Source organism: Hibiscus syriacus, unplaced genomic scaffold (assembly GCF_006381635.1).
Source record: "Hibiscus syriacus cultivar Baekdansim isolate YM2019G1 unplaced genomic scaffold, ASM638163v2 tig00111358_pilon, whole genome shotgun sequence".
In the NCBI taxonomy this organism is placed as follows: Eukaryota; Viridiplantae; Streptophyta; class Magnoliopsida; order Malvales; family Malvaceae; genus Hibiscus; species Hibiscus syriacus.
Window position 1 is genome coordinate 775,354 of NW_024063070.1, and position 72,089 is coordinate 847,442.

General features: G+C 33.6%; 5 protein-coding genes and 3 pseudogenes across 6 annotated transcripts; 4 read left to right on the plus strand and 4 right to left on the minus strand.

The window, feature by feature from the left end:
• Nucleotides 1–17,927: 17,927 nt before the first annotated feature.
• Nucleotides 17,928–20,748, minus strand: LOC120159370 (annotated as a pseudogene).
• A 1,176-nt stretch (nucleotides 20,749–21,924) lies between these two features.
• Nucleotides 21,925–23,218, minus strand: LOC120159361 (annotated as a pseudogene).
• Nucleotides 23,219–32,232: 9,014 nt separating this feature from the next.
• LOC120159362 lies at nucleotides 32,233–33,101 on the minus strand (annotated as a pseudogene).
• Nucleotides 33,102–40,872: 7,771 nt separating this feature from the next.
• Nucleotides 40,873–42,908, plus strand: LOC120159347. Its single transcript, XM_039169954.1, has 4 exons — nucleotides 40,873–41,509; nucleotides 41,876–41,946; nucleotides 42,058–42,457; nucleotides 42,558–42,908. Exons 1-4 carry the CDS (start codon nucleotides 41,390–41,392, stop codon nucleotides 42,750–42,752), a joined length of 786 nt encoding a protein of 261 aa, XP_039025885.1. The 5' UTR covers nucleotides 40,873–41,389; the 3' UTR covers nucleotides 42,753–42,908.
• A 7,818-nt stretch (nucleotides 42,909–50,726) lies between these two features.
• LOC120159363 (U11/U12 small nuclear ribonucleoprotein 25 kDa protein-like) lies at nucleotides 50,727–52,061 on the plus strand. The gene is made up of 3 exons (XM_039169962.1): nucleotides 50,727–50,994; nucleotides 51,105–51,204; nucleotides 51,929–52,061. Exons 1-3 carry the CDS (start codon nucleotides 50,727–50,729, stop codon nucleotides 52,059–52,061), a joined length of 501 nt encoding a protein of 166 aa, XP_039025893.1.
• A 2,157-nt stretch (nucleotides 52,062–54,218) lies between these two features.
• LOC120159364 lies at nucleotides 54,219–54,695 on the minus strand. Its single transcript, XM_039169963.1, has one exon. The coding sequence runs from the start codon at nucleotides 54,693–54,695 to the stop codon at nucleotides 54,219–54,221; it is 477 nt and encodes a 158-aa protein (XP_039025894.1).
• Nucleotides 54,696–55,403: 708 nt separating this feature from the next.
• Nucleotides 55,404–58,789, plus strand: LOC120159379 (E3 ubiquitin-protein ligase KEG-like). 2 transcript variants are annotated; one of them, XM_039169974.1, is made up of 5 exons: nucleotides 55,404–55,612; nucleotides 56,368–56,756; nucleotides 56,844–56,935; nucleotides 57,046–57,519; nucleotides 57,702–58,789. In XM_039169974.1, the coding sequence occupies exons 2-5, from the start codon at nucleotides 56,388–56,390 to the stop codon at nucleotides 58,636–58,638; spliced, it is 1,872 nt and encodes a 623-aa protein (XP_039025905.1). In that variant the 5' UTR covers nucleotides 55,404–55,612; nucleotides 56,368–56,387; the 3' UTR covers nucleotides 58,639–58,789. The 2 variants fall into 2 exon arrangements, with proteins under 2 accessions (XP_039025905.1, XP_039025906.1); XM_039169975.1 differs by having other exon boundaries at nucleotides 56,386–56,756.
• A 4,671-nt stretch (nucleotides 58,790–63,460) lies between these two features.
• LOC120159369 lies at nucleotides 63,461–64,044 on the plus strand. The gene has a single exon (XM_039169967.1). It carries the CDS (start codon nucleotides 63,518–63,520, stop codon nucleotides 63,962–63,964), a length of 447 nt encoding a protein of 148 aa, XP_039025898.1. The 5' UTR covers nucleotides 63,461–63,517; the 3' UTR covers nucleotides 63,965–64,044.
• Nucleotides 64,045–72,089: the final 8,045 nt, after the last annotated feature.

Below are 72,089 nucleotides of genomic sequence, written 5' to 3' on the forward strand. Positions count from 1 at the left end.
CTTGAGACCAATTTTGGGAGCCCAGTGATGCGGGAGTCAAGGATGTGACTTTCTTTAGAGAGATGAATGCCACCATGAGGCATATAGCTAGAGCCCTTGGATGCCAGCTACCCAACCTACCCAGTAAACTTTACCAGCCCCACCTATCATAGCATCGCAGGAGACCCCTATTAAGAGGATCTATAGGTATCAAACCACAAAATTTTTTAGATTAGGAGATAATGACCCTGTAGCATCTGATTAGTGGCTTAAAGAAACCATTAGGGCCTTTCATTAGCTACACCTCAGTCATAAGGGTATGCTTGAGTGTGTCATCTCCCTACTGAAAGGTGACACAATAGAGTGGTGGGAGGCAGTTGAGATGTCTATGGAGCCCGAACGACCTACCTGGGATCACTTCTTAGAGGAGTTTTGCCAAAAGTATATATGAGAGGCTCACATGGAAAATCTTAGAGATCAGTTTTTGTAGTTGACATAAGAGGACTATTCTGTGTTTGTGTATGAGGTGGAGTTCCTTCGACTTAGTAGGTATGCACTAGGGTTAGTGTACTTGGAGCATTTTTGCTATAGGAAATTTAGGGAAGACCTCTGCCAGTATATCCTCACCCATCTATCCGCCAATCCAGCCAGAGTTTTTATCGAGTTAGTTTGCTATGCAAAGGCTTTAGAGAGGGTTTTGGGGAGAGGAGTTACAGTGACGAGTGCTACTTCCAGACAGGTTAGGGGAGCAGTAGAGCTATTTGTACCTTCTCAGTCATCTAAGAGGGTGTGAACTCTCAGGGTTCTTAGAGAGCCTTGTCAGGCCATTCTAGTAGACTTGTGCATCAGGCGAACAAATGAAGTGGTAGGTTTGATCAACAGATGATGCCATTTATTATCACATCAGTAGTGAGTTATGGGGGCTCATCAAGGGCACAATCTGAGCCTAATTGTTCAATTTATGTTCGGAGACATACATATGTTTACCATAAGGGGTCTAAAGATTATTATCGTTATGGTTCCTTAAACCACTTTATCAAAGATTTCACAGAGGCACAGACGATGGCATCAACTTCAACTCAGAGATCAGAACTATCAGTTCAGAGGGTAGTGGACCCTAGAGAGGTGAGAATTCTGTGTCGGGCCAGACAGGAAGGGGTGCAGGCCGATCTGGGGTAAATGTTGAGCCAAGATTTTTCGCTCGTCAGTATGCAGTCTGAGCCCAGGAGGATTACGACAGCGCTGATATAATTTTAGGTACCTTTACTGTGTTTTCTCTTCTAGTTAATACATTAATCGACTCATGATCTACCCATTCCTATATGTTTTATGACCTAGTTCGAGAGATAAATATCCTAGCTGAAAATCTCATAATAGGTGTTAGAGTGTCTAGCCCTTTAGGATTAGTTGTCCTTGTGGACAAGGTCCATCGTATATGTTCGGCTAAAATTCAAGGTGAAACTTTCCCCGTTGATCTTATTGAGCTGTCTTTTAAAGAGTTTGGCCTAATTTTGGGTATAGACTGGTTGTCGAAGCCCGATGTTAACTTGAGGTGTAAGCTTCAATGGCTTAAACTCAGGAAAAATAATAAGACTAGAATCGTGATGTTTGGCAAAAAGCACAAGGGTGCAAGGGTTGTGTCGGCTCTTAGGGCACAAAGGATGTTGGAGCAGGGTATGAAGCCTTCTTGGCTCATATAGTCAACACCAGAGTTGCAGTTCCGATATTAGAGGATATTCGAACTGTTAGAGACTTTTCAGATGTCTTTTCAGGGGAGGTTCCAGATTTACCGCCAGATCAAGAAGTAGAGTTTGCTATAGAGGTAAAGTCAGGTTCCGCTCTGGTGTCCATTGCTCCTTACCAATTAGAACCGATGAAACTAAAAGAGTTGAAGATTTAAATTTAAGAGTTGCTAGAGAAAGGGTTCATCTAGCCAAGTATTTCTCCTTGAGAAGTTCCTATTCTTTTAGTTAAGAAGAAGAACAAGTCGATGAGTTTGTGCATCTATTACTGTCAGTTGAACAAGTTGACCTTCAAGAATCGTTATCCCTTACCAAGAATCGATGACCTCTTTGACCAACTCAAGGGAGTGTGTGTCTTCTCCAAGATAGACATGAGATCCGGGTACTACCAGTAAAAGGTTAAAGAAGTGGATATAGCGAAGATGACATTTAGAACAAGATATGATCATTATTAGTTCCTTGTAATGTTGTTTGGACTCAGTAATGCCCCGACGACATTCATGGACCTCGTGAACTGAGTTTTCCACCCGTACTTGGATCAGTTCGTGGTGGTATTCATTGACGATATTTTGGTATATTCATGATCAAAGGATGAGCACGACCAAAACCTCGTATAGTTCTTCATACCCTTCTAGAATGAAAAATTTTTGCTATGTTTGTGAAGTGCGAGTTATGGTTATCTGAGGTTTCATTCTTTAGGCATGTAGTGGTAGCAGATGGCTTTCAAGTTGATCATCAGAAAATTCGAGTGGTACTTGAGTGGGAGCTGCCCAAGAGCGTAATCGAGGTGCGTAGTTTCTTAGGTCTCGTGGGCTATTATCGTCATTTCAAAAAAGGTTTTTTTGATGATAGCAGCCTCGATGACTAAGTTACTTCAGAAAGGAGTACCTTTTGTATGGGGTCAAAAACAACAAGGTGGTTTCGAGCAGTTCAAAACTTTTTGACCCAAGCCCCAGTCTTAACCCAACCTGAGTCGAGAAAAGAGTTCACCGTGTATAGCGATGTTTCACTAAACATCTTAAGATACGTTCTGATGCAATAGGGTAAGGTGGTAGCTTATGTATCCTGTTAGCTTATGCAGTCATAGTCTTCGCACTCAAGATCTGGAGGCACTATTTGTTTGGGGAAAGTGTCACATCTTCACTGACCACAAGAGTTTAAAGTATCTGCTTACTCAGAAAGAGTTAAATTTGAGGCATCGTAGATGGGTTGAGCTGTTAAAGGACTATGACTGTGTTATTGATTACCACCTGGGAAAAGCGAACGTTATAGTAGATGCACTGCACCGAAAGTTGATGTCAGAGCTGAAATCCTTGTTAGCACGCCTGAGTATATCTAGTGATGGGGGTTTATTAACCGAGCTCTGAGTAAAACCTGAGTTAGTGAATGTAGTTAAGAGACTATAAAGCTCTAACAATCATTTAAGGGCACGGGAGGAGCAAGTCCACCGAAGTAAGGCCCCAAGGTCTAAGTCACGAGAGGGAGACATGTTGTATTTTAGGGGTCATCTTTGTGTGCCCAAGGACAATAAGTTACGTAACAAGATCCTCCATGAAGCCCATTGTAGTCTTCTTTCTTTTTATCCTAGTAGCAGTAAGATGTACCAAGAGCTTCGACCATTGTACTTTTGGTTGAGGATAAAGAGAGAAGTGTCTGAGTTTGTTTCATAACGTCTAGTGTCACAGTAAGTTAAGGAGGAACATCATGTTCCCTCGAGGTTACTCCAGTTGATTCAGATACCGCAGTGGAAGTGGGACAGAGTAACTATAGATTTTGTGACTAGGTTACCGATAACGAGATGCAAGCATGATATAGTTTTGGTAATAGTGAATCGGTTGACCAATTCCGCTCACTTCTTATCGGTTAGAATGGACTTCACCTTAGAGATGCTAGTGCAACTCTACATTCGCGAGATAGTGAGATTGCATGGAGTCCTGAATTCGATCATATCATAAAGAGACCCTAGATTTGCTTCTCGATTTTGAGAAGCTCTTCATGTTTCCCTAGGTACCAAACTTCATTTTAGCACCGCGTATCACCCTCAGATAGACGGTAAGTCAGAGCGCGTTATTCAAATTCTTGAGGATATGCTTAGGTGTATTGTTATGGATCTTGAGGGTAGTTGGGAAGATCACATGCCTTTAGTGGAGTTCGCATACAATAATAGTTATCAATCGAGCATCCAGATAACCCATACAAAGCTTTGTATGGGTGCAAGTGTAGAGCTCCTCTTTACTGGACCGAGCTTAGTGAAGGGAAGATAGTAGGACTAGATATAATCAGAGAAATTGAGAAAAAAGTCAGAATGATTCAGAGTAGACTAAAAAAAGCATCGGATGGGCAGAGATTGTATGCATATTTGAAATGTAAGGACATTGAGTTTTTTTTGGGCAACAAGGTATTCCTTAAGGTGTCTACATGGAAGAAGGCACTTTGGTTTGAACGCAAAGGAAAGTTGAACTCGCGTTTCATAGATCCCTATGAGGTGCTTAAGAGAATCATACCAGTAGCTTATCGTTTAGCTTTATCCCCTGAGTTGGAACGCATTCATAATGTGTTATATGTGTCCATGCTTTGAAGATATCGTTTTGACCCATCTCATATCCTATAATTAGAACAAGTTGAGTTGAGCCCTGACATGACTTATGAGGAGGAGCCGATCATAATTCTATCCAAAGAAGTGAAGGACCTGAGGAACAAGAGGATTCCCTAAGTAAAAATACTTTGGAGGAATCATGGGTTCAAGAAAGCTACTTGGGAAACCGAGGAACACATGAATCTTAAGTATCCACATTTTTTCTATCCAAGTAAATTTCGAGAACAAAATTTCTTATTAGGAGAAGAGAGTTGTAACGACCTGAATTTTGAGTTAGTATTTCGAGTCAACCTAAGACCTAAAGTTGAGCCAGAAAGACTTTACAAAATAGTTGAATCGAGTCTAGGGTTAGTAGGCTTGGGTTGGGCCCAAGAGTTTTTATGTGTAGTGATGAGTAATTTTTTTTTGAAATAGAAATTAGTTGGGTTTGTCCCAAGACTTATGCATTTGTTTGACACTCAGGAAACATTAAGGATACCTGAGTTACTCATTTGTATGATGATTGTCTAATATGTATGTGTGAGAAATATCCATATATATTCATATTAGTGCTAAGACACTTTAGTTATATGACGATACTGCCACAATACTTCGTAACTCCAAATTACCCTGTGATTTATGTTTGGTGCATTTTTTCGCTCATGACTATACTAGCTAGCATATTCATTAGGTGAATACATGTAGTATAATAGAGATATTTGAGTGGCATTGTGTAACGACTCAAATTCTGGGTTAGTAGTTCGGGTCAACCCGAGACCCAAAGTTGAACCCAAAGCACTTTATAAAATAGTTGAACTGAGTTTAGGGTTAGTGGGTTTAGGTTAGGCCCAAGAGTTTTTATATACGGTGATGAATATTTCTTTGAAATAGAAAGTAAATGGGATAAAAGACGAAATTTCCCCTTGTTCTTTTGAAAGTTGAAAACCCCCCTTATATTATGATTTTTACGTGAACTACCCCTTTACTTAGCTCACCAAATACTCTTCCCATCTCCTCATCTTTCTCTCTTCTTCTTCCATCTTAAAGTGAGAAGCTTAAAGAAATTCAAGCTTGGTTGAGTTAATATAAGGTAAGATTATTAATCCTCATCCTTCTAGCTTTATTTTGAGCTTTATTTCACAAGGTTTTAACCATAGAGCCAAAAATAGGCATTGGGAGGTTCATCGAAATTAATGGATTCTAGCTTATTTTAGGGGGATGTGAGTTATAGGGATTGTGTTTATATCGTAATAAACACCTAGTTGAATTAATATCCCATTTTCTACCTTGTTTAGTGAAAGAGGTAGGAGAGAGTTCCAAAGCAAGAGGGAAAGAAAAAGAAAAGTGTTTCCTAGTTGATTTGGGAGGGGCTTTAGCAACAAAGGGAATTAGGTAACACATTCATAGCTCTTCTATACCGTTAGTGAGTCATTAGAATTGTAAGATAACTTAATGGTTAAGTTAAAAGCATGTTGTGCATGATCATGGTAGAATTCATGTTTTGATGTTTAAGCATGTTATAAAGCCTTCTATATTAACCTTTTTCATCATACAAAACATGAATAATGATTGGGGAACTCACTAAGGTATTTAGGTTAGAAGAATAGGATTTTCATGATTGTTTTGTGCACTATGCAACATGGGTCTTGATACTGGAGGGCCATTATCGAGATTTTTCTTCATTTCTGGACAAATTCATGAATTTCTGGGTAGTGGTATCGATACTCATTCAAGAGTATCGATACCGGGGTCACGGTCTCAAGACTCCCAGGCATGATATCGAGACCCATTTTCCAGTAGCCTTTTTAGTTTCGGTACTTTCATAGAGTATCGAAACTAAGTCAAGGGTACCGATTCAAGAGTATCGATACCGGGGTCACGGTCTCAAGACTCCCAGGCATGATATCGAGACCCATTTTCCAGTAGCCTTTTTAGTTTCGGTACTTTCATAGAGTATCGAAACTAAGTCAAGGGTATCGATACTGAAGGGTCAATATCGATACCAACAGTCTGTTTTGGGCAAAAAGGTCCAATTTTAAGGGATTAGACTTAAGGTACCCCAACACTTTTGTATATCAGCAAATAAGACTACAAGTGAGAACATTAATGATGGTTAATTACAGTTAGAAACAAGATAAATTACGAACATAAAACTAACATTGATTGATGCTTGGGAAACGATTAGGACACCCGAGTTCCTTTAGTAAAATTATGAAGTCGAAGCATAGAATAAGTCATGATATCCTTAGGTAGTGCGCGAGGCACTTTAAATTGACTAACTAGGGCCGAGGCACAGCACTCGCAAGGGGTGGGTTAGTCGACGGTGTTGTGTCCGATGTAGAGATTTCGGGCCTCATCCTCGGTAGACTAGAGGGGTGCGTGAGCTCCGAGATGCATAACCCTCAGCTGTACTATGATGTTTACCATAGAGTAGAGAGTACAATATACGAGTATACTCACTATTTCAGTATTATCAGTTAGCTTGAGCATGGAATTAATACTTTTAGTATAGTTTAGTTGTTAGTATGGCATTGGACTAGTTAGCTCAGTGTTTGGAATTTGTTTCCTCAAGCCGGTTAGTCGAGGAGCAGTAAGAGGACGTAGTTTTCAATTTCACAGCACGACATTGGGAAAAGACTACCACTACCACCAGGCTTAGAACAAACTCTATCTTGACAAGCCATCCACTGCTAACCAAGCAGCCATTCGACTATAATTTCTCTCAACCAGAGAGAACTTGATTATCCCAACGCGTTTTGACAACGAAACGATCTCCAAACATGCTGGCCGTAACTACCACGGGCGATGAAGCGGATTCTCGATCCAATTTAGTACCAACTTAGAATCAGTCTCCACTATCAACTTTTCCAACCCCACACGACCAAGCTGGCTGATGAAGTTAGGACCTTTGTGATTATGAGGTGGAAAATATATTATAGCACATTTCCATGTTCCCATTACTCCTATAGGATCAATAGGTGCTGTTCATATGCTGTCAGAATTCGAAGCCAATAGTTCATATGCTGAAATTCCATTTTCTTCCAAAATAGGATGATAATTCCAACTTACATACAGCTTGGCTAAGTTCAAAATATAAATCTTCCCGAATGTTGTAAAGCTACAGCAAACCTCTTCAACCAAAGCTACAGCCCCGCTCAGAATTAGCATCTCCTAGAAAAACATGTAACAAAATAATAACGCAGCTTGCTCTTCAAAAACGACGGATTTGATGCGAATCCAAAAAACAACAGCCAAAATGCAAAGCCCCAAACCAGAAAAGACTTTGCTCCAAGTAAAGGAAGATGATGCTTCAACCATAATAAAACACCATAGGCCATTTCAAGAATTGAAATACAGGTCCAAGACATCACGCTTTGAAACAGTACAGCACGATGTTGATAAGAGATGCTTCAACCATAATAACACACCATAGGCCATTTCAAGAAGTGAAATACAGGTCCAAGACATCACGCTTTGAAACAGTACATCACGATGTTGATAAGAGATGCTTCAACCATAATAAAACACCATAGGCCATTTCAAGAAGTGAAATACAGGTCCAAGAGGGATAGTGAACGGATTCTTCATCAAAGTTTCAAGATGAAAGATCTTGGATATCTCAAGTTCTTATTGGGTATTGAAATTGCAAGGTCAAAAGAGGAAATAGTATTGAGTCAACAAAAATATGCTTTGGAACTCATCTTAGATTCGAGGCTAGGGGGAGCACAATGCGTCTCGACTCCTCTTGAGTAAAATCAAAGACATACGTCGCATGAGTATGATGAACATATGAAGGAGTCTCAAGCAGGAGAGTTGATGACAGATTGTACCAAAAGTTGATTGGCAGGCTTCTCTATTTGACACATACGCAGCCAAATATCACGTATGCAATGCAGCTTCTAGCCAGTTAATGCAAGCTCCAAAGAAGGATCATTAATATAATGCACTACGCGTAGTGCATTATATTAAGGACATCCAGGGAAAGGTATTATGTTATTAAATAGTAAACCTCGATTAAGTGCATTTTGTGATTCGAATTGGACAACATGTCCCATGATAAGGAGATCAGTCACGGGATATTGCATCAAGTTGGGTGACTCACTTGATTGTTGGAAGTCAAAAGGAACAAGGTATTGTTTCTCGGCCATTGGCTGAAGCAAAGTATAGAGGCATAACATCAACGGTGGCTGAGTTAGTATGGATGAGAGAACTAGTTGAGGAATTGGGAGCAGTGCTATATTATGATAGTCAGGCAACATTGCAAATAGCGACAAATCGAATTTATCCCGAAAGCACTAAACACAGAGAGATAGATTGTCACTTTATACAAAAAAATTCAAAAGAGTGTTGTGTGTACTAAACATATGTCCACTAAAGAACAACAGGCTGATATATATATATATATATATATATATATATATATATATATATATATATATATATCATTCTCCAACTTGAAGGGAGTGTTGAAAGGGTTAGTTAATTAGTCTTTTAGTTTGTTACAAGGACTGTTAGATGGTTAATTATTGTATGAAAGAGTTGATGAGTTTTGTAAAAGGAAGAGACGATATATAGAATATACAATTTATACTTCCAGAAATTATCATTTCTCTTTATACTACAGTTCGTTACTAAGCTGTGAAAATATGATTCTCTCATCACTCAATTCTCGACAGAAATACACTTCAGGATGGATAAAATTTCATCACTAGAAGCATATATACTTGTTATATATATATTCTAGTAGCCAAGAAACGAGTTTCTGAAACTCAGCCATGGCAAAGATGACTCAGTAGTCGACTCCATCAAGCTCAAAACGCTGCCTGACATTGGAAATAAAGGTGGCGGCCATGGAATCCACGTTTTGGTCACCGCGACCCCATGTCTCATTCGCAAAGCCGTTGTGATCGTCGTAGAAGCTAGGTGGCTTAAAGTAAGACACTGCCTCATGTTTATTGAAACCAGTCGGCTGCTTGGACACCGTTGGGATCGTCGAATAGTTTAGCTTTGCCATGTTCTGGTCGGTGTTGGAGATTGTCGAGGGTGAGACCTTCCGGCTAGCGCTGCTAGCCTTAGTGACCAGCCGAGAGAATGGATTGGGTAATTTTCTTTTGAACAAGCCTTTCTTCTTCTGAGTGGTCTCCATTAAAGTATTATCTATAGGAAAGAGCTTGAGCTCGATGAAGAAGAAGAAGCCGAGGAAATTATGGTTTTTGGGGTGGGTTGTGTCTAACGATGGCCACACTCTCCCCTTTATATATACTCATAGTGTGAAAACACATTAAGGAATAACGTATGATATTAAAATCAATAAAAACTTATTCTCAGAATTTTTAGAATTTAAAATTTAATATTAAACACGAATTACACATCTAAGTCATTAAAAAAATCATTATTCGCTTCAAATTCTATATTTGAGCATGACATAAATTTAAATAATCTTTTTAAGTTACTAAAGTTTGCAAATAAAGTATTATATACTATATGGTTATAGTCCATAGATCATTCCATTATAAGAATATTCTATTAAGAAAAATTTTGTGATTCAGACCTAACTTAAAACCCCATAAAAAAAATAGCAGGTTGAGTACCTAATTCGCGATTATAAATATTCAATAATTTTCGTTCGAATCAACGGGTGAACGGATTAGATTATTTAAATCATATATTTTTTAACATTCTTATTTTAAACCTTAAATCTTTAGATTAAATATTAGACTGTAAATTATAAAACTCCAAACCTTAAATACCACAATAATAATATTAAAATTCCGTTTGTTACTTATTTTTGTCCACCATTATTGCATGAAATGTTTTTTTCCATATAAATATTAGAGGCTTTGTGCTTGTACCTTTCGATGATCCAATGCAATGAAGCTTCCAAATAGAACTTGGAATTTATGATCATGGTTTTCAGAATTGGACCGGTCAGCGAACCGGTCGTGCTACTGGTTCACTGGTTCAACCGGTCAGACCGGTCGAAAGAATCGGACAACGTCATAATTAATTAATTATTTAAAAAAATTAAATAAAAATATAAAAAAAACATTTAATAAAACACAGTTTTTTATATCACAAGTCATATTCAAAGCAAGTTATAAAATATATAAGTTAAAAACCATAAAATCAAGTGAAACAAAATGATTCAAATCAATTACAACATAATATTTAAGGTAAAACATATTAAATAATAAATATAATTATATAACTATAATCAAAAAATAAATTTAGGGCTAAAAGAATCATAATAAACGATGTCGTTTGGTTTATTTTTTTTTAAATCCCACATGGCTAAAAAACATAGAATATCATCACAAAAGTCTAAAGAGTAAAAATATGAAAACAAAACAATCTCACATGGCTAAGAAACATAGAAAAGTATCTCAACTGACTTCTATAAATAATAGAGGTAATTTAACATTCAAAATCATGGAGCCTTTTGGTGAGCACAGAGTGAACTATTCTTTCGCTTCAATCAAGCTCGAATTTCAGGTTTCAATCGAGCTTCTAAATTTTTTTTTGAGTTCGAGCCTTTTTGAGTTCAAGTTTCAATATTATATTTCAAGTTCGAGTTGAACTTGATAATTTTTAGCTCGTGAGTTTTTTAGTCGAGTTGAGCTTATTTTTAAAGTTTTCGAGTTCGAGTTGAGCTCAGCAATACTCGAGTTCGACTTGGCTTGTTTAACAAACGACGTCGTTTGATTTAATTTTTTTTTAGAAAAAAAAACAGAACCGGTTTTCAACCGGTTCACGGTCCGGTCCGGTTCAAACGGTTCACAGCCGGTTTAGCAGTTCCTTCTTGTTCACTAGTAACTATTTAACCAGTGTAGAATGAACCGGACCAGGTAACGGTTCCCGGTTGAGCCGGCCGATCTGGTCTTCAAAACACAGTTTATGATTAAAAAGCCCTAAGAAAAGTAATGTAAAAAGAGGTTTCGACCATTACTTGCTTTTGCTTTTTGAACTGCCATAGAAACTAGTGGCGGATATGTTTTTTTTTAGTGCGAGCACATAAAGGTTTTTTTTTAGTGAATATGTATTCATTTTGAAATCTAATTTTTTTATATCAATTATTTACTTTATCGATAATACTTATCTTAAAGTTTATGCCATCATATATAAAGCTTTTATAATTAATATATATCTATCCATCCCCAAATAATTTGTAGGCCTGTGGATGATAATAACTAGTGCCTTTCGGTTGGTAGCTATGAGCAAAGACAGGCAGGCAAGTAAGTCATAAGATTAGATTCGAGGCATATAAGTATATGATATGGGGGTGTGAACCGCGTTCCAAGATATGGTCTTCTGCTGAGAACTTGCCCTCTCTACTTCCTCATTAGATTCTGGTCTCTCTTTTTTGTTGGAGTACGTTGCTTTAACGAATTTATTTATTTTATGTTCCAAGGGAAAGCATTGAACTTCATAGAAAATTCCATTGAATATCATAGAAAATACCACAAAATTTTGGTTAGTGACCAAAATATAATTATTGAAATTTTAGTGGCCAAAGTATAAATTTTGGAAACGTTTAGGGACCAAAGTATAATTTTGAAAAGTTATGTATTTTGACACCGTAAATGAATAGTTGTGTATTTTTGATCCAGAGTTTGTATTAAAAGTCATAAAATGATAAAGTTCAGTAAAATATTTGGATAATCGGATTGGATAAAAAAATTAGGATATTTTGAAGGATGATAGAGAAAGGTTAAAAATGTCATTTCCATTTCTTAAATTGGTAGAATTTAACATGGATTATTGGATTTAAGATTAATTTTCCATGTTAAATCGGGATTGTTAGATGAAAATGACAAGATTGTAATTTTTTTGAAAAGTACAAGGGCAAAGTTGGAAAATATGAATATATTTGTTCATATTTGACTTTGGATGATGATATTAACATGTGGCATAGTAATATCATGAGTTATTAAGGGTAAATTTGTCATTTCCCATTTAAATGATTTTTAATTCATTTTAGCCATTGAAATGACAAATGTCTAAGATTTTTTTAAGAAATTTCAAGAGTTTTCTTCATCTTCTTCAACCTTGTTTTGCACTTTCCTAAGGTATGAGAAAAATTTTCTTTCTCATTTTCAAGCCAATTCATTAGGTTTTTGGATGAAAGCATGAAATAGGAAATCAACCTACATGAAATTTTCTATCATTCGGTACCATTTGTTCATGTTTCCTTGCTTGAAACCCTAGTTTCATGAATTGGGTGGATAAATGGGAGGTTTGATTTTGAAGTTTAGGATATATTTTGATGTTATTGATGTTGTATAATTATTTCCATGCTTGTATGATGATTGGAAACCATTAGAAATGAATATATAAGAGTTCGGTCAAAGTTAGGGTTTTGGTATGATGTTGAATTTGGGTATGATTTTGATTTTGATATGGTTAAGATGATTCACTTAATGGGACATATTTGTAATACCACAAAATTTTGGTTAGTGACCAAAATATAATTTTTGAAATTTTAGTGGCCAAAATATAAATTTTGGAAAAGTTTAGGGATCAAAGTGTATGAATAGTTGTGTATTTTTTATCTGGAGTTTGTATTAAAAGTTATAAAGCGATAAAGTTCGGTAAAATATTCGGATCATCGGATTGAATAAAAAATTTAGGATATTTTGAAGGATGATAGAGAAAGGTTAAAAATGTCATTTCCATTTCTTAAATTGGTAGAATTTAACATGGATTATTGGATTTAAGATTGGTTTTCCATGTTAAATCGGGACCATTGGATGAAAATGACAAGATTGTAATTTTTTAGAAAAGTACAAGGGCAAAGTTGGAAAATATGAATATATTTGTTCATATTTGACTTTGGATGATGATATTGACATGTGGCATGGTAATTGTAATGAGTTATTAAGGGTAAATTTGTCATTTCCCATTTAAATGATTTTTTAATTCATTTTAGCCATTGAAATGACAAATGTCTTAGATTTTTTTAAAAGAAATTTCAAGAGTTTCCTTCATCTTTTTCAACCTTGTAATGCGCTTCCCTAAGGTATGAGAAAACTTTTCTTTCTCATTTTCAAGCCAATTTATTAGGTTTTTGGATGACAGCATGAAATAGGAAATTAACGTACTTAAAATTCTCTATCATTTGGTACCATTTGTTCATGCCTTACTTGAAACCCTAGTTTCATGAATTGGGTGGATGAAGGGGAGGTTTGATTTTGAAGTTTTAAGGATAGATTTTGATGTTATTGATGTTGTAGAATCATTTCCATTCTTGTATGATGATTGGAAACCATTAGAAATGAATATATAAAGGTTCTTGGTATGATGTTGAATTTGGATTGATTTTGATATGGGAATGATTGTAGATGCATGGAAATGATGTTTAGAGGTTGAATTCATGCTTGAGTCAAGTTAAAAATTATACCTAGAGTGACTTTTGGTATTCAACCCTATGATGAAAATAGGGAAAATTATGAAAAAATTATACAAGGGTATGAAATAATGAATGAATAATTCTACAAGCTTTAGAATGTTGTTTGGACCAATTTGGAAGTTTGTAAATGTTAGAGGACCAAATCGCATAATGTTGAAAATATGGGTTTAAAGTGGAAATTTATTAGAAGTTGATGTGTAATGTTTAAATGGATTGTTGACATGCTTGAATATGTTGTTAGAAGCTTGAATTTGAAGTTAAATGGCAATGACCGTTTTGAATAATTTGGAAGTATTAAGCTGAACTCTAAAAGAATTTATTTTAATGGTTGAAATGTGAAGTTTGAACAATATCATATGAACTATTGATGGATACGGATAGTAAATTACTTGAAGTGTGGGAGTGTTAAAGTTGACATTGATCGTACGAAATGGAATTAATATCGAACAAGCATTAAACGAATTTTTTGCAATTTTTATGCTAATATGTGCCTACTATGTTAGTAAGATACTAACATGTACTTTAAAATTGTATTTGTTTTGTAATTGATACTTGTGCATATCGTGATCAGAATCGAAATCGAAGCGAGTTAAATGATAAGGAAAAAGTACAAGAGTGAGGCTTACATCGATAGAAAGGTTAGCTAGTGAAGCATTAGGTGAGTGCATTCCTACCTATTATCGATATATGATATGAGAAAGACTAGCGATGAGTCAACCTCAAACGATTTGAAAAGAAAAGAATTTGAATCGTATTTTGATATATTTTCATATTGGTTTACAAAATGGTATTAATATATTTTTTAGTATAAATTATCCAATACATTTTTATATGATATTTTATTAAATAGTTTATGAATAATTTCGGGTATGAACTGCCCAACGCACTTTTACATGATATTTTGATATGTTAGTATCTATAGATACTTCATAAAAATTAATAGTATATGCTTTGTTATGAGAAGCTCATTGTATGCATATTGAGATTCTTGGCATAATTGACATTTCATGAGGTGAAGTATTAATACGTAGCACGAAATAATACATGGTGCATAACTTACTTCAGGATACATTATATGGCACGAAATAACACATGGTGCCTGCACAAAATAGTATATGATGCAATGTATTCCTTATTATTGATACAGTGATGTTGTGTTTTACAATACCTGTATATTCTATATGGCACTATATGTACAAATTGGTTATATGGCACTAAATGTGCAATATATTTATACTCATCATAAACCGCATATCATGCATTTTTATTCGTAATATATTGGGCTATGATTTGAATATGTGAACAATACAAGTTATATTATTCGAGTGAAAGTAAATATTTTAATAAGTATTTGATTTTACATTTTTATGTTGTATATATGAAACGATGTTTTACAGATTATATGATGTAAGAACGACTTTAGTAAGTCAGTTTTATATGTTCATATATTTTATATGATATTTATAGTACTTTGGTTATTTATGATATTTTTATACATTGAAATAACTTACTTAAATTTATGTATGCCTCACGAAGTGAATACTTAGCGTGTGATTGTTTCACGAATAGGTAAAGAAAAATAATCGAAGTAAGGAGCATTAGTTGGCATCGTCTATCGAGGTTCATCACTCTAATATCATTATCGCATCTTTTTTATGTTCTTTTGATATTACTAATTGACATGTATATTTTATATAGTATGTTGCTATGATATGAATAGATTTGAAAACGATTTATAGTATTATATATAAATAGACTTAAAATGGATATTGCTAGGTAAAAATGACATTTTACATGTTTAGCAATTTATTAAACTATATTTAATTGCTATCTGAATGGATTTTAAATTAGACAATTTTTAGGCAGTTTCACTCTTTATATGAAACAATATTGAACTGCCAAGTTGCTACATGAAATCAGATTTGATTTGAATGTTAAAATATTACTTTTTGATTTTACGTGGTTAACTAGTTTTGGTAATAAGTGATAAATTGCAATAGATTTTGAATAAACAAAATTTATCGATTTTCGAGTAAGGATTGTTTTAAGAGTATCATGTGATCTCTGACTCATGTTTGGTAACAAATAAGGAAAAATTGTTATATTATTTGGTAAAATGATTTCATATAATAACTTTCTAGTTAGGTTTTTTCATGGTCAAAAATAGTTTATTTAACGAGATATATTTGATATTAAATTTTGTTAGAGTTTATACTTCATTTTTAAAAAAATTATTCAATTAAAAATTTTATAATATGGTTTATTTGGTGAAGAAATAAATTAAAAGGAAATACAATTAATAAATAAATATTTTTAACTCATAGTAAAATAATATTTTTTAGGATTAGGGTTTAGAATTTAGAATTTGGGGTTTTAGTTTAGGGTTTGAGATTTATGGTTTGGGATTTGAGATTTTGGGGGTGGGGATAAAAATATATTATTTTATTATGAGTTAAAAAAATTTATTTATGAGTTATAAATTTTAATCAAATCTAAACCATTTATTTATTTAAATTTAATAGCTATAAATTAGTGTAAAATGTATTAGTTTTACATAGTGTAAGTGGAACATATCTCTCTATACAATGAATGATATAAAATTTTATGTCGAGGGAATAACATATACAATTCTAGAATATGACAAACTTATAAAATTTTAAAGGGCAAAAACATATTATCAATAGAAAATACAAAAAATCATATCTAAAATATATGATAATTTCAAATTTTCAGGGGGAACAACTGCCCCTAGTCGTCCCCCTTTCGGTCTATCCTTGCATATATATAAACCAACATAATTGAATTTATTTATTATTCCTATTACTAATAAGTTACTAAATTATGCTTAAATAATCATTTCAGTCATTAAACTTTTAAAAATTATAAAATAATCATTAAAATATATCAAATTTTCACAAGTGATTTTAATGTTGCAGTGATCATTTTGTAATAGTTTAATAAAATTAATGATTGTTTTGTAATTTTTAAAAGTTTAATCAAAATAATCATTTTAGCATAATTCAATGACCTCTTGTATAGTTTAGCCCATATATTAGTAATTAGTTATCTAAATTTTATCATGGTTATAGGTAAAAATTCGGAACTAAAACCCATAATTTGTAGCGCATACATAAAAGAAATGCATGTACAAACTAGAGACACAGAAGTAGTTCCAATGGTCAGTTTGGCTTAAAATTTGAAGAACATTTATGAAATTTTTGGGACTGATTACAGCTTACTGAGGTTTACAAGTAGTTCCAATGTTGCAGTGATGGTAAGCACAAAAAGATTGATTACCCGGAATCAGTTTTTTTTGTAAAAACTGGAAAAAAAATGATTACAAGCAAGCACTACCCCACTCGGCGGACACATTTCGCCTCGATGGTCTATTTAAATAGCTTGTCTTTCAAATGTACAAGTAATGTGGGATCATTTCTTCCTTAATATATTCTGGCTTTGATCATAAATGCTCTCAGATTTCCTACCCCGAATTCACTATACCCTTATAGCGACTTACCTTTTTTCGCGTATTCTATTCATTTTGATCGAGTTAAGTTCAATAAACTCACGAGCTGCTCAACTCATTAAGCACCATTAGTACTCATAAGTTTAGCACCGCATGAACCTTGTTCTTGGAGCTCATTGCTTCTAACTCCCTGGTGTTTCCCCTGAAGATTTTCAAAAAATTCAGTTATCGTAACATGCATGCATGAATTTAATGCATGTGTCACATACTCATCGTTGTCATGTAATTTGGATCTTTGGGTTGAATTGGATTTTCCATTCTTCTATTGGGTTTCAATAAGACCTGCATTTTACGAAATCTAGAATAGCCATTTTGGTTTAATGAATTTACATTTCCAGATTCCATGGAAGTTAAGTTCGACAAGTTTCTAGTCTTTCTGTAGTATAAAGCTGCGCAATGTATTATCAATACGTAGTTCCAATCCTCAGTTTGGCTTAAAAATTTGAACAACATATATGAAATTTTGGCACTGATTACAGCTTACTGAGTTTTCCAAGCTCAGTAATCGACCTTCAGGTTCTGTGATTCAATAAAAGTGATGATTTCAGTGTAGCTTTACTCCACGTTCTTAATTTTCTCTGCACTTATGCAGGGGATCCATTGTTGGTGAAATGAAAGATGGATTGACAATTTTGTAGAATAATTAGGGCTTTGCAAGGTATAAGCAAGCTCTACAAAGATATTTCTGCTCATAAACAATGAAAAGTGAGAACTCAAGTGCATGAAAACCATAGTTCGTTGGTTAACTTTCAGTCAACATAAATATTCAATTATAATTTACAATACACGAAGAATACGAAATAAGAAGCGAAGATCGTCGAAGGGTCAAACTACCATTTCAGCTTCTTTGAGACTGGCAGGGATCCCTATATCTAACCTCATGGCTGGTTTATATTGATCAGGCACAGCAGCACCGGCCTGCACACAAATTTCCACCACAGCAGGAGCTTGCCCATAGAAAGACCTGAGCTCCCGCCGCAATGGCGGTCCTTTCACTTCAGGCAAATACCACACATATCTTGGAGGTATCAAGTCATTTAACACTGCTGATTGCCAACCATGTTGCCCATTTCGTTGCTGGTGTTTGTGGGCACCGCAGTTCTGTGCTTTGTGCCCCAAGGGACCAACGTGCACCTCCGGGCAATATCCACAAACCCTCACGGGATACATCCTCATTAGCTTCTTAGCTCCTCTCCTCATCTGTTCCCATGCTTCGGGTGTTTCCTCAGCAAGCCGGATTGTTTCCTCTTCATTGCAAGGAGTTACCATCTCCGAATCGGGTATTTCAGTCAATAATGGTTTCATGGGAACTTTGGGGACAGGATCTGGTAGTTCATTTTCATCAGCATCAACAAATTCACTCTTTCCAATCCAAATGATCGACTTTCTTCTCCTCTTTGTTGGAAATTCAGGAACATCAACACCAGCTTGGATGCAGAGCTCAACGACTGCGGGAATCCGAGGAATGGAGAATCTCTCATTGTGACGTATACGCTTTCCAAGGCGATCATATAGATGGTAGGCATCGACTGGCAAGACTACATAGTCAACAGTTGCATATGTCCATTGATGAAGGCCGTTACGGATGGAAGCACGGTGACCCCTACATGACTTCAATGGATGCCCGACAGGACCGACATGAATTTCATTACAAAAACTGCAAACATGTGAGATTAAGATATCACTACAGCATACCATTTATGCACTTTCAATTTTATAAAAAGCTAACGAGCTCCGATTATGATTACAAGAAGATCAAGTCCAATTACATGATAAACATACCAGGGGCCATTGGTAAATCTTAAATACCTAGTCATTATGGTTAAAACACCATGGTTTTGTGAATAAGGGTGTTCACAAGGAAATAAGTACGGTAGAGGGATAAAAATATACCCGCAAGCATGAACTTTCACCACCTTCAAGAGTTTCTTGAGATTGTTAATTAATGTAACCCTTGCATTCAGCACATCGTAGGCAAGGGGTACTAGGCTTTTAACGATTAAACCATTCTTCGGAGGTGGAGCCGGTTTTTTAGGCTGGGCTCTGCTCTTCTTGAACCTCTCTCTAGCAGCTCACCTCAGCTCCACTATGCTACCAATAAGGGCTTCTTCTCTTTCTTCGAATAATAGCGAGGCAAATCTGCATTTTGAGGGTGATCACACCTAACTACCAATGCACATGGTTGATAAAACTTTTTTTAAGGCCCTACAGGCTTTGAGTGGAGTTTGAGTTCACCACTGCTGCGCTGCGGCGGAATGTACCAATTCCGAAAATATGCATACTTGTTAGAAGTTTACTAAAACTAACAGTTAATCAGGAAACAAAGAGACTCAAGAATCTCATATTTAATCCAAAATTACTAAACTGCTGACTTCTAATAAACATGCCAAGGGTCAGAACTAGACAGTTCTGAAACAATTATAATTTGATTATTCCGAATGATTATCTTTAAATACGAAAAATGATGAATGCTTAACACAACCAAGGCAAATTGAAACAAAATGAGAACTCAGAAGCACAAAAGTTAAATTTATAATCTATTGATGTATTAAACAAGGAACATTTTACAAACTGGTCTGGTTTAAGTTTCAATCAACCATTCACTGAGTCATGGACCGAAGCATCATTTCAACATGCTCGCAATGAGAAACAACATGATTTAACAAATGGAACTTCAACATTATGTCCCGTAGCTGGATGAGTCTAAAATACAACCGATTAATTATAAGACTAAAGAAAAAGACAGAAATCAGTTGCGAACGAAAAACTTACCAAGACCCAACTTTTTAGAATAATATGGGTTACATTTTAAATTGAAACTGAAAATATTATGTTATCAATAACAAATCGTATAAATTACATAACTATTCCAGTTGCAAATTAAACTGTGATTATTACTAATTGTGTAGCCTTTTAGGATAGACAAGTAATATTTTAGATTAAAATCCGCCACATCGTAACATTCTCGGGTATGACTTCAATTATTTCCGACTTTTTAGGTTGATAAAATTTTAGTTTAAGCCAAGTATGGAGTGCAAGGGAAGTAAAATCCGCGGCCAGATGATGCATACCTCCAAAGAAGAAAGCGAACTAAGGCCTGGGCAATGGTCGAGTTTCACAAAATCAGCTCTCGAGTGGTACGAAAGCATCAATGGCGAACTCCTGGAAGGCAAAGACAGATGATTAACGGAATTACAATCCACCCCTGAAACCAGAATTAAGAAGCAACCCCTGAGAAAGGAGTAAACCCTTTTCTTGATTAGCGAAACAAAGATTAAATCAATAAACAAAACCCAGGGAAAGGCCAAAGATAGTGAAGAAGAAAAGGACAAGTTTGGGGGAAAGAAAAGCTTACAGAAGCGAATCGGAGGGGAAGCTAACATCTATTTCAGAGTGACATCAACAGAAGTAGTAGTTTATAAACGAAGAGGGAAGATAACACAGGCTTCCTTCTTGTAAATCTTTTGTTATCTAAATTCTCACCCATTCAACAGAATCAGGGATTATTCAGTTTAATTTGGTCCACTGGTAACGAAGATCAAACTAAGAAGCCTATGCTTTAGCACTTGTGTAGAAGATATTATTTAGTTTCGGCCTTAATTTTGAAGAATCCATTGGGCCCAAAAGAGAAAGTTGTATGCCTCCATGGCCTCACCCAAGCTCCTTTTTTATTATTAAAAATTAGAGAGAGAAAAATGAGATTTATTTATAATATAGTTACTTATCTGTATGAATTAGCTTTATTTTTTATTTATAGTGTAAATTTGTATGACAATATTTAGGAGAGGGGATGAAGGAGAAACAGAAGAACAAGAAAGAGGAGTTTTTTTTAATGGGTTTAGAATTTATTATTTAAAAAATATAAGAGAATGAAAATGAATAGTTTGACTAATCGACTAAATATGCTTATTTCACAAAAATTAATCTTAAAATTATATATTGAATTAAATATGTATATTTTATGAAAGAAAAAGAATAAAATAAGAAAAAGAACAAAAAAATATGAAATATTAGAATCATGATATTATATGTTTAATATTGAATGTTTATAATGCTTATTCAAAATTTGTTTTTTTTGTACAAAAAAAATTTAAGCCAAGGGTGACTCCCTAGTCTAGGTCAGGGCATACCTAAGACCTAAGTTAGATTTACATACGAATTTACAAATTGCCCCCAATAGTGACTGGCAGGATTCAAATTTAACCTTACAAGTTCATATTCCTAAATCTTAATCACTTTTGCAAAAGCTCGTTGACCAAAATTTGTATTTATAGATATAAGTATTATACATAATTTTAATTCTAATGAATTTTAAAATCTTAAGAGTAATGAATATTAAGATTTTATTTAGTATATTAAAACGTAGTCATGGTAGACATTTATAAAAAAATCGAGGGATCAGATTAAAATTAAATTTTTAGAATAAAGAGAGGGATGATGACTGTGAATATTCCCTACATGTTGAAAAAGTGCAGATTCTTTGAAGATTCAAGTTAGGTCCTCGGGTAGGCTAATAGCATAAATAAATTTCATTTTGTTTATTTGAAAATTTTTGGATGAAAGGCTCCTCCAAAACTCTCTAAATTGTTCTTCGAATCGGAATTTTAGGATTTTTCAGATTTCGGCAGCGTTCTACCGTGCTGATCGTCGCTTATCAGCAACAGAATACAATATTTTGTTAGAAGCCAGTGTCGGACTACACAATATTTCCAAGCCAAAGGAGCAATGGGAGTTGAGCAACAGCCAGTAGAAGAAGAAGAAGAAGACAATGGCGTTTGCTTGAATGTTTTTCAGACCTCCGCAACCAAAATCCTCTTCGTAGCATAATTTTGACAAAACATTCCCACCCTGCAATAACATAGACACTGTAACTACAAACAATCCTCGAAATTAGAGTTGTCGAAACAGAAGAGAACGTGTATCCTCCGTACGCAACTACGTCGAGCAACGACACGCAATAGTAAATTTAGAAATATTTTTTAGAATGAATACATATATATAAATAAATAAAAATTCCGTATCGGACATACACAAATAAAATTACATGATAAACACTTTAAGTAAAATAAATAATTAATATAAAGAAATTTGAATTTCAGGGTAGATACATAAAATTTTAATATGGACTCATTTAGTAAAAATAAACAATTAATATAAAGAAATTTAGATTCTAAGGTGGGCGCGTGCCCTTCCCAAACATACATCCGCCGGTGACGGCACGTCTCCGACTCCGAATGTATGCAGAATGGCTCAAGTAGGACTTGGATTGACCAGACAAGCATTCCATTTGTGGCTTGCACACCTAGAGCTTCGGGGCTAAATCTGCTAAAAAAAACAAGCAAATGTTAGCCACTACCAGCTGGTTTAGTCCATTTGATGATTAAATCAAATAAGAAGATTAGAACTGGAAATTGGACTTGCTTTCCATTGACGCCTAAAAGGAAGCCTGCCAGAACCACATATGTGCCGAATGCCATCAATGGTATGTATAAATCGGGAGCGTTTAGTTCGTCGATAGGCGGCTTATAAGACAAGTCACCGCCTAGTTTTCCACTTCCAGTGTCCCTGGAGGAAACAAAGGAGACAAGGTCAAATTTTTAAGATGGACTACCATACTGATTTTGGAAGCAAAAAGTATTTACTAGTGCAAACCTTATGCAGAAATGGGAACAAAATTAACTTCAACTTATTCATCACATACTGCTCATTGACTTGGAAGTAATATTGCAGATTCGAGAAATATCGGCCGATCTGCGACGTGTTTCACAAGTAAAAAATCTTGCATCATTCAAGAACATCTACTTAAGAAGTTAAGAACTTCATCCTACGTTGACGGATCCTAAGAGCGTCTCCCGGTAGGCTCCGAATTCGGTTTCGATCAAATCCGTTGTGGCTCCATATAGAGCACCATCTAATGGATCCATCTCCTTTTCTGCAGCAGGCTGGAAAAAGATTTGCTCACATTCTCCTGAATTACACGATAAAGACATGCTAATGAAGTAAAGTTCTGAATTGAACAGTTGATGTCAAATGTTCTACATAAAGCATGCATCAGCTACTTAATTACTTTATCTTGATTAAATTTCAGAACTAAAAAAAAGGCAGTTACACTCGTGAGTTGAAATTTGCCATTGAAACCTCAAAATTCGAGTCCGGTCAAGTGTATATTTTAACCTAAAATATTGAGGTAGGTTTTAGGTCAATAATTCTCCTAAAAATGAGTCAGATACAAGTGAAAAACTAATAAATTTTGAATTAAATTGAAATGAAGAAAACATCTGTCTTGACTTAACAGTTGTTTTCCTAATTGCTGGATCCATGTTCGTATGGCATAAAGCTGCTGGTTCACGTAGGTGCTCAATCCAAAAGCAAAGGGTGAGAAAAAAGTATAGGTTTGACTTTTAAAAGAGTACAGAGTTGCAGGGTCTATCATAGAGAAATGGGTACTAGTATAGGTCAGTCATTTGCAATTGCTTTCTTTTATGTGGTTCTACTTCAGTCTCAGCTTATTATACGATAGGGACAGTAAACAGTGATCATTAAAATGATGGTTGATTTGATGACACATATTTAACGATTATTTTTTTTAACACCGTTTAATATATATTTCTCAAAGTGGTACCTTTTCGGTTGAACTGGCGAAAGGTACGTCTTCGGGGACGCGTTTTATCCGTGTTTTCGCTGAGTTGGATGTCACGTGTGGAAGGCGCATCCCCCGGGGACGCGCCTTTCCTGACTCGACTGCCACGTGTGAAAAGCGCATCTCTGGGACTCGCCTTCCATTAAATGTCATAAATACCCTCATCCGTTTTCCCTAATTACCCCTCCTCCTCCCCTATATAAACTCTCTTAACCCTCCCTCATTCTTCACACCAAAATCATATTCTCATATCTTATATAACTCAAATTCTCCAACTATTTGAGTTTTAAATTTATTATTAGTGGTAAGAAATTTATTTTTATGTTAGTATTTTTTTAAATAGTTATTATATTTTATATTAATATATTTATGTAAATATTATTTTTTTTATTAAAATAATATTTATATAATTATTATTTATTTAGAATTATTAATTTTTTTGTGCCAATTATATTGTTTTGTCTACAGTTATAATGGAAAACGAAATACTGTTGCGATTGGATATTGATCATATCTCCATACATTTTAGCGATATGGTAATATTTTTTTATAATTAATGTTAATATTTAAATTTATTTTTATTTTAAAGTTATTATGAATTTATATTAATTTTTATTTTTTATAATGTATATTATTTAGGATACTGATCGTATTTTTAGAGACTTTTATTAAAAATCCACGTATACCGATACCGGAACGTATTTTGCCATATTTGGCTTCTGTCGGGTTCGGGTATATTGCAAAAATTATTGGCGGTTGCAAACTCAAATCTGTCCTAATTTCTACACTGATTGAGAGGTGGAGGCCCGAGACACACACCTTTCACCTTCCATGTGGAGAGGCCACAATTACATTGGAGGATGTCTCTATGCATCTGGGGCTTCCCGTCGACGGAAATATGATGTGTGGTATGGCGGATGGTGATTGGCAGTCAATGTGCATTGATTATCTTGGAGCTGCTCCGCCAGAGTTTAATGGAGGTAGAATAGCTTTATCTTGGTTGAAAGCTAATTTTGAGGTTTTAAATGAAAATGCTTCAGAGGATCAAGGAAAGGCATGTGTTCGGGCATATATTCTACGAATAATTGGAGGAATATTGATGCCCGACAAATCTCACAACCAGGTGCATTGTATGTGGTTGCGGCATCTGATCGATTTTGATGAAGCTGGAAGATATAGTTGGGGCGCTGCAGTTTTGGCATTTCTCTTTAGAGAAATGTGTCGGGCGACGAATTATAAGAAAACTGCTATCGGTGGATGTCTCCTGCTTCTACAATCATGGGCGTGGTTCCGCATGCCTTTCTTATGCCCGATCGTGAATGAACCATACGTATTCCCCTTATTGTTGAGGTAATTTTCGAACTAAATTTTGATTTAAATATTTTCAATTAAATATGGTGATATTTAGTTTATATTATATTTCATAGGTGGTCGATGAAAAGAAAGGACCATAAAAGTATACCTACTGGGTTAGAGGAAATTCGTTTACTTATTGATACGAACTTATTGATACCTACTGAGTTGATCGATCTAACACGGAGAAATATGTCTGCTACTGCGTCCAACGTGACAACGGATGTCAATGGATGGTCCGTGTATCAAAGAGGAAGAGGAAGAACAACTTATGGGAACTAACCAGATACAACGGTCCTCATACATGTTGTGCAACAGGTATAAACCAGGATCATCCCAACTTGGACTCCAACATTATTTTCCAAGCAAACATACCCATTGTGAAGCAAAGCTCTCATATAGCTGTTGCAATGTTGATTTCTGCTATACAGTCACAATATGGGTACATTGTCTCATATAAAAAAGCGTGGTTGGCAAAACAGAATGCCATTTGCAAACTTCATGGCGAATGGGATTCCTCTTACAACGAGCTGCCCAGTTGGTTTCATGTTGTGCAAAGACTTAATCCAGGGACAATTGTTGAGTTCGAAACTCAACATCATTACGTGAATGATCGAATGGTTCGCGATCGCTGCCAATTTTACCGTGTCTTTTGGACTTACCATCAGTGTATTAATGCAGTCAAGTATTGTAAACCAGTTGTCCAAATTGATGGTACTTTCTTGTATGGGAAATACAAGCAAGTTTTATTATTGGTTGTGGTCCAAGATGGAAACCGCAATATTCTTCCTGTTGCGTTTGCCCTCGTTCAAGGAGAAGACACTGAGTCTTGGGCTTTTTTCCTTAAAAATTTACGTTTACATGTTGTCACCAGGGAACGAGTATGCATTATTTTAGACCGAGGAGCCGAGATAAAAGCAGCAATGGACTCTTTGGGTACAATGTATAGACCTCCACATGTTCAACATCGTTATTGTGTCCGTCATATTGCTGCAAACTATTACGGAAAATACAAGAAGAACGATGAACGTCAGTTAGTCGTGCGGATGGGTATGTTACTTTTTCCCAATTTTTCTATCAATTTCTTATTACTTATTTATACTTCATATTAACTATTACATATTCCTAATGGCTTAGGTTACGAACTCTTACCTCAAAGGTTTGAGTCGAGGCTACAAGAGCTGTTTGGCAAAAATAAGAAGGGGTGCGAGTACATTATGGACATCAGCAAAGAAATGTGGACAAATGCATATGACGGGGGTATCGCTATGGTCATATGACAACAAACTTGGCTGAAGTAATAAATTCAACCTTAAAGGGGGCGCGTCATTTACCAGTAACGTCGTTGGTTAAAACGACTTATTTTCGTTTGGGTCAACTCTTTGCAAAGCTCGGTGGACAAGCTCTTACTTGGATGCAAAACAGCCATATTTACCACCCAAGACTAGTAGTTGATTTACAGGAAAAAAATGATTGCATCAAATGGGATGTTAGTTACAAATTTTTCTCGCACCCGTGAATTGTTTCGTGTAACCGAAATGCCACGTCCGCTGCAAGGGATTGGAGCTAACTCTTTCAGAGTTAATCTGCAAGAGAGGTGGTTCGATTGTGGTTTCTTTCAAGCACTCAAATATACATGATCTCATGTCATTGCAGCTTGCTCATATTCGCATTTGGACTACAAAAATTATGTTGATCTCGTATACCAACTTTCACAAGTATTCAAGGTATATGAATTTGAGTTTCCGCCCATAGGAAACGAAAGAGACCCAAATGAGATTCAAACTTGGCTTATAATTGTACCAGATCCATTGCTATTGAGGGGCTCATGTCATCCAAAATCTACTAGAATACATTGTGATATGGATATTCGGGAGAAGTCAACATAACAAAAATGATGTGGGCATTGTAGAAACATCGGGCACAATAGAAAAAAATGTCCAGCTCTGTTATCATCATATAACCGTTAACTCTTATGTAATTAATATTGTATTTAAATGAATGTTTTTGTTTCTAATAATTTAATGTTATTGCATTTATATAATTTGTCAATGTATGTACACCTAAATAATTTTTTAACTTTTAAATACATAAATATTTTTAATATATTTATTTAATATAATAATTAATATTATTAGTTATAAATTTTTTTAAAATATAATAATAATTCCACCTTCTATGTAGAGAAAAATATTAAATTAAACAAATTAAAAGTTATTAAAAAATTTATGTATATGATAACACATTTCATGTTCTGATTGGAGGATTAAATTTATTAAATTAAATTTTCAATAAGACTAATTTCATAAAATATATAAGTCTTGAAGATTAAATATGTAATTATACTAATTTATTAACTTATGCATCAATATTTTCGTTAAATATTGATAAGAGATGAGTAGATTGATAACATTTAAATAATTAACTAATAAAATTAATAGATCGATAATCAAAATAAAAAATAATAATATAATCATATGTGTTATATTATAATTTCATACATTTTTCCTATAACTACAATAAAATCAAAACTGGTTTTCATATATTGTTCTATCATATTAATGTAGATAATTCACTCCACCTTTAACACACATTAACAAAATACATTTGATAATTCTTACATTATAATCGAAACACTTTACATAATATATTACTAATTTATAATAATAATAAAAATAAAATATTTATTATTAAATAAAATACGTGGCAGTCGAGCTGGCGAAAGGTGCGTCCATTGGGATGCGCCTTCCACACGAGGCATCCAACTCAGCGAAAATACGGGTAAAGCGCGTCCCCGGGGACGCGCCTTTCGCCAGCTTAGCCGAAAGGGTGCCACTTCGGGAAATATATATTAAACGGTGCTAAAAAGGTAAATATTCATTAAATATGTGCCAGTTTGGTCAAATCGCCAAAATGATGATGCATTCGAGGTAAGTCCGCTACTTCAGAAAAGAGGGAAGTTCTGCAGCCTAATTCAAGGAGAATGCTTACGTAACCGTAGTTTAATTTAAAATTAATGAACGACAAGGAATAGGCGATTTTCCCGAAAAATCACCCTAGTCCTCTTTATTTTTCTATTAGGTACCGTTCAGACTATATTTCTTGATCTAATAACCTTTATAGAAAGGCGCCCCCCCTTGCACCGTACTTTACGCTACGTGGGGTAAGGCACGCCCCTACAACGTGCCTTGTTAAACGTGTAAAAAATTCGAGTGTTAGTTTTGTAAATATTTTTAAATTATGCCTAATATGTAATTAATTTCTGTTAGAGTGATATTTATGTAAAACGTCAACTTTATCTATTTACGTTTTAATATATTTTTAACAACGATTAATAATGTTTATTTACTTTTAAAATTAATTATTTAAAAATATAAAAATATTAAAATAAACTTTTAATTACAATTAAGAAATCAAATGAATTATTATTCATTTTTTTAAAAAATAAATAAAAATGAATTAAAAATGAATTAAAAATGAATAAAATTCAATACAAATATAATGTAAAGCTAAAAAATATCACCTCTTTATTTAAAATATTCTTTTTAATATTAATTTTAAAAAATATAAAATAAATATTAAATTTTAATTTTATTAAAAATGAATAAACATTATTAACTGTTGTTAAAAAATAATAATTAATGAATAATAATTCATTTGATCCCTCAATTGTCAAGTTTATTTTAGTCAAGTTTATGATTGTTAAACAGTCGTAGGTGTGAAAAGCTATAGAAATCGAATGAAAATTCGATCGTACAAAGTCAATAACTCAAAATTGTCTAACTGTTGTCTAAATATTAACTCAATTGTACAACGAATAAACATCCGATCAAAGAGTTGATCTTTTCTGCTCAATCTTCACAAAAACTGTTTTGTCTCATCATTTTCTCCCGCGTATGAGCTCTTTTTTTTTCAATTCTTTTCTGTTGAATATAGTTGCCCACGTGCAAACAGAAAAATCAAAAGTAGAGTGACTTTTTATTGCAACAGTCAATTGTAATTAAAATTTTATTTTAATATTTTTTATATTTTTAAACAATTAATTTTAAAAATCAATAAATTTTTCATAATTACATGAAATTTTTAATTTTAAAAATATTTATTATAATAATCATCATCATGATTTTGTAAAAGAAATAATAGTTATAAAACTTTTATAAAATTATTCATATTTTAAAATACTTTTAAATATTCTTTTGTAAATTATTTTATAAATCGACAAATTTTGATTTTTGCATGAAATTACACAATACATATATTATTTTGCATGAATGTTATAAAAAGAAAGAAGCTCATACGTGAGAGAAAATGATGAGATAAAACAGTTTTTGTGAAGATTGAGCAGAAAATATTAACTCTTTGATCGGATGTTTATTCGTGGTACAATTGAGTTGATATTTAAACAACAATTAGACAATTTTGAGTTATTGACTTTGTACGATCGAATTTTCATTCGATCTCTGTAGCTTTCCACACCTACGACTGTTTAACAATCATAAACTTGACTTTAGATATTGAGAATAGAATATTTTAAAATTAATTGTTCTAAAATATAAAAAAAAATATTAAAATAAACTTTTAATTACAATTGAGGGATCAAATGAATTATTATTCAATTATTATTTTTAACAACAATTGATAATTTTATTCATTTTTAATAAAATTAAAATTTAATATTTATTTAATATATTTTATATTTTTTAAAATTAATATTAGAAATAATATTTTAAATAAAAAGATGATATTTTTTAGCTTTACATTATATTTTTATTGAATTTTATTCATTTTTAATTCATTTTTATTGCATTTTTATTTATTTTTAAAAAAGTGAATAATAATTCACCTGATCTCTCAATTGTAATTAAAAAATTATTTTAATATTTTTAAACAATTAATTTTAAAAGTCAATAAACATTATTAATTGTTATTAAAAATAATATCACAAAAAAATAAATAGATAAAGTTGACGATTTTACACAAATATCACCCTAACAGAAATTAATTACATATTAAGTATAGTTTAAAAATATTTACAAAATTAACACTTGGAATTTTTACACGTTTAACAAGGCGCGTTGCAAGGACACGTCTTTCTGCAAATGGTGTTCGATCGAGAAATATAATCTGAACGATATCTGACAAGAAAAAAAAGAGAGCTAAGGTGATTTTTCAAGAAAATCGCCCAAAGAATAAGTGAAATATTATAAAAAAAACATAATATTCATCACTTGCTCCAAACTAGAGAGTAATGTTGAAAGCTTGCGTATGAAACTCAAATCTAAATTTGTTGGATGTCATCTTAGAAAAGTTTCTAGGTTGCAGATTAGACTGTTCACTTTGATGTTTTTTTAAGTGGGTTGTATCGGCCATACAATGATTTATTCTTTTTATTTAGATAATATTTCGTAACCGAAATAAAGATGATCGTTAATCAATAATTTTATGTGTATGGGGGGGGGGGGGAAGAGAAGAAAGACGACGTGAGAAAGATTTTTTTTTTTGTTCAAAATGAGAAGATGAAAAGAGGTTGATCTCCCGTTTTCAACTTTGTTTTGAGAGTATTATAGGATGGTTGGAATCAGACCTAAAATCATCATATTTGTTTAAGTACTTCCGTAGATTAACATATTATACCTATGTAATTCTCAACCATCAAATTTAACTCTTATAAAGATTATATCAAAGGCATCGATCTCTAGAAAAGATGATTGCGTCGTTTAGCGAAAATTTTTGAGACTTCACTCATAGGGTAGAATCTTTCAAAGATCTTTATTAGAGGATTTAATAACCTTGGAAAGGTATTTAATAACAATGTTCAAGTATTTGCAGTACAAGGCAATTGCATTTGCAGCATTATCATTCAACATTTCCTTCACTTTCTCAGTTGCACACGAAGTAGAAAGATGAAGAAAAGGAACAAATGTGATTAGTAAACAGTAGGAATGAGCAATACAAGTGGTGAGTGGCCACTTTGTTTTTCCTATTTGTCATTTAATGACCCACTGGCTTAACTCACAAGCAAAGTTAGCAGCACTTGATTTCATCCCACCAAAAAAAGCTTCGACTGCAAGCTTTCTACCCTCGAAACAATTCAAAAAGCTTAAACAGTTGAGAAACGTAAAGTACATTCTTTTTCCAATCTTTTATTATGATGATGATGATGATGATGATGATGATGATGATGATGTATTTATGTTGGATGTTGATGCATAGCAAAATGTTTCACACACCCACATGTCTATATCATATAAGCATCCCACGTCTGTGCAAAGGAATTGATTATTGTGGGAAAAGCATGGTTTTTAGAATCGGACCGGTTAGCGAATCGATCATGCTATCGGTTCATTAGTTTAATCGGTCGAACCGATCTGTGAGAATGCTGCCATGGAAGCTGAGAGTGATGAAAGATATGGACTAAGATAACAAATGAAGGAGGAAGCTTAAAGATAGAGAGATGCCAGAATGAAGTCTTTATTGAACATTGAAGAAATACACTGCATACAACCTAATACAAGTATGACTTATATAGCTCAAGTAACCAACATAACAAACTAATAACCAGCTAATAACAACCCATAACAAACTAATAACAAACTAATAATACTCTAACATTCACCCCGCTCTTCTTTCCTTCTGAACCATATTGAGAAAAAAAAATTTGTTTTCAGCTAGTGATTGCATCAGTGTACCAATCGTTTGACAGTATCCGAACAACAAACTCACTGTTTCTTTCTTCTTTCCCATCCACACAACATTTATTCACCCAACTTTTTCAGCTTCTTGATCTTCTTCAATAAGATTGAACATGTGCTGGTATTGAGTTCTTTACTTCTTCTTCTATAACTTTTTTTCACAGCTTTTGAAAGCTGGCATTGGCTTGATCAATTACTTGGCATATTCCTTTCCTTGAACATATGATCAGCTAACTGTACATGTGTTGTTTGAAAATGTACTGGAATCATTCTTCCTTTTTTTTCCATTTTTTTTCTGATCAGTATTGATGTGTTTACCTCTCCTTGAACAACTGACCATGTCCATTTGATCTTTCTTTATTTATTTGGCAGTGGACTATTCAATATCAAAATTATGTTTACTGGAATACTCAGCAACATACCCACAACTATTTGAGAAACTTAATGCTCAACCAAGCCCACAAAAGTGATGACATTTGGAGAATGGCCGGCGTCAAGCATTTCCAAACAAAACTCAATAGCATCATCCAAGTGATTACATTTATACAATCCTTGAATCAGAACACTATAACTAAAGACATTGGGAACCACACCTTTGGATAGCATCTTCCTGAAAATTCTCTTTGCATCGTCGAGTTTGTGTGCTTTGCAGAAGCCATCAACAACAGCTGTGTATATAACAACTTCCGGAATTGTACCCTTTTCCCTCATTAATCCGAAAAGCTTCATTGCTTCTTAGATAAGCCCATCTTTACATAGACCATCAAGCATGGCTACATCATTCGGGATAAGACCATTTTCTTTCATTTTCTTGAAAATCTCATCAGCATCCTGTGGTGGGGGAACCTTTTCTTCATGCTCTTTCCTATTTATAGCTTCTGAATCTGAGGGCAGTTTTTCTCTCTTGTTATCAAGCCCAAGCTTGAACCTTTCCAGGAAATTCACATCAGATTGAGAATCTTCTCTCTTCTTTATAGAATCGGAAGCAAATCTGGTCGTGGAGTGCTGAAAGTTGGTTCCTTTGTTTTCTCGAGAAGAGATATTGAAAGGCCTTTGATCCCTTAAGGGCCTATTGGGGATACGTTGAGGAACCTCATCATCGTTCTCATTGCCATTAAAACCGATGGGTTCGTTTTCTCTAATGGGTCGTCTACTATCGCTGAAGAGGCGCGTTTGCAAGAGATACATCGAAGGAGATTGTTGAAACATTTTAATATTTCGATATAACAAATTAAGTTAAATGGATTTTAAGATTTTCCAAATGATTTTCTAAGTATATTCGATATAACTATTCGAATATCAAAACATTACTCCAAATATTTCAAAAATCATTTTTGATCCTTACTTAAGTGTAAAATTAAGTTTTAATCATAAAACAATTTCAAAATAATTTTACAAAGTATTTCGAACCAATTCAAAGCCAAAAATTCCAGATTGCTCAGAGGGAACCGATTCCCCCCCATAGGAGGAACCGATTCCCCCCTGAATGGTTTGGCTCCAAGATTTCCATAATGCTTGGAGGGAACCGATTCCCCCCAAGGGGGTACCGATTCCCCCTGTTCAACGGTCGAAATATTTGAATTTTACACTTAGGGAACCGATTCCCTATGAGAGGGAACCGATTCCCCCCACGCTCCAAGCTGTTTTATTAAATGTTTTCACACTAAAACGGCTATAATATCTTATCTAATTATCCCCAACGTTCAGAAGTGATCCAAGGTGTATTTAAGCAAGCTTAGAAGCCATTGATCAAAAACAAGAAATATCAAGCAACTAGAATCAAGAGAGAATCAAAGAGAAAGCATCAAACCTCAAGTTTGAGCATTTCAAGCCTATTTTCATTCAATATTCATTTTGCTTTCAAGAACACTTTTTGTGCTCAATTGTATTCATCTTTGAGTGTTCTTTTCTTTGTTCTAGAATTGTGCAAACATCTTACCTTGTGAGGTTTTCTTGTAAGTTTGCAAATTTGTAATCTTCTCTTTGAGAAAAGAGTGTTCTCAAGAGTTGGGGTATACTCTTGAGGGAATTGTAAGGTTATCTCTTTGGCCTCAAAAGAAAGAACAAATTAGTGAATTTGTTGGAAAATCCTTAGTGTGGATAGCTAAGGTAGTGGACGTAGACTTTGTTTGAGAAAGTCGAACCACTGTAAATCACTGTGCAATTACTTTCAATTTTCTGCAAAAGCTTCCACAAAATTTTTATTGCCAATTCACCCCCCTCTTGGCCAATTTCATCATTCGATTAACTCAACAGAGATGCTCTTGAAATGGGGTAATGGGGCTTCATGGCGAAAATCTTCATCAGCTTCACGAAAACCCTCCGAGATTGTGATGATTCCATGATGTTGAATTGGTTTCGAGAACCGTCGAAGGTTGTTCTTTTCTTCTTCAATTCAAAGAAACAACTATGGGTTTCGTAGGGGATGAGGTTCTACGTTGAGGAGTTAGGTTTGGCAGGGGATGAGGTTCTACGTGTAACTGAATCGTAATGAAGCGGAAGAGAGATGTCCACAAGATCATCGGTGAATGATACCATGTGAGAATGCTGCCATGGAAGCTGAGAGTGATGAAAGATATGGACTGAGATAACAAATGAAGGAGGAAGCTTAAAGATAGAGAGATGCCAGAATGAAGTCTTTATTGAACATTGAAGAAATACACTGCATACAACCTAATACAAGTATGACTTATATAGCTCAAGTAACCAACATAACAAACTAATAACCAGCTAATAACAACCCATAACAAACTAATAACAAACTAATAATACTCTAACACGGTCCGATCAGTCGGAAGAATCGGACGACGTCATAATTGTTGTAACTGTTTTTCACCCGGAGGGGGGAAAAGACCGATGCCGATGGGGTTTTCTCTTTGAAAATTGTTTCGAAAGGTGAAGAGTCGCCACCAATCATTTGAGGTGTGATTGGAACACTGTAAAAACCGGGTGATTTTAATAAAACATTTTATTTTTATCAAAATACCGAGTTTTGGGGTCTGCGAAAATCCAGAAATCAGGTTCGGGAGTCAGTTACGCATGGGGAAGGATTAACACCCCCATAAGCACCCAAAAATTGGTACCTAGTTAATTACCTTATATTTAAAATCAGAAATTTTGATTTCGATCTTTATTTAATTTAAAAATCATTAAGGATGCAGAGTTTGAAAAGGGTATTCGTTTATTGAGACCGATAGCATTCGCCCCCGAGCGTAAATGCGGGAGATCAGCTATTTTGTCTAATAACCGAGCATTGCCTCATTTTTAGAAAAAATGATGTGGTTTTGAAAAGGATGTCGACTTATTTGGGGAATTATCAGTAGTCACTCCCTGAGCATGATCGCGGAGGATATACTATTAATTCCTTAATAAGTGAACAATGCTTTAGATTTGTAAAAACAACGCAATTAAATAAAATTTTATTTGTCCTAATTAAACTAAAAATAAATTAAGGTCTTTTCTAACTTAGAGTGTCAAATTATGAAAATTAAGGAACCTAGGAGTTCATATTTAAAATATAAGTTCTATTATTAATACTTAATGCTATATATTAAAATGGATTAAATATTCACGTATTAGAAAGTTTCTTTTGATAATTTTAAAATAATCGAATATTACCATTAATCCAATTATGTAATTACGTCAAATTATACATATGAGGCTAACATACATATAACAAATAAATTACACCTAAACCTATGCGTATACTTAAAATAACTATTTACACACATAAGTATCATAAAGATTCAAACATATGGTTAGTAGGCCCTCAAAGCAAACCTAAACTATGTTTACATACATGCGTGTAAAAAAAACTTAAACATTGACTAAAACATAAATAGAACGAATTCAATGGCCATATCATAAATAAAGTAAATAACAAGATAGCAAAAAAAATCAAATTTCAGACCTTGCAAACGTAACATTACCAAAGAAAATACGAAGGATTAAAATAAAATAATAAAAGATTGCATATCAAATGTAAAAAAAAACTGTAAATTTAAATAACCTAACAAATGACTAAAATAAAAACGTATAAACTAGGAAGACAAAATTAAAAGGCTCAGAAATATCCATTTCAGGAACTAAAATACAACAATTGAAGAATATAAAGGAGCTTACTAAAAATTTCACTTTTTACTAAAATACGGGATCTCTCATCCATCGAAATGTTGTTGTTTTAGTACTTTAAGATATATATTTTATTTTATGTAATATTTTATCCTAATTCTCATTCAATTTCCCATCTTTTCTTCTAAAAGCTTCCCTTGCGCAGTTTCTCTCCTTCCTCAGCTACCCATCTTCCTTTCACTCTCATGCAGCACTACTCATTCCTAAAAGACCCCAGAACAACGGCGTTGCTTCCATTTCGATGTCCATCGGAGATTTAAATGTCCAAGTAAACTTCAATTGCTCCCATAAAAGCTAATAAATCGAAACCCAAATCCCTCGAAACTTCGGCTCGGTTTGAACTCTGGTCACCACTAAATCGGTATATCCTTAAACTTACGCCACATCTTTCCTTCCACTCTAAATCAAAACCCTAAAGAATCCCAACAATCTTTTATCAATCATGAAAGCCCTAGAAAGAAGCTCTGACTTATAAGCTTCCCTCCACAGTATTCATCTATGACTCCGACTGAGATCTAATGGGGATACCCGACCCAAAGGTAAACTCAATCGACCCTCTCCTTTATTCTGTTTATTTCGAGTATGGGAGAAAAATAAGTTGTTACCCTTTTCTTCTTTTTTAGAAACTCCCTAATGAACTGCAACCTAATTCGGTGAGACTCTTCTCTAAGGTAAACGCTTCCTTATCTATCTATTTCTATTCTATTTACTCAAGTAAATTTGCATGCAAGAAAATTTGAATATAAAAAATAAAACAAAACCTTCTGAAAAATAAGTATTTCTTTGTTGTTTTCTTTTCGAAAATGGATAGAACCTTTTCATTGATTACTTCGGTTCAAACAAAAAATGTAGATAGGGAAGACCCTTTTACAAATCTCTCTGTTTTTTTGTTTCTTGATGAATGCCCCCTCTTTTCCTTCTGCGTTTGTGATCTCTTCTTTTATTGCCGAGAGCTCTTCCCTCTTTCCTTAATTGCTTTCTTTTTTCCATCATATGCTGCCCCTACTGCCTTGAATTTGCTGATGGATTAGGTAAGAGTAGGTGAAAATTTGATTTGGGGTAGACAAAATCCCGTATATGATTTGCTTTTGACCTGCTTTTAGGTGGATAATTTGGTTATTGTCTGCAGGTGCTCTTTGACGCAGGCGATGACAACCTTCGATGGCTCGGTGGTGGTTTCTTCAATCGATGGCTCCATTTGGTTCCAGTGGGTCATCTTTCGGGTCGAGTTTGGTTCGGGTCTGGGCTCCAACTGGATCGGGTTAAAATTAATTTTTTTTTGTATTTAGGGCCCGATTAAGCTTGGATTTGTAAAGTCTGCGATAAATAAAAAATAAACAGTATTAATAATATTAATAATATAATAATAAAAATGAGACGAAAAATAAGTGTCGACAATAATTATTTAAAAAATTAAATAAAAATATCAAAAATATTTAATAAAAGATAATTTTTTATATCACAAGTTATATTCAAAAAAAGTCAGAACATATGTAAGTTAAAAAATCATAAAATCAAGTTAAACAAAATGATTTAAATTAACTACAACATAATATTTAAGGTAAAACATATTAAATAATAAATATAATTATATAATTATAATTAAAAAATAAATTTGGGGTTAAAAATCATAACAAAATTATATAACTATTTTTTCACTTCAATCAAGTTCGAATTTTAGGCTTCAATCGAGCTTCTAATTTTTTTTTTTGAGTTAAGCCTTTTTGAATTCAAGTTTCAATATTATATTTCGAGTTTGAGTTGAACTTTATAATTTTTAGTTTGTGAGTTTGAGTTGAGCTTACTTTTAAAGTTTTCAAGTTCGAGTCGAGCTCAGCAATAATCGAGTTCGACTTGGCTCGTTTAACAAACGACGTTTGGTTTAATTTTTTTTTTTAAAAAAAAATCTCAATTTTTTTCGGGTTTTCTCAGATTTTTCGATTTTCAGCCGGTCTGGTTCGAACGGTTCAGCGGTTCTGGCCGATTCATTAATAGCGGTTTAACCAGTTTAAATTAAAGTGGATTAAACAACGGTTTCCGATTAAACCAACCGATCCGATTCAATTTTCAAAACAGGGAAAAGCTAGTGTTCCCTGTGCCCTCTTTCTGAAAACTGACAGTAATACCTTCATACACAACCGACAACCTTCGCCCCCACCCCAAACTCTTTTTTTTCTCTTTTTTTTTTAAAAAAAAAAAACATTCATACGCATCAACACGTGATTTGTTGTGTCTTTTAGATAGAGTTGCTAAATTTTTAATTAATAAATAGCAAGAATCTGGTCACAGACACTGGTGTATACAATAAAGATTTCACGAGAACCCCAAGAGCAGAAGAGCTGTTTCCCCACACCCACACCATCCTTTCAAGTTCAAGCTTTCTCCGGAAGCTGTGTTATACGAAAGTCAAATTAAGGAACAATAGAGAATTGACATTGTCAAAAATATTAAGAAAAATATTAACTTTTTTAATAATTTTTGGTTCAAACAAAAATTTTATGAAGAAGATAACCGAAATAATAATGAAAAAAGTGTACAATCGAAAAATATTAAAAAAATTTAACATTTTATATTACATCTTTAAAAATATTATATATTTTTTTATTAATATTTTCGATTTCCTTCTTTGCCTTTAGTTAGGGCATTGTCGGTTAGACCTAACTTTCTTAAACCATGAATTCAAATGGACTATAACAGATGAATTGCTGGTTTCATTGGATAGATTTGGTGAATGGATTTTGATGGGGGAGATTACTAGCTTGACACTTTCAATGGCAGGGGGAAACTTCCCTTCTTTTTTAATAGATGATGGGGCTCTCGAAGGTGGTGGGAGAGAATAAAGAATCCTTGACAACCAAGGAAAGCAAAGGGTAAATTAGGGAATTTAATAAGAAAATGGGTTAAAATTTTGATTAAAGTCTATTAAAAATTTTACTACGTTAAAAAATCATCTTAATCTCTATATTAAAAGTTTATTCAAATTAATTAGTAGTTAAAAGAATATTATTTCTTTTAAAGTTTTGTGTTTGAGCAACTATATTTGTAAGATTATATATATATTATTGATGATTAAAATAACAATTAATTTTTTTAAACAAATACAACCTTATAACCACCTTAAACTATTAAAAAATTTCATTTTCATCTTTCTATTTAGAGAAATAAATATTTTATTTCAAAATATTATTTTATTGTTAGTAGAATTAAAATATTAAATTTAAATAAAATTATTATAAATTCAATTCTAAACATTATTTAATTTATATTCTAAAAATAAAAAAATGAATTAATTTATTCTAATATTAATTTTATATTTTAGCATGTGTTTAATTCTTATTGAATAATTTTATAAAAAAAATAGTAAATTACGGTTATACATATGTCATGTACTAAAGGACGAATGCATAAATTTATGTCAAACTGCGAACTTAAGAAATTATATTAAAAAATTTAGAATACAATTTTAGGGGTGCGAAATTCAATAATCAATAGAAAATATAAAGGTATAATTTAAAATATAAGGTATTTTGAAAATTTTAAGGGGTGCAACCGCACCCCAACACCCTCTCGGTTCATCCTGCTACCTATTGAAAAAAAGTTAATATCCTTATAATTTATTTTTATTTATTAACTTTTGGAATATATATATATATATATATATATATATATATAAATAAGAGTTGAAATATTTATTTTAAAAATATAATTTATTTAATTTGAAAATTGATAAGAATATAAGTAGCATTTAAACTTAATATTTCAATTCAATTAATAATAGATTAAATAGTTTGAATTAAAATATTTAATTTTCTAAATTTGTATAGATTAGTGGAGGCAAGTAGGCCTGTAAATAAACTGAACGTTCAGCGAACTGTTCATGAACCGTGCGGCTGGAAATTCGTTTATGTTCGTTTATTTATTAAATGAACGAACATGAATAAGATTTTGCGTTCGTTTAATTAAATGAACGAACATGAACAAATGGCTCGTTCGTGAACGTTCGATTATATGTTCGTTTATGTTTGTTCATTTATGTTCGTTCATTTACGTTCGTGAACGTTAGATTATATGTTCGTTTATGTTCGTTCATTTATGTTCGAACAGAGGGCAAGTTGAATATATTACGAAGATTATTGAAGTTGTTTGGATTTCAAGAAGATTGTTTTGTTGAACAAATTAACTTTAAGATTTTATTATGTTAATATAGCTTATTTATGATTTATGTATGTTTTTGTCGTATTCGAACAAATTAATTCTAAAGTTGTAGGTTATATTAATGAATTTTAAGTTGTTATTATTGTTGTTTACTTTTTTTTACATTTTTTTGTTGTGTTCGAATAAGTTTTTTGTGTGTTTGTGTTGTTCGTTTATGTTCGTTTATTGTGTTTGTTTATATTCGTTCGTTCGTGTTCGTTTATATTCGTTCTTTCGTGTTCGTTTATTGTTTAAATGAACGAACATGAACAAGCTATATTCCTTAATAAACGAACATGAACAAAAAAAAATTTGTTCGTTTATGTTCGTGTTCATTTATGTTCGTTTATTTATTAAATAAATAAACATAAACATACATCAGTACGTGTGCGTTCGGTTCGTTTAACAAGCGAGGCAAGAAAATAATAAGGTTACATTGAATATTTAGAAGTATAATAAAATAGATATATAATGAAAAAGAGGGGGTAAGGTTGGCATTATCCCAAAAGAGAATCGTCGCCTAAAAATAAGGTACCTTGAGAAGCTGAAACTCCCCAACGGCAGCACCAACAAGACAAGAACAAACACATCAGAAAACAGCATCGTCATCCTATTTTATCTTCGTTGCTTTATTTTCAGCAAACCAAAAAGAAAGCATGGAAACTCCACGCACCCTCCAAGAGTCCACGCATCACCAAACTCTCTATTTCTTTCAATGGCCCAGCTCAGATCAGCTGGACCAGAATTTATGGTTTAGTAGGCGGAAGAGAAAAAAAGAGAAGATATAGATGTAGATGTCTTCAAATGTGCTCCATCCAAAAACCCATGTTTACCAGAAATACCCTTCTGCAACCACCCGAAAAAAGCCATCTTCATCACTGTCTCAACTCTCTAAAGTTACATTTTTTTCACCCAGTTATTATGTGGTCTTCTTTGTCTTGGTCAGAGTTTTCACAGATTGAACAGGAAAGCCAGAACCCTCCTCTCTCTATACTTATTATTTCCCTTTTATCATTTCATGCCCAATCTCATTCTTTCTTATCAATCACCCTTATTCTTCCTCCTTGTCATCCCTTTTATCTTCTCCATATTTGCTTAATTTAGCCCTTGTGTGGGGTTCTTCTCTTAATATCATCCCTGTGTTCTGAACCATGAAGAAGATGAAAGTGGTTGCTAGTTCTTTGGAGTATTCTCCATACGCCATGTATGAGGATCAAAGAACGAGGTTCAAGCACCAGAGCCTTGTGCAAGACTTTCAAGACTTACACAAGGTAACGACTTTCTTGCTGTTTGTTTAGTTTTTGAGTTGCTTTTGTTAAGTTCTTATTAGATCTGTGTTTTTATTCTTCTGGGTATATGTTCATGTCTTTAATCTTTTAAGAATAAGAGTCGGACACGATCGTTTGGATCTTATTGTTTCAAATGATGGTCCTCTCTATAGTTTTGGTCCAGTGAGTTTTCATAGGTTCGATTGATCAACATAATTGTATATATCGTTTACTGCAAAGTTTGATGATAAAATTCTTGATATTTTGCATCAAAATCCTCAGGTTTCATGGCTTTCACGTTGTGGAATTGCTAGTTTGTTCATAGACCCTGATTATAATCTCAACAATTTCCTCTGTGTTTTCTTTCAGGAAACAGAGGCCATGAGAAAGAAATTGCAGATGTTGAAAGAACAAAAATCGAATCTGTTGGCTGAAGTCCGGTAATGATCTTGTTCCTCCTTAAATTTGTATGATTTGCATAACATTAGCATTGTGATTATTAATATGGAGTTAATATTTTGAGTTTTGATCATATTTTTTTTTGTTCTTAGGTTTTTAAGGAGGAGGCACAAATTCTTGATCCAAAACCGATCTTCGAACAACCCTGCGGATCGATTCTTTGCACCGCCGCAGAATATGGTTATCAGAAGTAAATCGAATATGAAGGGAAAGAAATCAACGGAAAAGGAACATTGTATGCCACACCTAGCTACAAGTTTTGTTTTGAACCAGAAGGGAAAGACTTATGGTGAAAAGGAAACCTTACTCACTCGTCGTCCTCCGATGATTGACTTAAACCGAAAGCAGCAGAAAGTTTTCAGTGAAAAGGAGGAAGCTGCTCTGCGGAGTTCTTTACCGGCTGTCTACTTGAACCAGAAGGAAAGGCTTTACAGCGAAAAGGAGGCTGCTGCTCGAAGCATAGCACCGGTTTTTGATTTAAACCAGATTTCGGTAATCTACTTGTAGTTAGTAGAGTTATTGTCTGTAAATTTGCATGTTATATAAGCTTTGATCTTGATTTGATTTCTTCTTGGCTTTTATTCCATTGCAGACAGAGGAGGAAGAACTACAGGCTAATGATAACTCACTGAGAATAGAGGAACTCAAGAGCAGTTCGATCCGAATCGGAAATGACAAGCAGCACAATGATATTAAACTATCGGCCTGCTGGAACACCGGAAACAGACCAAACAGAGTCGGGAAAAGGAAGATAACATGGCAAGATCAGGTGGCATTGAAGGTTTAAGTCCCCTTAGTTGAAGGGGTGGTACTTGTTAGTTTAGCTTCCCTTCCCCCATATTTATTTGCACTGTTTTGTAAAAAAAGAAAATATAGTTGTACCAATTGAATTTATGAAGATAAATATGAAAATTGATTATTGGGAATCAGATATATTCTCAACGAAAATGTGTTGTTTACTCATGCTTGATTATCGGAGTAATGGAGAAGCAACTTGGTGGCTTGCATTTGTTTGTGATGTGAACAGCCTGTTTTGACAGGCTCCACAATTTTGTTCCTTAGCTTCATTGTTTTACATTTTGCTAAGCAATGGAAGGTGCCGGCTCCTCCTTCATTAAAAGGGTATTTGGTGTTAACTTAAAAAGATACCTTTACAAGGATGAGATTAGAGCTGAAAATGATGTTTACCAATTATTCATTCTTGGAGAATTCTCATTAATTTAACTCATTAAGGGTAGAGCAATGATTTGTGGTATTCAGGATTATATATTGAATTATTAGGATTTCGAATCCAATTGACTATAGATCTCAACGCTGCGATATTTGTCAATCATTCGAATCGTGATACTTTACTATTTTTCACGTCTTAATATTAATTGCACTAGCTGAATTAATCAATATCAGGATCATCATTGACCAATTCTTGATGAGAGGAATAGGTATTACGTTAGTATTTATTTTATTTCTATATTGTAATAGTATCCAAAATGTTCGACGACTTGGGTCGTGCTCCATAACCTTTAAGGGTAGTACATCATTTAGGTTCATCGGTGTTCTCATAGTCTATTTAAAGACATTCACTTAATCCAAGTCATAAAGGTATTTAGGTCATCTCAATATTTGAGAATATTTTAGTCATTTTGGGGTCCAGACACATTAGTTATTTCAAAACTTGAGGATAATCCATCATTTAAATACTTCAGTCATGTGTCGTACTTTCAGTAATCTAGTTTTCAAATGATCATTCAAAAACAAGGAGATCGTCGCATTAAAAATTCTAAATGTAAAAGTTTATTTTTGGGGTTTTTCAAATAGATCGGGAATTTAATCGATGATTCCAAGGTTCAAGTAGATCAAAATATGAGTTCTCATGTCGTATCCATTATCATAGCCATCCATAGTCATTTTTACACTTTAAGGGTATTATCGTTATTCTATTCAATTTTGTCAGTGGTAATATTTCCGATAAATTAGGCTTTAAGTGTTTATTCAATAATAAGAATTTATAGGTTTTGTGTTTTTTAGAGGTTTAAAACTGATTATAAGATATTTTCCAAATAAATTAGGAATTAAAAGGTGCGTCATTAATTTTTTCGGGTCAAAATACATATTCTCAGGGTATTTTCGTAATTCTTATGTATGTATATCCGAAATTTAACCTTTAACGAAAATAATCAAAGTTAAAGGATCTTGAATTCAATTGATTTATTGATTAATCATTGAAATTGAATTTATTTCTTATCTATATTATAATTCCTTACTTGAGTCATTCGAGTCTTATATAGTTTACTACCTTCTTATCTTAATCATACCGGGTTTACACTAATTAAAGGTATCCATAAGATCAGTCGAACTCATTCATGCATTTACCAACTATCAATGTGTACTATACAACATACGAAAGGTAGTAGATTATTACCTCGATTTTTGTACTCCATCGATCAAACATTTAAACTCAATTCGATCACTCTCGATCTTGAATCCAGCGTCCAATAATATCTCAGATACATATAAACAAAAATTTCATCAGAAACGGAACTTAATTGTGGAAAATGAATCGAATCAAAAGGTAAAACACTGAAAAATAATTTATCGAGTTTGAATTTGGCAAAATGGACTTCGGATTCGGACTCAGGACATTGAAAAACATAAATTATGACTTTTCAGGAATTTTTACTTTTTTGCCAAAGTCAACGAGTTGACTCAGTTTGGGTTAACTCGGTTCAGACCGATTATACTGAATCGATTCGGTACGACTGGACAAGTTCCAGAAGCCTCTTGGACCAAAAAATGAGCCCCACGTGCACTGTCGGTGCATGGCAGCACGTACAATAACGATGGGGGTCGGTCGGTCAGTCGAAAACTCCCAAATCATCCAAACAACTGAACAACCCAATATCGATAAAAATTTCAACAAAAACCAAGGAAATTAACTGAAAATCAAATTCGAACTTACTTACGTTGGCGATCGGTGAAAATAGCGGCGATGGCGATAAACTCGGTCGGGTTCCGAGCGCACGGATACAATGATCTAGCTACAGCGACGGTGGGACGAACGGGGGCCAGAGGAGGTCGAAAAACGCAAAAAATTGAGGCAACGATGGTGTTTTTCGAAGGCTCTTTGATCGTTAATTCCCGACAATTGGTGGCGAATCCCGACGTGAAAACTGTCGGATCTTGGTCGCCGGATAACAACACTCCAAATGGCAGTGGCGATACACATCAATGATGGTCGGGCGACGAGAATTTGAAAACAAAATCAAGGGGTGACAGAGGGCATCATGATATGGATTGTGGAATTCAATTTTTGGAGATTTTTGAGTAATACTGAAACTTAAAATAAATAAAATAATATTTTCACGAGCTAGCTCACGAAGAAATAGGGGTTCGAAACCCCTCAGTCCAACTACTCAAAATTTATTTTTCACAGACCAGATTAATGGAAAAATTCAGTAAATAAAATTTATTCACGAGGAAATTTATTAGTGATAAATAACGGCAATTGCATTTATGGGTGAGCATTCAATCGAGCCGAGTCAAAAATTTTTGAGTTATTCGAGTTGATGAATCATATTTTATTACTCAAACTTAGCTTAAAACTTTTTCGACTCGAGTCGAGTTGTTTGAGTTTCTATATAAATATAATTGTAATTATTTATAGTATTGTGATACAAATTGATTCTAATTGTTTTTGAATTTCTCTAACCACAATCATATTATTTTCACTTTATAATGTTATTTAATATATCAAATACAATAATATATTTTAAAAAATATATTTTGACCGTAAAGTATCGATGAAAGTATAAATGAGTCAAGGAATTGATGGAAGAAAGAATTTGCAAACAATTACAGTTAAAAAAACCCAAATTAAGTAAAATGTAAAGTTAAAGGGATTAAATTAAAAAAGAGTACATTTTTAGTAAAAAAATATATAGAAATTTAAGTTATATAGGTATTTTATAGTGGTATAGGAGTATGTGATTCAAATTTAGTAAAAATAGACTTAAAATGAAGGATGATTTGAGCCGACGAGTGTTGGTACAAGTAGTTGGGATTAAAAAATTTGAGCTTGTAAGGCCAAGTTTGAATCCCACCACCGTCACTCTTGGTGGACAATCTGTAAAGTCCTATGTAAATCTCAATTGAGTCTTAGGTATGCCCTGACCCTGGACTGGGGGAGCCACCCTGACCTAAACTTTTTTTGTACCAAAAAAATGAAGGATGATTTAAAGAAATAAGGAAATCATAAAAACTTGATGGACTAAATTAATAAATAGAAAAATTGTTACAAAAATAGAGATTGAAGTACAAATGTGTTCTACAATGGTTTAGGAGTATGTGGTTCAAATTTGGTAAAAAAAAGGCTTAATGCCCAAATAAGTGCATATATTTTTTAGGGTTCATCCGGGTGCCTAATGTTACAAACGTTAGCACTTTAGGTGCATGGACCCTCAACGGTGTTAGTTTTATCCATTAAGTGACACGCGTCACAACCTGATAATTTTAAAATTTATTTTTTAAAATATTACAAATATTACTATATTTATAAAAAAAACCCTGATTTTTTATATTATAAAACAACCCCAAAATCACAAATCCTAAACTTAATCCGCCATCGCCGCCTTCTCGGCCACGACCACCTCTGCCGATGTAGTCCTTTCCATCATCCTCATTATATGTCACCATAGTAGTTGCCGATTCACCATCAGAATCGTGTGGGATCATGATTTTCATTCTAGGGTTTGTGGAATTTAAAATGTCGATTTGTCGTTGATCGGTCGTCAACCAATCACGATTTCATAGGGGTTTTGGTCGCTGGGAGGAGACGAGGTTAGGTGGAGCTTCTTCAACGACAAAGGGTGGTGGGCGGCATGGGTTTAGGGGTTGAAATGAAGGTTTTCAAAGTTTAGGGGTTATTTCAAAATTTGTGATTTCATTTTTAAAAAATACATAATTTTGTTTTTTTAATTTTATATAAAAGTTCTAAAATTACTAGGTTGTGGCATGTGTCACTTAACGGGAAAAACTAACGCCGATGACGGCTCGGGCACCTAAAGTGCTAACATTTGTAATGTTAGCCACCCGGATGGGCCAAAAAAATATAGGCACTTATTTGGCACAAAAGGCATAGTTTGGGCACTTATTTGGGCATTAAGGAAAAAAAATGGACTTAAAATGATGGATGAATTGAAGGAATACTCATGGACTAAATCGCAAAACCGTCAAAATACTCATCCAAAATTTTGTTTTTTTAGTGACTTGAAATTCTCAAGTCCAACTCGAATAGAACTCGAAAACCGAATAAAAAATTCAAGTTGACTCGAATAACTTGAAATTCTCAAATTTCAACTCGACTCGAAATAAAAAATTCGAGTTGACTCGAATAACTCAAAATTAAAAAAGAATTCAATTTTTCAAGTCTAACTTTAATCTCTGCTGCATTCATTGCACATATGAGATTTTGATGACTACGTCATTAAAAGAAAATTTATATATATTTTTATGGAATCAAGGGTTTGTTGCTGTTGTAATTTATCAAGTTTATACAACATACTTATGCCAACTTCTCCGATTAACAATTTGGTATATATTTCTATCCTTAGATTTCCCATACAATTCATTTTTCCTTTCACAAATCTATTGATTTTAAAACCTTGTTAATTATTAAGGTAAAACCTTGTTAATTATTAAGGTGATAAAGTCGTCATTTAATTTTAACTTTTTATGTGTAATGTATAAGTAAATATTATGAGAGGAACTCATTATGTAATTATCATATACATCCTGGGCAGTAATGTGGAAAATGAAGCAAAATTGTTTGAAGGTTTGCTGTAAGCTGGTGGCATGATATTTCATTGTTATTCCGATATAATATTGATAACGCGTAAACTCTGCATGCGATTAGTGTGGTCCATCAATGTTCAAGATATATGATCAAGTGGGGATCATTGTCAACGTAATTCTATGTTTATTTTTCTTTAGTTGTAACGGTGTAATTTTAGAATTTTTTTTTTGTTGCCCTCCAGTTTTAAGGTTTCGCTTTGACTAATCTAGACCAACTTGAGTCGTACACATGGCTTTAGCATGTGAGTCTTCCATCGGGGATTTTCTGCATACACAAGGACTCAAACATAAAACCTTACTTAAACGATATCAAACTGCTTACCACTTCAACCAACACAGTCAGTGATTCTAGCTTTTCAAGCCGTGCGTTTCTATCATCTTTATCTTATGTTGGTAAATTTGCCTCGTTGGAATATATGTAAGGGACTTTGGGATGTTTAGATTAGACATGCCTCATTAATGTTTGCTATTGTTAGGTATGACTCATATACCAGTTGGAGGATAGATGATGGAGCGGAGTAAGCGAAGTGAACGAAGCGAGTATTTTTATAATTGTACCGGGGTTACTATTATATACTATAATTGCAACCTAATTTTGAATTATTGAGAATAATAAAGAGAACAACCACTCATCGCTCCCGATGACATAAGCACATTGTCGAATCTCGTTAAATCTTGTTTTATTTATTTACTTTACTGCTTGTTGATTTCATGAGTTAATTAGCTTTTTTTCACAACAGCTATTCTATTACCTTTGTTTCCATATAACTTAATAAGTTGAAAATGTGCATTTATAAAGATATTTTGGTTAGATAGATTTGCGTAATGCAATAAAGATTTTTGTGGACTTTTGCTCTTCAATTTTAGATAAGTTATACGGTTAATGCTTTTTATTGATGAGATATGTTCATGTGTGATGTCACATTACAAAAAAAAATACTTTTAAACTATTTTTAAATAAGTGCATATGTATTAATTATAGTTATAATTTACTCTAAAAATATTTTTTGTTGAAGTGTCATTATACATAGACTTGTCACGTCCGTATAAAACATTCACAGTTAGTCAAATAATAATTTTTATCCAACCAGAAGGCATTTTGCTCCAAAATAAAACTTTAAAAATGCTCCAAAAAAGGATAGGGGCAAAATGTTGACACATATTATTTGCATTCTGCTGATTTCTGACTAGTTTTGAGATTGTCATTTCTTCTAGTTATATATACGTGTACTGAATTGTTAGTTTGAGAAGGTGGTTTTCAAAACACTAGATGGATAAAGTTTTTAATTCATAATTGTTAGGGTAACTTTTACTTAATCAGCTATTTTTTCTGATTTCTTTGTTTAACATAAAAATTTTCCAGATGTTATCAGTGTTGGATTGATTGTTCTTGGCGCATTTGTTGCTGGAGCTCGGATCTGTCATTTGACTTGCACGGAGATGCTATGGTCTTCTTAGCCAACATCACCACAGCTAGTTATCTTGCAACCATATCCCGTATTGGTAATACCCTCACCATTTTATTTCTTTTCTTTAGTTCTTTTAACCACATGTCCTCTTCAATATTATGACATTCTTGCTGTGTGCTTGCCTACATTTCTTCTTTTTCAGGGAAATCTAGTGAGCTTAATAGCTTTGGGCTTATGTGGTGTGATGGGAATTAAAGACTTGAATCAAATATCCATTTATTGCATGGCAACATAATTTTTGGTCCCATCTGTACTTCAAATTTACTGAATTTTGAAAATAGGTAAAATATGTGGACCAGTTTTATTGTTGTGGGCATTTCTTCACGGTGACTTGAAGAGTACAATGAATTTCCCTCACCTGGTTTTTTGGTTTATTCTGCTATTCCAATCATATTCCTGTTTCTTTGTAGGTACTTATTTCTGTGTTTGGAATTTTTGTCTTTATTCCCTAGTCTTCTCCTGTATGGTGTTTAACTGTTGGTTCAATGCTTTATTTTGACCTCGGTATGATGATGCATTTCAGATCTCCATGTATAAATGCCCCTGTTTGGTCATATATACTGTCTTGAAGCAGATAAAAGGGAGTTTTTCTAATCAGAAAAAAGGTACATATTTTCAAATTTATGATCTGATTTGGTAGTTAATACTATGGTTGTAGGATCTTTTTACGATTGGGCTTGGATGGATACTTTTTGGTGGGCTTCCCTTTGATTTTGTAAGCGCACAACCTATTTTTTTTTCTTTTCTTTTAAGTTGCACTAATATGAAGAGGCTTGATGTCTTCTTTTTCTGCAATGAATATTTTGGGGCAAATGCTGGGTTTTGTTGGTTCTGGTTTGTATTCCTACTACAAGCTTATGGCGAAATGATTGGCATGGCTAAGAAATAAGTAATGTCTTGGAATTTTACTGAGAAGTTGCTGATCATTCTATGTACAGGAGATTGAGACCTGCTTACTGTTACAAATTTTGTATAATTTAGAGTTTGGACAGCATACAACTAATCCCAGGGTATATCTGTTTTAGGAATAACTATATTTCTTATATTTTGTTTTGTTTCTTAAAAGAAAAAAAATGTTCTTGTTCCTCTTCGTCTTCATTTTGTCTTGTTACTCTGTCCCCATTGGACCATGCAGTTTTAAGACTGGAACTCAGTTCTCCCTTTCCTGGTTAATAATATGGTTGTCTAATTTTCTCGTCAGCCAAGCAACCTTCTCGAAAGAAATTGTTCCTTTCCCTTTTCTTCTTCTCCACTGAGCCCCTGCAAAAAGCTGGCAGTGAAATTCAAAAATTAAAGGCAAAGGCAAAATGGCCCATTCTTCTTTCTCTTAATATCTCTCTCATTCAGAATCTCCCCCAACACAAGCTTCCTCAATATTCACGATGGTGCGTGAGACTTTTCCCAAAGAATCAAGTTGCTTCCTTCTTACACACCATCTCGCAAAAATGGGTAGAACCTTTGATATATGGTTTTTTCAGACACGAAAGTGTGTCATTTTGCTTTCTTCTGTTTCCTCGGACAGCATGTTGAAAACCCAAGTGCAGGATTTGGCCATCCCAAGGGCTTCTTTGGAGAAGCCAAGGCGGTCCGTCTCGTTGCCGTTACCTTCCCCGGTGGATGTCAATGGTTTCTCTCGTAAAAGTTGCTCTTATTCTAAGCTTCCCGAAGAGCCCATCAAGCTCACCGTTCAGAAACTCGATGGCTCTTCCTTCGGTACTTTTTTCTGGTTTCTTTTGCAGATTCTTGGGAATCCATCCAACACTGGAAAATGAAGATCCCAATGAAATTATTACGCATGCTCTAACTTGTTTTTCATTTTGTAGATGTCGAAGTTATAAGGTCGGCCACCATTGCCGAGCTCAAGCTGGCTGTTCAGCACGTCTTTAGTCATATGCCAAAGAATGGTCCCGGCAAGATTTCATGGTACGTTGATTAGTGTTATACCTTCCAAGAATGGTCTCCAAAAATCTCCTATCCGAGTTTTTGAGGATAGGCTTTTAGTCAACTATTTCACATAGACAAGACTCGTAAATGAGATCTTTAATAAACTCGTAAATTCAAAATCTAACTATTAAATTTGTCTAAATTGTCGACCTACAAATTATCACAATAAATAGATGACTGACACATTCTCTAAAACTCATTATAAATTCCCTTAAACGTAGTCGAAAAAGAGGACCGAAACCTTGTCCACTCCTATCATCTTTTTATTGTCTTCTTCCTTCATGATTAATTCCCTTCAAGAGAAAAGGTTTAGCCAACAACTGTTTTCTTACCGGTCTCAACTCTCCACTCAGGGGAGGATGTACTTGCTTCCTAGGGGGCCAAGTGCATACCCATTATTTTGGATAAGTCTTTAAATATAGTTCAATATATTAAGGGAAGGAGAAGAAAACAAGAAATTTTGTATACCCATTTCGATTGAAAAAAGAGTATTAAAAATTTTTGAACCCTAATTTTAAATTCTTAAATTCGCACTGTCTCCATCCAAATTAAAAGGGATGAATTGCTCACGACCGATGAAACCAACTTATTCTTATCAACCATTGGTAAAGAAAATACAGAACCAAACGAATTTTGATTCATGTCTTTATCGACTTATAATTCCCTTCCTTTTGTGATGATCCATATGAATTGCACAATGGAGGCCGCATGTTTGGGGACATTTTTGCTTGTGCTATGATGGCCTGGAGTTGCTCACAGAAACTGATCATATGATGAACTATGGCATCAAGGACGGTGATCAGGTCTGTACCATGTCATGTTTCCTCTGTTTTTAAACATGATTTCACGTAATGTTTATTCCCAAAATGAGTGTATTTCTGGGTTTTGTTCTTTGTCTTCAGCTCCATTTTATTAGGCACGCCTCTTCCGGCTATAACCTGACAAAAATTCAATCCAAGAAACGGATGGTTGCCCACAAACAATCATATCTGTAACGTTTTCTTGTTTTAACCATTATTTTTAGGGTAAAATATACAAATGGTTCCTTGATTACAAGGTGCTATTTTATTAAGTTATCGACTATTAAAAGTTATAAAATAGTCTTCGACTATAGGATGCTATATTTTTGAGTTCCCGACTTTTAAAGTTATAAAATAATCACCCAATTATTCATATGTTTGAGACTCGTTCTTTTTCGTTAAAAAATTGACGATTATGAGTTGAACCTTAACCTACTGACCCGAATATAATAAAATCACAATTTAATGATGTCTATTAGTATTGTCGTTGCTTTCAAGCACTAGTTTGACGACATAATGTAAAGGGAGGGTTGATCTATGAAATACAACTCAAACGGTTCTAAGATCGAATTTTATCATATCTCAGTCAACAGATTAATGTCCAGCTCAGACGGCCGTTAATATTTTAACAGAAAAGGACGAGTTTAGAACATATAAATAGTTGGGTGACCATTTTATAACTCTTAATAGTCGGATGATTTAACAAAGCAACAAACTATAGTAAGGAGATCATTTTGTAACTTTTAATAATCGGGACTCAACAAAATAAAACTCTATGATCGGGGACCATATGTCTACTTTATCCTACTTTCTAACCTCAATAAAAACAATGGATGATGACACAATTCGAAATATGCAGTTCAATGCAAAGCTCCACGTGCACTTTAGGTATCGAACAGAGCAGCGAAGAAGACGATAACGATGATAACATCGACGGTGGGCGATGCAAGGCTCGCAACGGTAAGAAGCAAAGTATGATTGTACAACAAGAATGCCAGTTCGGTCACTTATGGAGAGGCTGGTCCTCGCATTCGAGAAGGAAAGGATCTAGCAAAGGCAGAGTTTGCCAAAGGAGAGAGAGTCCTAGTTTTGTGGGGAATTGTAGGAAACTCTTTCAGCTTTGGGGCACTGCAAAGTATTCTCCAAAGCGCTAATGAAGGGGAGATTAGGGAGGTTGCCTAAATGCATTACTGCTACTGTTGCTTTGGGTTTGGCTTGTTCTTGCAACTTTTTAGAAGTTTTGGATTCAAATTTGGTTCTATTTTGGTATAATATTGTTGTATTTATTTCATGCTACCCTACCTGCATAAACCATTAAAATCGTCCTCAGGCCTTCACGCTGATTCTTTATTGTGCCTCAGTAGCCCCAGTTTGATTGTAAAGGTTTATAAATTATGAAAGCCATTAATCATATTATTAGTTCTGCATAATGTCAAAAGTGTCCTGAATTTTGATTAAATAGTCACATCTCTTACATTTCATTTTAGGATAAAAAAACCCCTAATATTGAAGAAGTAGTCACATTAGCTCCTATTTTATTTTTAGATCATTTTAACCCTCAAAGTCTTATTTTAGGGGGAAAACTCTTATTTTAGAGTGTTAACCGTTTGCTGACTAACGATTTTCATCCACTTAAAAGCTTTTTTACTTGAAATGAAACGTTGGAGGTTAAACTATTTTAAAAAAGAATAGTAGTCAAAGTAACTATTTAACCAACTATTAAGAGTATTTTTTATCATTGTACTTGTTAGTTATTATTATTTTTCTTTAAACTTAAATAAAAGAGTTAATTCAGATAGATATCCTCGATCTATGGCTCAAATTTTAAATTAATCCTTAAATTTTAGAGTATTCTTATTAAATCTTCAGACTGTCAATATCATTTCAATATGCTCATTAAATCAGTCTAGTCATCAGCTTAGGTGGCTAGGGGTATGTCAAGCATATATGAAGTGTAAAGAATAATTTAGAATTTGGAGATAGTTTACCGATGTCTTAACTTTTTTTTTTTGGATAATTCAGAATTTTATTACCCAAATATCAAGGTTTAGTTACAAACAACAACCAATCAACAATACAAAGACAGCTTAATTACACAACCAAAGATTGGCTAGACTATACCCCAAACATTACAAAGAAAGAAGTTAGTATTATCAAGTCGATTTATGGTCTTGCCCCTAAGACGAATTGCAACTACATCAACAATATCTTTAAGAATAACATCAGCAGATCGGTAACGACCTGAAAAAATCTGTGGTTCCGTTCTTGCCACAAGAAATATATGAAAGCATTCCAAGATATCTTCAAAATGGTAGTTAAGAGGGACTTTCCTTTCCAAGAGGAACAAGCACGAGCTACCATTTCATCCCATGTCAAAGCAGAAAAGTTCATCCCATTCATGATAATGATAGATTTCCATATACCAGCAGCCAAGAAGCAATTAGAGAAAAGATGATCTCTCGTTTCTTGATGGGCGCTGCAATTTATACAAAGACCATCCGTGCTAATTCCCATTTTTTGTAAACGATCTCTTGTAGGTAGTCGATTCAAAATGGTCATCCAAGCAATCAAGCTATGCTTTGGAATATACAATGGATACCATATTAGATGCTGCCAAATAACCTTCTGCGCTTGCATCTGAATGTTCTCACAGATTTCCTTTGTACGCATGAAACCAGAAGCGATTAAAGGGAAAGCAGTAGTTCTCAATTTTAAAATTCTTTTGATGCCCCAACTAACGTTTGATCCGGCCTTAAATTGCCAGAAATCCTACCCTTTAAGAACGTAATTGTGAACCCACGCAACCCACAGTGAACCATTTCCAGCAAGAACCTTCCTAATGAGGCTTATAGTGCATGCTCGGTTCCAAATTGATGTATTAATCAGACCTAAATCACCTTCTGATTTGGTGAGGCACATACTATCCCAACTAACTCGAGCTCCTGCTGCAGTTTTATCTTCACCTTTCCAGAAGAACCTTGCACAAAGCTGATCGACTGCTTTTAAAACCGAGGCTGGAAGAACAAGCTGCCTACACCAGAAATTACTAATGTTGAACAGAACCGAGCGTATTAATTCCAGTCTTCCAGCGTAACTAAGGTGCCGAGCAGACCAGTGATGCAATCTCTGCTTTATTTTCTCAAGTAGAGGTCCACAATCCTTCATTGTGAGTTTGCGAGTAATTAAAGGGATACCGAGGTACCTAACAGTAAATTGATGTCTTAACTTTGAATAAAAAGGATTATCTAAAATTGGAACAAAGTTGTTGGGCTAAATAGTAAATTGACCCAGTTTGGGCCCAATCTTCATGGCTGTTGTTTTATTCTAGTATGTTTTCTCGTTTAAGATTCAAAGGTAACAGTTGCTTCTACAGCTTTCTCGCTTTCGTTCTTTCCCAACACTCTTCATTTTCCCACTCGTTGTTTGTCAGTTTCAGCTTCAAATATCTGAAAAATCCTCGACTTTCTCAATTATCTTTCCTTTTTCTTTCATTTTAATTCGTCGGTATCTCAAAACTCTTCTTCCAACTGTTCTCTTTTTCGCTCAGCTCATCTCAGTTCATCCCATCGAATTTGATCTTTGTTAAGGTTAGTTCTCGTGCCATGAATCTTGTCTCTGAGTATGATTGCTTTCATCTTCTTCTTATTCCATAGTTCTCTTAGGAAAATAAAGTGACTTGTCTCTAGTATTATCCTTCTAGTACATAGAAAATAAAGGAAGAACAGAACAAAGTTTGATCAGAATATTCATTTTAAACATATTCTTTCTTCCTTTAGTATTAACGGAAAAAGAAAAAAGCTCAATTTCATATTCTATTCTGGATTAATCATAAATAATACCCATTAAATTCGTTAGTATTCTGTAATATATCCTATTTTGATGCTTAGGGAATTCATGGTTTGAATACCAGCTTACAAGGGTGAGTATTCAATCGGGTCGATTTAAAAATTTCGAATTAAGAGCTTAACTTAAAATTCTTTTTGGAGGTAAAAAGAGTTTATAAATTTTGAATCGAGTTTTCGAGTTTACCTTTAAATTCAATAGAAAATATTTATATTATTATTATATTGTTTGATTCTAATTTAAAAGATTATATATATATATATATATATATATCATATATCATACAAAAACTTAAAAATTAATCTACGGGTATTAAAAATTTCGAGCTTGTATTTTATAATTCGATTTGGAATAGAAAATTTTTTAAGTTACAACTCGAAGACATTTCGAGTATTTTTTTTATTCGAATCAAGTTGAAAAAAAGTAACTTTTCGAATGAGTTGAGTTTTGCTCACCGTTATCAGCTAGCATTTTTTCTTTGTTTGTTTGTCTTTGATTGGTATTCTGTTTCGTGAAGGAATGGCTGGGAAAGTTGTGAATGCTCTGTCGGCTAGTTTATCTGAGTATGAGTTTGTGGAAGGTGATGATGATGACAAACTTAGAACCGTAATCAAGGCTTCGAATCTGATAATTCCATGGATCGACCCTTCTGTATTGAAACTTTGGCATAGGATCGGAAGGGGGGCATTCGGTGACGTTTGGTTAGCGACTTATCAATGTTCCATCGAAGATTCTGATCAATATCATGAAGTAGCCATCAAGATGTTGCATACAATTAAGCAGGATGCCATGAGGACCTTGTTGGACAAGTTTGGTGATTTGTATTCCAAGTGCCAGCATGTTGATAATATTTGTTCTCTTCATGGAATTTCTATAATAAGCGGAAAGGTGTGCTTTGCGTTTTGTATAGATGATTTTAGTTCAATACACGACAGATGATTGTCTTGCTAAGAAATTGGTTTCTTTCTCCTGTAGATATGTATTGTTATGAAATTTTATGAGGGATCTGTTGGAGATAAAATGACGCGCCTTAAGAGAGGAAAGCTCCCATTTCCGAATGTTCTCAGGTGGTGTCAACCTCCTTTGATGTCTACCAGAAATATCCCATTTCGGTATGTTTATATGTAAGGTTGTAAAGAGTAGATAAGTTTACATCTGTTGCATCAAATGTTTGCAGGTATGGAGTCATTTTGGCACAGGGAATTTCGGAATTGCATTCGAAAGGGATATTGGTTCTTAACCTCAAACCTTTTAACTTTCTTCTTAATGAAACTGACCAGGCAGTTTTAGGGGATATTGGCATTCCATATCTACTCCTGGGAATTAATTTGCCTAGCGCAGATTCGACGCACAGTCTTGGGACGCCCAACTACATGGCTCCGGAACAATGGCGACCAGAAATAAGAGGTCCTTTGTCATTTGAGACAGATTCATGGGGATTCGCCTGTAGCATTGTGGAGATGCTCACTGGCGTTGTTCCTTGGCATGGGAAATCGGCTGATGAAATTTATGACCTGGTTGTTAGAAAACAGGAGAAACCACTGATTCCAAGTGGCCTTCCTCCTCCGGTTGAGAATGTTCTTCTTGGCTGCTTTGAGTACGACTTCAGATGTCGCCCGTTGATGAAAGACATATTATGCGTGTTCAACAGGTAGATCTCTGCTATGTATATATTCAGTTTTGTAGTATGCAGCAATTTCATACGACAGTGTTGGCATATCATGTAGTATGCAGTTATCTTTTTGCAGTTGGACTTTATCAGAGCAGCAATTTCATATGACAATGTTGATATACTTGCCTGATATCTTTGGCTAATGGCAACCACATTTTCAGCTTAGAGATCGAAGGTGAAGATGATGGGCATTGGACGGTGTCGAACAAAAAGAGTAGCAACACTGCCTATGACTACACAGAGTGGTTTCTTTCAAAGGATTGTTTGCAAGTGGGGGACGTAGTGCGGTCCAGAAAGCCACCTAACTCATGCAAACCCGAAAATATGGATGTTCCGGAAGGAAACGTGGTGGGTAGAACAGATGATGATGGTTTTGTTTTGTTGAGGGTTCGTGGCATTCATGACCCGTTAAGGGTTAATGCTTCAAGACTTGAGAGGGTCACACTCGGGTTAGCTGCCGGGGACTGGGTGCGTTTGAAAGAGGAAGACAAAAGGCACTCACCTGTAGGCATTCTTCATTCCATCGACCGTGATGGAACCGTTGCTGTTGGGTTTATAGGGTTGGAAACTCTTTGGAAGGGGAGTTGTTCAGAGTTTCAGATGGCAGAATCTTACCGCATCGGTCAGTTTGTTAGGCTGAAATCCAATGTGCTTAGCCCGCGCTTTGATTGGCCTCGCAAACATGGAAGTATTTGGGCTGCTGGGAAAATTTTCTGGATCCTACCGAACGGATGCCTTGTCATCAAGTTCCCTGGAAGATTAAGTTTCCGAGAAGAACCGGGAGAATTTTTGGCTGATCCGGCTGAAGTAGAAGTGGTCTCCTTTAACAATTGTCCAGGGTTGATGAAAAAGTATCATCATCTTGAGGATATTCACTGGACTGTGAGGCCACTTGTAGTTGCATTGGGTCTATTTACAACGATGAAGGTGGGATTTTTTATCGGTAAGAGAATCGGGAGATCAAAGGTGGGACGACGTAGCAGCTCGATTCATAGTGAGGTGCAACATAATGATGAACAGATTGATGGCAGCCCAGCATGGGTTCCATCACCAGTGGCAAATATTCTTTTCAGGGACGGTGCTGCACCTGCTCGCTAGTTCCACCAGGAAGCAATTGCCAACTCTACTGTATCAGATTTACAGTCATTAGATGTGCTTGTACTGTAAATGGTTATCCAGAACATGTTACTGTATTAAACTTGTTATATACCTACGTCGATATAGTATATGTTAGAACTTGGTCTGTTTACTCTGCATTCATATATTTACATGTTCAGCTGATCGAAATCAGGATGGTCGGGCATGATATCTAATGTGTGAATCACACATTGCTTGTATAAACTATATAACCGTTGTTTAAATAAAAGAATCAAGGAACGCCGATATATACTTGCTCATAGCACAATTAGGCTCATTAATGTAATGAAGAAAATATTATGATTCTAATGCAAGGGTAAAGATTTTCAGACATCTATTATCGCGATTTTATATATAATTTAGTCATTTATTTTTAATTAAATTATATATTTATTATAAAAATTAAACTATATATTTATTATAAACTTTTTACCAAATTGATATTACGAGGTTAATCAGGTACCAAATTAGAAAATGGTTAAAATATTTTTACTTTAAATGATAATTAATATAATTTGATTATATATTTATTATAAACTTTTTTCCAAATTGATATTACGAGGTTAATCAGGTACCGATGTAATTAGAAAATGGTTAAAATATTTTTACTTTAAATTATAATTAATATAATTTGAGTGTTTTTATATTTTCATATAAAATTAAATAAAACAACTAAAATTTATTATTTAAAATTAGAGCAGAAGATCATATATCCATATACGTTATTTTATCATTTCATTCGTAATCATTTATTTATGTAGGATGTTTTTATTCACCCACATTATAGATGGCATAAGATTTAGTCATATTAAATATGGATTCTCCATACACAACAAAAACTCTTCAAAATTACATTAAATTGTTCCAAGAGTTGCAACATATATTTTATACTGACTTAGAAAATTTTAAATTTATCATCTCGAACAAATACTATTTTGTAATAACGGATTTGAGCACCAGTGACTGCATCAGGATGATTAAACGATCGTTATCAAATGATTAAGAATATTTAGAACAGATAATACTTTGTAATCACCTTAGCTTAATTGTGATTGTGATGAATGTCCTCTCCTCGTTGTTGAATGTGGCTGCTAGTAATGGTATCTTTAGATTTCACCCAAAGTGCAAGAAAATCTCTCTCACACACTTATGCTTTGCTGATGATCTACTTTTGTTCTGCCATGGCTCACTGGATTCACTATTAGGGGTGGTTAGCATTTTAGAGAACTTTTATTATCTCTCAGGCTTAAGGTTAAATGCTATGAAATCTGAACTCTTTACTTGTGGAGTTTCTGGGAGTCTGCTGGATCAGATACAGGAGTTCACTGGTTTCAAAATTGGGAAGCTTCCAGTCAGGTATATGAGAGTGCCTTTGGTTACTCGGAAGCTAACGAGTAAAGATTGCTCGGCTCTCCTTGTGAAAATAAAGAATAGGATTGACCAATGGTCGAGCAGAAATCTTAGTTTTGGTGGGAGGTTGTAGCTGATTAAATCTGTTCTGTTCAACATCTTTGGTTATTGGAGCAGACAGATTATCCTGCCCAAGGGTGTAGTTGGTGATATTGAAAAGCTTTGCATGCGCTTTTTCTGGAAGGGCTGTGATAATTCCGCTCGGGGTGCCAGGGTGAGATGGAGCCAGATTTGCTCCTTGAAGTCCGAGGGTGGTCTGGGACTAAGGAAGCTAGTCGATTGGTGTAAGGCTTGCTGCCCGATGCTTGTGAAGAACATTTTGGCTAGTGAGAGATCCCTGTGGATTGCTTGGCTTAAAGACTACTGCTTCAAATTTGCAGACTATTGGAACGTTGACAGAAAACCACATTTTAATTGGATCCTTAACAAGTTGATTAAGCTTAGAGAGGAGGCCAGGAGATTGTTCATTCCAGTTCCTAATTGGCCACATATTAGAGGTGGTTGGATTTGGGATAGAATTCGAGACAGAGGGATAAGGTTGGGTGGCATAGGCTCCTATGGTTTTCATCTCATATCCCAAAATTCTCCATTATTGCTTGGATGGTGATTCTCGATAGATCGCCAATAAAAGACAGGTTAACAAAGTTTGGCATCGTTACTGTTAATGTCTGTGGTCTATGTGGTGTTCATGAGGAATCTCGAAACCATTTGTTCTTGGAATGTTCATTTGCAAGAGTGATATGGGAAGACATTCTGCACGCTTGTGGTCTGCATTTACAGACGCTAACTTGCTGGGATGAGGCCTTGCAGTGGTTGGTTTTGAATCTAAAGGGTAAATCCCTTCTTGTTCATATTTTTAAGCTCGCGTGGACCGATTTTGTTTATTTTCTTTGGGAGGAACGTAATCGAAGACATTTTCGAGGTGTGATTCGTTCTGCTGATACGATTGTAAGTAGCATTAAATAGGTTGTTAGAATTAAACTATATAGATGTCATATAAATAGGATGGATGATGTTAATAGGAGGTTGAGTCTAGAATGGGGATTAATATAGGCTGTTTGTTTGTTCTTTGTAGCAGCTTGCTGCTTCTTTTTGGATGAATAAACTTCTACTTATCCAAAAAAAAAAATCACCTTAGCTTAATAAAAGAAAATTATCATCTCGAACTATAACCCACCAAAGTTACACTTAGACCCAAATCTATAATAGACTACAAAAAACAAAACTCTCTTAAGCTCGAGATAAGTTACTCTTTTAGTAACACATAATTCTCAAAAATATTTTGCCACTAAATTCACATAATATCTTATATTAGAATAATGATATTTCCCATACATAAAACTAGGTCTGTATCTGGGTCTGCGCCTGTTCAAGGTTGCCAAACAAAAAGTTAAAATTAAGTTTTTCTACTAACAAATATTAATTCAAGTGGTAAGTAGCTTGATATCAAGTAAGGTCACAAGTTTGAGTCCTTGTGGATGTAAAAAAATCTCTATTGAAAGATTCACCCACCAAAACCAGATGTACGACGCTGTTTGATCCAAATTAGTTAAGGCGAAGTCTTGGAATCAGGAGGACAAAAAAAATTAAGTTTTTCTTTTTTTCGTGGTATGAATTAACGTTTATCCTTGAATCTATTTTTCTTCTGAATATTGGTGTTGACGTGCTTGATGGTATTATTAATAAAAATAAAGATGACCTATTATAATAAAATAGAGCCAACACTTAAAAGAAACAAAAGACACCAAAATCTAAAATAAACGTGAATATTAATTTAATTTTTATTTTATTTTAAAAATGTCATTATTAGTAATTATTATCTTAGTTTTTCAATGCTCCTTTGGTATAATCAACAGATTATATTTATGTTCAACGGTTAATTTTTCTTTAGGTCTTATCTTTCACCTTTGTATCGTGCCTATTCTGTTTATATAATGAGCATAATGCTTGAAAAAGTTATGTTTTGTTTCCATTATATTTTTTAAAGCTGATATTTTTCTTTTGATTTTTTTATATTAGAGTTTGAATTTTAAATTTTGAAATAGAGATTTTTTTTTATTGAGTGTGAGATTATAGATTGAAGTTAAAAAGCAAGTTATTGAATTTCTAGAAGAAAGTGATGAAAGTCACCATTGTTTTATGTTATTCGCCCATCAAGGTACAAAGGTTTGATTTTATTTATGCATATTCTAAATATTTTTTTATGTTTATACTTTGTGGTTGTCAATTATATTTTCTTGATTTTTTTTAGTTATGATAATGCAGGTGAGAGTATAATACATCGTCGATTAATTTATTTAAAAATAACGCAAAGCCGCAAAACCTCAACAACAAAGACTCATGTGTTAGCATTCTATATTTTTTATTCATATTTTCATAGTGCAATGTTGCCCCGTAAATATGCTCCCGGTAGTGAAAAAGGGGGGAAGGAAAATAAACACAAGAATTAGTATAATCACAAAAAGGAGCATGTTGACACTGTTTTTCGTCTGGGTGAGGAAAAACTATACGACTTAGGTGTTTTCTTTGAAAATATTTTGAAATGTTTTTTGTGTGAAATGTTGGGAGTCACCATTAATCATTTTAAAGTGCGATTGAACAACAAAAGATCGGGTAATTTAATAAAATATTTTATTTTTATTAAAATATCAAGTTTGGGTTTGCAAAAACAAAAAAATAGGTTCGACAGTCAGTTATGTATGGGAAAGGTTAGCACCCCACAACGCCCAGAAATTAATACCTAGTTGATTACCTTATATTTAAGAATTTGGAAATTTGGAGTTCGAAGTTTTATTTAATTTAGAAATCATTATGGATGTCAAGTTGAAGAGGATGCTCGTTTATTAAAGCCAATAATATTCACCTCCTAACATGAATGTGGGAGAACAATTATTGTGCCAAATAACCGAATATTGCTTGAAATTTAGAAAATGAAGGATTTTGAAAAGGATGCCCATCTATTTCGGGAATTACCAACGGTCACCCCTGAGCAAACAACTTTTTGTTAATTAACACCTTGGTAAATCAACATTGCCTTGTTATTTTAAATCCAAATGCAAGCAAAAACTTTTTATTATACTAATTATGCTAGGTGAGTTAATTAATGCTTTCCCTAACCTAAAGTTTTTATATCATGAGACAAAAATAAAACCAAAACATAACGTTATAAACGATTTTAAAGAAAAATGCTTAGGCAGCCAAAACAGAAACTAAATAATAGATAGGGGACTAAACAGGTAGTTATCCTAATTAATATTAGCAAGAAAGCCAGATTAGCTCTTCTTAATCTTAATGGCATGCAGCTGTAATTAGGCGGCAAAAGCTTTTTATGCCAGTTTCTTGATTATTAGCAAATTCAAAGATCGTCCAGAGGGCCTTCGCCTCTCAACTTCCTCATCAGTTTATCACTCTGCTGCTGCTGCTTCCTCCCATGGCCACACCACAACCACAGGAAAAACCGGTACACGTCAACGAAACACGGCCAATAAGAGATGATGAGTATACCCACTATTTCAAAGATACGTCGTCGTCTTCGGGATGCGGTTGTTTCGGCCGGTTCTGCTGGTGGCGACGAAACACCAGTGGGTATATGGTGCAGGTGCAATCGGAAGAGGTAAGACGGGAGAGTTGGGTGAAGAGAAAAGCCAAGAAACTTAGAGAGATATCGGAGATTTTGGCGGGGCCGAGGTGGAAGAATTTCATTCGAAGGTTTAGTAGTTATGGGATTAATAAGAGGAGGAGGTCGATGATGACGCAGTTTCAGTATGATCCTCGGAGCTATCAACTTAATTTCGATCAGGGGGAAGCTGGTGCTGGATTCCCCGATTTCTCTGCAAGATTTGCAGCGATTCACAAAGGGGATAATTCAGCGGTGTGAATTATTAGTCCATGTACCCCGTAGATTGATTGTTCATTGTTCTTCCCTCTGTTCATCCGAGTTCCGATCAACTTTCACGGACGCCCCGAAATTTCATTATTGATGATTTCCAAGGTTGGTGGAAATTTCTTATTCTTCTTTTTCTTTTGTCGTTGGAGTAAAAGACTTGAAAGAGATGTTATCATTTTTTAGAACAAAGCAAGAGAGTGAATATGATTTTTTGTCTGCTCCTTTTTATTATGACATTATGACAAAAAAATAGTTATTTTACTCTATATATTTTAGAGTATTTTATTCTATTCCAAAAAATAATAAGGTAAAAAAAATTATATTTTAGAGTATTTTACCTTCCAAAGCAAAAAGATTTTTCTGTTGATAAAAAAATTATTAGTTAACAATAGAGCTGGATATATTGGCTAAGGCCTGCGGGCTACCCGTTTAACCCGCGATCCGTTCGGGCTTCGGGCTTCAAAAATTAAAGATCGTTTAAATTGTAAGCTTTATAGCCCGGGCCGTTAAACCGGCGGGTTTAATGGGTATAACCGCGGGCTACCCGTTAAACCCGCTAAAGCCCGCTTAATTTAAAATTTAAAATTTTTTAGAGAAAATAAACTTAAAGAATTTTATAGAAAAAGAAAATAAATTACCTATAAATATGATGTTACTTATAACTATTGTAGTTCTTAAATTTATTAGGGCGTTTGTCATAATTTTACCGTTGTTTAATATTTTTTTCATTTAAATATACATCATTATCATTTTGGTATTTAAAAATTTTTTTATTTAATTTTGACTTTTATTTTTTTCATGAAGTATGTTATCCATTTTGTTCTTTAATTATAAAAAATCACGTGATATTCTAATAATATATCATATGACACGTAATATTTGGATTAAAAATAAGAAACAAAAATAAAAGAAAAAATTGAAAACATACTTTTCAACTTTTAAAGACTTTTACAAAATAAATATATTTTAACAAATTAATGACTTATATTTTATCAATTTTAGTATAACTGTATCTTTCAAATTTACTCTTATACCGTAAGTATTTTATTTTATATTTTCATATTATGTTTTAGTATTTCTCTAAAGTATCCATAAAATACAATTATTAGGAACACTTAACAACTTTCTTGTTAGATTTGTATAATGTTTGACTTTGTTGAATTTTTATGTTTGAATTTCTGCTTTCAGACACTTATATGTCTTCATATTATAGCCTTGAATAATCGTGTTTTATAAAAGTATAATGTGGTTATTGTTTTATTTGTTTTTCAATTTGGTCATATAAGTGAATATTGTTTTTTTTTAATTTGAGTTTAAGTAATTATATCATTATATATATATATATATACATATTAATGATTAAAAAATAAAAAAAATATTATTTTATAATCATTTTCGGCTATTTAAAATAAAATTTAAAATAAAATTTAAATATTATTTATTATTTTGACGGTGTTACCTTCCTTTTCAAGTTGTTCGATCATTTTTAAAGGTGTAGTAAGTTAAGACATTATTTTTTATTGCATTTAAAGCATTTAAAATTATTTTTATTAAACGGGCCGCGGGTAAGCCCGTTTAGCCCGCGGGTTAAATGGATGGGCCGCGGGCCTTAAAATTCAAAATCGTTTATGAATACGGGCTTTTAAGCCCGCTCCGTTTAAGCCCGCACCGTCAAAACCCACGGGCTAAACGGGCGGGTAGCCCGTATACCCACCTCTAGTTAACAACTGTAAAAGTTTTAAAATAAGTCTTTTTATTCTACACTGAAGCATTAGGGGTTAAAATGCTCCAAAAAATTTAAGGACTAATATGATTATTTAGTTAAACATTATATATATATATATATTTATTTATTTATTTATCCTAAAATAAAATGTTATGAGTGAAAGTATTTCAAAAATAACTTATTTTGAACCGGTCTCCTCTTTGTCCACAATGATTAGGTGCTTGTCATTTTAACCTGGGCAGGGTTCGAGACCCAGTATAATAGAGATATTTTTTGACATTATACATTTTTTTTAAGTAAATTATATCATATACCATTGAATTTTAATAGAAAAATAATTTATACCGGTATATTTTTAATTGCTCTAGTTATAACATTAAACTTTGATTTTAATTTTAACTTTAATTTATCATTGGATTGTTAAAATTCAAACAATGTGATAATATGACAAAGCAACATCATTTTGACAGAGCTCTTAATATCTAAACTGACGTTGTATTAGGTATTAAACTTTTGGTGTGTATCAATTTTGTCATTAAATTTTTAAACATGTCATTTTTTTTACATTCTACTTTTTCGATCGCCGTTGGCAAAGATATTATCACCAGTCATTTGCCATCTTTTGTGGCAAGATCAGTATCAAAATATTTTTATTTTACTCATATTTTTTCTTTTATGATTAGTTTTTCATGAAACCCACCAAAAATTAGTGAAAATAAAAAAAAACTCTCATTTTTAGGGATTTATGGGATTTCTCATATTTGAGGGGTTTGAGTGTTTATTCGAAAATCTAAATGGTGAGGAGTATTATTTTGAAAAGATTAGCATGCCTCAAAACTAGCCTAATCGAGTGACCATTGAAGAGATCGAAGTATTAGCACGTCAAACCTTTAGGTAGATTTTTGTCAACTTTGAGTGGGTTTCGTCGAAAATCAATCATATGAGAAGAAAGAGAAGTGAAATTTGAACATTTTGATATCGATCTTGTTCCAAATATAGATCGATGTTGGGTGCCGATTAGTTGTTATCAACAGTCGAAAAAGTTTAGTGCCAAAAATTGAAGACATAATACCAAAATTAACAACTCAAAGTTTATCAAAATAATCATTTTTGCACATATTTTATTTTGGAGCATTTTGATCTCAACGTTTCATTTCGGGGAAAAATGCTCCTTCATGGATGGAAACTGTTGCGTGTGTGAATGTCCTATGCTATGACATGTAAATATGTGCAAGTATATCCAATCGAACAAGTAATATAGTAATGAGTGAGTATCGTCTCCACAGAGATTGTAGGAATTTCCAAGTTAGTTTTTGCACTTAATTATAATTAAATAAATATAGATATATGATGGTAAGAATAGTTGAGAAAGAATGTTGTGGTAAACAAGTAGGTATGGAGTATGAAATGTTGCGGCAATGTATTAAAGTGTGATGCAAAATGTTGTGACAAAACAATAAAAATGCTATAACAAAGTAACATTGAATCTGGAGTATGACATAAGATAACTTGACAACCTCTCACAAACAAGCTACAATTGGGACAAATGGTTGGGTTTGCTAAGAATCCTAAACCTTGTCTCTAGAATAATTTACAGCCTCCATGGTTTACTGCTCGAGAGAGTTTTCTAGATTGTTCCTAGGCTATCTCTAGAAAGGAACTTGATAAGGAAAATGCTACGACAACATCTCTCAGCGTAAACTACAACAAGTTCCTATCGACTAAGTCTTACCATTTTTAGTCGTTGAAACATTTTCCTTATCTCTAAGACAGGTTAGAGCCTTGCTTCCTAGCTTAGCTCCATTGCTCACGTTGATCTAGCCTAACTCTCTCGATATTAAGCATCAAGCTTAGAAAATGGCTAACTCTTGAAAGCTCTTACAAGTCTAAGTATTTAAACATTTGCACAATGAACAAAGAAAGCAAATAAACATGAAAACATAAACCATTCATTCGAAACAAAATAAAATCATCCAAACAAACCCACACCAAATAAGTTAGTTCACGGTGGGGCTCAAATCATCTATCATCATCCGTTCTATTATAAACCCACAATCAAAATATAGAAATGAAAGCTTAAAGGGAAAAGAAAACTCCCAACACTTGAACTGTTGTCGTGAGCTTGAATCGCCGCCTTGAACTACCTAAGCAACTTGGCTTTTCTCAAAGGCCTAGTTGTTATCCCCTTGAGCTCGGCTATAGATAACACCATAAAATGAAGGAAGGAAAAAGGAAAAATGAGAACTTTGTGTTGCCGTCTTTCTTCTATATCTTATCTCACCCTCCAAAAAGCTCTCTCCCATTTAGGGTATCTTTAGTTATTTAAACCAAAGGAATTCTTTTAAGGTTGTGTGCCCAAAATTCTATTTGTACCCTATGATATCATTCTATTTATGTGAGGGGTAGGATAGGATGGCATGTGGTCCTCACAAGGACAACTGGGCAGAGCATTCACGCGTGTCTAGACAACTTGGCAGCAAAATATCTTCAGCCTTTTTGTCCTTTTCTGCGCCCAGGTGCTATCCAGAAATGATGTAGCATTTGTTCAACTCTCCTTCAGCTCAACAGTTCTCTAATTCCCTATCAGCTTCTGGTACCTTCACATCATCAACAAAACATGACCTTTCCCTTAAAGTAGCATCCGTTTTAGTAATAAAATGTTGTAGCAAAACATTACCACCAAATGCAACTACATGGATCTAAATGCAACTACATGGATCTAAATGCAACTATATGTAATGAAATGGGCTTTCAGACAACCAATAACCTAAGTAAAAAGGAACGAATTATAGCATTTTTACGGGGATGAAAAGAAACTTTCGTTCATGTAGAGTGACGGGAGATGATTTAAAATGGGGCACTATCTTTATGGCAGCAAGGGCCTCTAGAAGAATAAGAATGATATGATATTCTCCAATAAAAATGCTGACCCAAATCATACGGTCATCTATGCATGTTCCCTTTATAAGGATATTAGTCAGGCTGTTATGTCTTCGCACAGACATGTGACAAGAATATCGCATTGGGTTAGATAAACAACCACCAGAAGGTTTCTGGATTCTTAATACAAATGGTGCATGAAAAACAACCACATGTTTAACTTCAGCGAGTGGTGCGGTCCAAGATAAAAATGGATCCTTGGTTAGCAGCTTTATGCTACGAATAGGAACGGCGAGTTGTGCTGCCGTGGAGTTATGGGGAGCTCGTCAAGGGATGCTCCTGGCCAAGTCCCTGAACATTGCAAATCTTATTGTGGAAATCAACTCAAAGTGGGTGGTAGAAACCCTAAATGGAGAACTAGAAGATAACCTTAATGGAGGCATGTTGGTTAGAGACTGCAAGATACTGATAAGTGAAGACAAGATTAACGAAGTTAGACACATCTGAAGGGAGGGAAACAAGTGCCCAGATAGACTTGCCAACTTGGCATTATTCCAAGAGGATGAGCTTAAAATCCTGCCTGAACCATCGGAGGACCTAAAACTGCTATTGGAGGGGGGCGTAAGAGACGTTAGGTGTTTAAGACCGTAGCTTCCATAGTTCTCTTTTGTTCCAAAAAAAAATAATATTATTATATTAATTTTGATTTAATTCTCAAATACAATAAAATCATTATAAATTAATAATGTCATAACCACACAATTTTATTAATTTAAAGAGGTATTAATTAACTAATTAATTAATAATTTATTAATTTAAAGAGATTTGTTCCTATTCAATGAACCATTATTCTTCATAAATAAAACATATACATTATATTGGCTAATTGAATGATGTTCATGTACAATATGACTAATTGATGTATGATAAGAAAATCAACCACTATATAAACAACATCATACATTCCTAATTAGTTAATCCAAATCAAAATCAACCAACCATGACTTAACATCTAAAAGGTTCCAAAAAATTGATCATGATAGATCAAATACGTAAAGCACCATGTGAGTATAAGAGAGAACACTCACATGCACTCAAAAAGATTTGCAACAATAGATTGATGAAAATTTTCATTTGAAAGTTAGTCAAGGTACAATATTAAACACACTCAAGTGATCATCAGAATCTTTTGGGTAACTTAAAAAAAAGAGAGGGGATACCAAGCAACAGAAACTTACAAAATATCCAGAGATGGAGAAACTTCTTTATGAGTGGTTTCTTCAATACCAAGAACGTGTAAACATGTCCGAAGAGTTAATTTTGGAGAAGGTAAGAGAGACAATGAAACTTTTATACCCTCAACAACCTCTTGAGTCGCACAAATTTTTTAGAATCATATTTTATTAAGTTATTCTAGTTATACTTAATTTTATAAAAATATTAGTTTATAACATGAAGGGACTATAAATTTATGTAAGGGTCTTTCGAAAAATTATTATTTTGTTAATTTATCAAAATTATTAATTTAGACATTGGGTCTAAATCAGGATCGAAAAAATTATTATTTTTAAAGAAATTATTAATTTATCAAAGATTATTTTATAAAATTCTAGTGTAATTATACTTCTATTAAAAAAACTAAACAATGTTTTAGCATCCGCTCTTCTGTAATATTATCAATTGGTGGACTTAGTTTAAGCACTAGCGTTATATCATTCTACAAATTGCACGTACGCTTCCTGTGAACGTCCAAAGCTCAATCTTTTAGGGCATTTGATTCGCATAAAAGATTATTATTGAGGAGAATAATTATTTTTAAAATTGTATTTTCACGTTTAGTTCGTGGAAAAAATCATGACCAAGTAATAATATATTACTAATAATAGCATTTTTAGTTAAAATTGTGGAAATATCATCACCTCTAAAATTTTATGTTAATTCTCATCCCATTGGATAAGAATACCTCTAAAATATTGATTTATTTTCACATGGATCATCCTCAATTCTTATTTTAAGTGTTTTACTTAAAATTATAATTATAATAAGGGTAAAGTATAGTAATGGTCATTGAACATTTCTGAAGCTTGCATTTAGGTCCCAACTTTTAAAACTTGCAATACAATCATCCAACATTTAATTCATTTGCAATATGGTCCCCGCACCTATGAAAATTAGGGTAAATTATATAAATGGTCACTGAACTTTTTAGGTACTTGAATTTAGGTCCCCCAACTTTTAAAACTTACAAAACAATCCTCAATTTCATTCTAAACCATAAATTCCAAAGTAATTCAAATTCATTCGAAACCACAAATTCCAAAGTAATTCAATTTCATTCTAAACCATAAATTCCAAAATAATTCAATTACATTCTAAAACCCAAATTCTAAAATACTTCAATTTCCGTCTTTTTTATAAACGACGCCAATGTCAATAAATTATTAATTAATTTACTTTTTATATTTAAAAACATATGATAATTTTTTAATATTAATTTAAAGACATGAAAATTTTTCAATAGTAAGAATATATGATAATAATTCATTTATTTAAAAATAAATATATTTATGATTATTTGTGTATGTTTTTATATCTAATCATACGTGTTAATATATTTTATATCTTTCATATAAATATTAAGACTACATAAACAGCAGAGTCAAAAATTTATATATGAGTTATGTTAATTAGAGTAATGATGTATAAATATATTTTATTTTTATATTATTTCTATTATAATTAAAATATAAATATTACCATGATAATTAAATATTTATTTACTTATTACATCGAATATGTTTTGTTGAAAAATTATTTAATAAAATTATATAAAAAACACACACAAAAAAATAAACACTGAAGTTGACTACTTCAAAAAATAAAATAAAATAATCAATAATTTAATATAATATACCCTAAGTTGATGATAACAATCAACTCAAAAGAGATGGAGTTTGTGCCATGTTTTCGTAACGTACGTAAACTTTATATTTCATGGTCACGTATTCTTTTAGTTCTAGTACGATCTATTTTTTAATTTTCTAATACACTTAACAAAATTATATTATAACTCGTTAAGTGATTTCATAGATAAAAAAATGTTATTTTCTTTAAAAGTTTTAAATTCAAACAATTGTGTTTGTAGGGTATATCTATATTATTAATAAATTAAAAAAAATGAATAAATACTATCTTATAATCACATCGAACTATTAAAAAACTAAATTATAATTGAAATAAATAAAAATTATAAGGATGTCAATTGGGGATTTTGATTCTTAATTTTTTCATTGAGAGATTGTGTTTTTTATTCAATTTCTTCCATAATCATTTTTTATATTTAAATTATTGAAGGTCACTAAATTTACATTTACGAGGAGGGAGTGTATTTTTTTCTTCACAAAAGTAAAAAAATCAAAAACGCTATCACGTTCTTAAAGATAATCTAGTATATTCCTCCTTAAATTGAAATATTTTAGAATTTGGGTTTTAGATTGTAATTGAATTATT

Coding starts and splice junctions, on each gene's coding strand:
- LOC120159347 (XM_039169954.1), top strand. CDS start 41,390: ATGAAGAAGATGAAAGTGGTTGCTAGTTCTTTGGAGTATTCTCCATAC. Junction 41,510..41,875: donor ACTTTCAAGACTTACACAAG/GTAACGACTTTC, acceptor GTTTTCTTTCAG/GAAACAGAGGCCATGAGAAA. Junction 41,947..42,057: donor AATCTGTTGGCTGAAGTCCG/GTAATGATCTTG, acceptor TTTTGTTCTTAG/GTTTTTAAGGAGGAGGCACA.
- LOC120159363 (XM_039169962.1), top strand. CDS start 50,727: ATGGGTAGAACCTTTGATATATGGTTTTTTCAGACACGAAAGTGTGTC. Junction 50,995..51,104: donor ACTCGATGGCTCTTCCTTCG/GTACTTTTTTCT, acceptor TTCATTTTGTAG/ATGTCGAAGTTATAAGGTCG. Junction 51,205..51,928: donor GGTCCCGGCAAGATTTCATG/GTACGTTGATTA, acceptor TGCACAATGGAG/GCCGCATGTTTGGGGACATT.
- LOC120159364 (XM_039169963.1), bottom strand. CDS start 54,695: ATGCGTACAAAGGAAATCTGTGAGAACATTCAGATGCAAGCGCAGAAG.
- LOC120159379 (XM_039169974.1), top strand. CDS start 56,388: ATGGCTGGGAAAGTTGTGAATGCTCTGTCGGCTAGTTTATCTGAGTAT. Junction 56,757..56,843: donor TTTCTATAATAAGCGGAAAG/GTGTGCTTTGCG, acceptor TTTCTCCTGTAG/ATATGTATTGTTATGAAATT. Junction 57,520..57,701: donor ATATTATGCGTGTTCAACAG/GTAGATCTCTGC, acceptor CCACATTTTCAG/CTTAGAGATCGAAGGTGAAG.
- LOC120159369 (XM_039169967.1), top strand. CDS start 63,518: ATGGCCACACCACAACCACAGGAAAAACCGGTACACGTCAACGAAACA.